Below are 72089 nucleotides of genomic sequence, written 5' to 3'. Positions count from 1 at the left end.
GTTTTCAGCAGAGTTCCTGAGCTTTCTGGTTTGGATACTGATCCAGGATTTGGGATTTATTGAGAGATGGAAGACTAATAGCAGTGTAACAAAACTTGACCTATACAATTATAGTTTTGATAGGCTGTTAATGTTTATGGAGAGTCTATAAAGTGTGCATGAGTAATAGCTGGAGGAGAATATATCTGGAAATAGTGAGGGTAATGGAGTTCTGCCAAGTTTTCATTGATCAACATTTGATACTCATATATATATTCAGACTCCTTTCTGTCTGAAATCAGAACATCATCCTTTTCCATCACAGTAGTAATAATGTCATTTTTATAGATTTTATTATTATTGAACCATTTTTTTTGTCTCCCTAGTTTTGCATTAAGTTGACAGAATACTGTTAATTATCTGTCTATGTGGATGGAGAGCTTTTTTCAATACAGCCAACCAAATCTTGCATAAAGCAATAATATCTGTGTTCTACCGTAGGTAGATAGGACAGTCACACTGAGACAGGCAGCTGCAGCACATTAAGGGGCGTGTAAATGTACCTGGAAATGTCACTTTGGTCCTGTTAGATGCTGGTTTGATTCTTACTCCTTAATACCAATGCTAACAACATACTGTCTGCCCATGACTTGTAGCTACCGCACAGTACTCTGTGTCTCGTTCCCTCATTCCCAGTGTAACACTGGCCAGCTGCTGTCAATCAAACACAGACACTGGCACACCCTTCCTGTTATCAATCAAACACAGACACTGACACGCCCATCCTACTGTCAAACACAAACACTGACACACCCCTCCTGCTGTCAATCAAACACAGACACTGACACTTCTAAGGCGTTTCATTAGTATCCGCAAGCGGAAAACCATCCTCGCGAGGGAGCATTTCTACTCCACATGTACAAATGTGGTTCCGGTTTTCACTGTAGCAAGCGCAAGCTCAACTCTCCCTACGTGCTCGCAACTGCTCTACATTCGCTCGTTCGTTAAGTTGACTTTTGAGACTTTGGAGGCAGGGATGGAATAGACAGTGGCTGATATCTTTTTTTGTTTAATGGCAGTTGGCAAACAGTTTTTAGGTGCATTGCTGCCACCTTCTGGACTGGAGTGTGGATCAGAATGGTTACTAGACTATTCCATTAAATTCTCCTATTAATTCCTGTGTTTTCTAAAAATCTTGAAAATAGTCCTGCTCCACTGTTTCCTGTAGTCCGCAATGTTCACATCTACCTGTAGCATGCTTATTCATGATGTTTAATGTACTGTTCAGACCAGTGTGACAAAATCTCATCCTTCATATAATGTCCTCTGCTTCCTCTCATTTCTCCTACTGTTCTTTGAATGCTGTTGTAGTATCGGCCCTTATTTCCTCTAACCGACTCTTCCTGCCATTTCTTTTTCATTTCTTATACTTTTAACCTCAGTCTATAATTTACGACCATGTGTATTTCTCTTTTTCTTGTTGCTCCTTTTGCATATTTACCAGCCAGCTGATTTCCATCCATATCAATATGTGCAGGAATCCACATGAATTTAATGTCTATTCCTGCCCTCGTAATTCTGAATATTGGGCGTTAGAAGTGGTTATCAGCCTCATACATATGAGTTAGAATGGGCCTGCTACACCTGCTAGTAGGTTCAGAAGGCCAGTATCATCTATTCATATGGTTGATCACTGATTATCTATGGATAAGCTTGATAACCACAGGGACAACCCCTACATTGGTCTGTGACCACGTCACATGGCTGTCATGTTTCCTTCGGCAAAAACAAACAAAATGGCTGCCATTCCTTTTATTTTCATCGGAAAATGCAAACTTGCAGCTGGTGAAGGTAACAAACATCTGTTAAAGAAAAAAGCATGAAGATCAGACAACCTGGTCCAACTATTCATAAGCACAGAAGGAAACTCATGTTTAAATGGATGTAACGGATGGATGCAAAGGAGACATGCCGAGAACTTCTGACTTTGACTTAGCAATAATTTGGTGTGTTTTATGGTTATTTATTTCTGCTTTTGTACAGAGGCAAATAACATTTTGTTTTTTTTGTTCACTAGCTCGTTCACAAACTGCATATAACTACATTTTTTTAATGTCCATGACCCATGATCCCCCCAATTAACCCCTCACTAAGCCTTAGCTTTAGTTACTGTTACTGCGCCCGTCAAGCATTCCATTTCTGCACATTCACCATGATAACGGGAGCAGATTTACTACTCAAAATTCTTAGTAGCGTTTGAAATAGTGGATCCTTCTTTCAGGTAAACCTAAGCATCTTCTCATTGCCAGTGGATTTTATCAACTGAAATGACATCGGCATATTTTATCAGCTGTAGCTTGCTAACTTATTAAGCTAACATCAGCTCCATGTTCTTGGTTGAAAACTGACTTTCTAATGTCTTCAGCTGACAAGAACCCTATAAAAAAAAGTCTTATATATGTACTTGATAGCTGTATACATGATATTGTACTAAAAGACTGAGGTAAAAGCCAACCGGTCCATACAGGCAAAAAAACAAATCATCATCATCCTCATGTAGAAAGGATGGAAATAAAGAAACAGCATTACTCTAGTAGTCTTATATTTCAGTCTAATATAACCCTGTTTGGATGCTTAACTATCTCGGATAATGAGTTCGGCTGGAGTTGCTGGAGTGTAGACTTCCTCACTTACAATGAGGAAATACAACACTGGATGTGCTGGTAGTAAATGTTGTTTAGTTTAATGAAACCTACAACCTCACAAAATGAAGTTGCTCTTTGGCTTTGGAAGTAATGGTTTACTACTGTAAGTAATAACATTAAGCTAGTTAGTTGGACGTGCTAACATTTGCGACTTGCGGTAGAGCAGAAAAACACTTCTTAATCCATTCCTTATTTGCACAAGGTGTTTGATAAATTTCAATCTGCTTTCCGTAAACTGTACTCCATTGAAACAGCTCTCCTTAAGGTCTCAAATGATATTTTATTGGCCGTAGATGCCAGAGATTGTTCTGTTTTAGTTTTATTGGACCTTAGTGCAGCGTTCGATACACCAAATTCTAATCCACAGGCTAAATCACCTGGTGGGCATTTCTGGGACTGCATTTGAGTGGTTCTCCTCATATCTCACAGATAGGTCTTTGTCAGTCTCTGTCAGTGAATTTGTGTCGGACACTGCAGCTCTGTCATGTGGTGTCCCCCAGGGATCGGTCTTGGGACCCATTTTATTCTCCATATACATGCTGCCACAGGGACAGATTATCAGCAGTTTCAAAAACATCTCCTACCATATGTACACTGATGACATCCAGTTGTACTTTTCATTTAAACCTAATGAGCTTCACAAATTTTCGGTATTGAACAACTGTTTAAACACAATTAAGAACTCCATCTGGGGCTTTCTAAGTGTACCTCATACACATTTTAAGACTTGGGGAGCTTGTGCATTCCAGTCGGCAGCCTCTGGAATAATCTTCCAATAAGCTTAAGGTCCTTGGATACTGTGGACTCTTTTAAAAAGCTGTGGACTTTTTTAAGCAGCTAAAAACCCGTCTGTTCAGACAGGCATTTGGGTAGTATGTGGTGTTTTATATTTTAATTTGTCTATTTTGTCTGCTCTCCTTGTATATTTTATCTGGTGTCTTTGTTTTTATTTATTTTGATTGTATTTGATTTTATTTTTTTATTCTTTGACTGCGAAGCACTTTGTGACTGGTGTCTGTGAAATGTGCCATATAAATAAACTTTTCTTGCTTGCTATTATTTTGTTATTGTAGTTTTTGTTTTGGAGCTTGACAGGTCTGCTGTGCCTCATTATGGTAGCTAAAGCTGTGATTGGGCAATTTCTATTTGGGGGAGGAGTTTAGCAAACTGTCAATTGTTCCTGTGCCATCAGAACGTACGTGCGATCTCCACAGCAGAAACTTTTTTTGGCACTGGGAACTGTGGCAGAGGTACAAATTTAGACCATGCCTCTGCTGGTTGAAGTACAGGTAAAGGTCCTGAGTTCCTTAAATGGTTCATGGGTTCCTGGAAAAGTTCCTGTGGTGGAAGCAGAGTAAAAGTTCACTGTAGTCAATCCTTTTTTAACTCATGCTCTAGGTCAGGCTCTTTACCCCCAAAGAGGTTCTCATGTTTGTAGTGCCAGGCCCCTCCCCTGACTTTTGTCTTCTGGCAATTGCACTCAACTCCTATGTTTGACTTCACAATGATCTTATTTTAATGTTCATAAAAGTGCAAACTATGCTTTTGAAGACACACACTGAGCCCTGTGATGTTGAGATGTCCTGGGTGGAGAAGACATTCTCCGTAACATGAGAAAAGAGGAAAAACAGAACTGCCAGGCAAAAGGTCTGGTAGAGTTTTCGAGCATAGCAATCAATGTTCCACCTCGGCCATCAGTCAGGAGCCTGTGAGGTTTGTACAGGAAGTTGTCTGCTCGTGCTCCCAGCAGCGTGACCACTGCCTCCCTGGGGTCCCCCACCATAGTGTCCTTCTGGAGAGGAAAGGAGGAAGAGCTTTGATGCTCCTGTGGGTGCTTTCAATGCCATCACCCCTCTCTCCTCTCTATCTCTGCTCCTCCATCTACTGACACAGCTCATGTGAAACAGCGACTACTTGAAAGGGATCATCACTGCTTTTTCAAGCACAGGACAGGCCTCACATGAATATACATTTTAAGAGAATAATAATAAAAGTTAATGTGATCTGTCTTTATACTGATTTTTTACTTTTACTTTATACTGGGTTTTTTTTTTTGGTTTTTTTTTACCAGTGTAGCTACCATTATAGTCCTTTAAGTTTTGGTAAAATTCCCTGGATGTAACATTCAAACATTACATTATGAGTTGGTTGCTTCTGACAAAACTTGAAATAATATGTCTCATCACAACATTCTTACACTGATTAGACCAAAGATGAACTCACGTTAAAGATGACTGCAAGAATATATGTTACAGTAGCTACTGATTGGTTTAGACAGAGATTTTACTACTTTTGGTGAGGGATTTACATTGTAAATGTCACAGTATTTGTTCTAAGAGCTCACAATTTCAAATTAATTAAAAAAGGGAAAAAAATGTCTTTTTTTAATCAGGAGAGACTGACAGAAAAGTGAGGACAGTTTAATGATGACATCCAGACTGGCAAGCATCACCACAAGACATATAGGGGAAAAGAGAAATTTGGGTTTAACAGTTCATACATCAATAGGTAGGGACTTTTAAACTAGGCGTAGGCCAATATATCTTATAGTTAAATAAAATTTATAATGAGTGGGTTTATTTGTTTCTTAACTGGCTTCTTGCCACTGCTGCTATTACTTTGTACTTTCATATTTCAGTACTTTTTAAAGATTTGTACTTTTTCTTTTAAATATAATATTTATTATTATTATTGTTATTATTATTATCTGGTATTTTCAGTGTTTTATTCCCATATTTGTGTGATTTAACATGTGTTGTTTTTTTGTTTTTTTACTGACCCAGGAGCTTTACATGTAAAATGTGTTGGAATGACAAGTTTAGTTTTATAGTGGAAGGATAGTTTCTATAATCTGAATTTGGGGTTGTTTGCGATTTTATTCTGGTGCCAGCAGCTGAGTGGCTGCACCTGCAACTGCAATGCTGCATTCATGTCCCCCCATGGCAGTAAATAGGCTAGTATATTTAGCTTTTTCATATCTAGCCAGTATGTGAAAAGTGCCATATATAGCTCTCAAAGCTATATGTCTGTATATTTACGTGAGCACACAGTCTTTCCCGAGAGTTGGCACTTTTGACCAAAGTGTATTAAAAAGTCAGTGTAACTCATCTACAGTAGCTTTCTCCATAAGAGGCCATGATGGTTCAGAGAGCTGATATAATGCTTGAAAGCTGGTGTGACAATAGACGAGATGAATGGCCACGCTGGACAATTAGACACAAGTTGAGTTTGGCGCTTAAATCTCACCCTCTCAGGCAATCCAAGGCATCAGCACAAGTACTCTAATTTCATATTTTTCATTTTTCCATTTTTCAATCTAATGCTCTTTAAAATTATAAAAACAATTCGAAAATCTTAATTATACATTCATCTGACAAACGAAAAATACAATTTTAGAATACTGAATTTTCCAATTTTTTATTGTTGATTTTTTATATGGGGAATTGAACTGATAAGCATTACCATATGACCATATCCAGAGATGTGACAAATGAAAGGGAAAAGCAACATTAAGTGTCTTAAAGGAATAGTTCAACATTTATGGTTCAAAATGTTTGCCTGTTTTCCAGGACAGGGTTTGTTTGTTGATTCTATACACAAACAATAATGTAGTGGGGCATTACTTGCTGGAACTATTGCCCTGTACTTCATTGCAGCATGTCAGACATGATGGTACCAAACCTAACAATCTCGCTGTGATGACAAGACTCTCAGAAGATGCACACAGTCACTACACTTGACTGTTGTTTGCCAAGAAAAAGCTTAACTTCTCCTGAAACCACAGATTGTTGTGGATTTGTCAGTGTTAATCTGGTGCTGTATTTCTCTTTGGGTATGGTTTTAAAGGACACTAGAGGTGAGGCATAATGCTCTCAAGTAAGTCAAAATTCTAAGACAACGCAATTTTGCTCATATTCTGCAGTACCTACACACTTTCCATATTTTGGAAATGTACAGTAATTGTAATGTTAGTGGGTAAAAGATGCAAGGTCAGGTCATTATACTAAAGCATATATAATTTTGGATTGAATGAATAATGGATAGTCTTAATCATGATGCAGCCCTGACAAATCACCTCTTGAGATCTGCTATTGGCTGATTCAGTGTTTAAGGGGGGGTGGGGGGGGTATTGTGGGTAGGCATAATTGTAGTCATTATTTTACAACACTGAGTGACTGTGTTTTATATTTGGATATGATACAATTTAATACACTTTCATTCACACACTATAGCTACATATATGCATCTCCTTTGGCAAGATCACAGATCTGATTACAATCCCTTTTAGTTTCCTGGACTACATGAAAATCAAGGTTGGTTCTACCCCAGTCCAGAGGGTGGTGGTAATGTAGCTGGAGCTGTTTGGTACTGTACTATCAACTCATGGGTGACTCATGGATGATTCATGGCTGGATGAACTACAGGTGAGACAAAAGTCTTCACAGGCTCATTTACAATGCTGGCTCTCAATCGCAAATCACTGTTACCATGGTTAGGTTCAGCTTACAGCTCACGATGAAAACTAGTTGTGGGATGTTTACCCATGGCACCAGGAAGGATTTTTCTCTTTGCATCAGGAGTAAAACTCACAGGGAAAACGTTTAAGCCGTTTATGCATGGTTTTGCCCTCAACATATTCACATCCCTTGTCCAGATTACATGCTCAGACAAAGTCACCTTTTGGAGAGCTTTTCTCAAAGAACATGTCTGAGCCTTTAATGACTCCTGGACCCTAGGAAGGTTTTGTGCAGACACATGAAAGGGGATTTGTAGTTTTGTTGTACCCTTTGTCACTTCCCTGCCCCTCGTATCTCTGCAGAGTGGTGACATTAGTTCTTAGCTGGCTTTGAAATTCACTTCTCCTTGTCTGTCTTCAGGCTCCAAAAACTGCTGTTGTGTCTAGCTAATGTCAAAAGCTGAATGCAAAAAATCAAGAAGACTCTCCCAGAGTTATTTTAAGCTTTCATCTAACATTAATGAACAGATAACATCCGAGCAGTTCATTAACATTTTTCTTCCCTGAGCTCAGCCAGGCCACTGACTCTCCCAGCCATCATACGCCAGTAAATACTTTAGCTATTAAAACACACACAGGTCTAAATGATGGCCTGCAGCTAACTGTCAGCTGAGAAAACATGAAAGCACCTCCTGTAATCGCTGCAATTGAAGGGCTAATCAGACGCCCACATTAACAGTTTAGCCTGGCAGTGATCAGTGAAATACCAGCCTAATGCTCCCCGCTCTGCCTCCGCCTCACTTTCACCATCCGCACCGTCACTTCAGATACCACATTTCCTCCATCACTGCCTTGAAGACCTACACTGGACTTCCAGCATCAAATTTATACCATATATACTGGTTCAAGGTTTTTGTTAAAGAGTCAGTTCACCCAAATTATTAATATTTTCTATTCTAACAGTTAAAGTATCTAATCATGCAGATACTTTTGGGTCTAGGTTTTAAAATATCTGTCTTTGAGATTTCTTCCTCCAACCCAATACAATGGAGATGAATGGAGGTGTAATGGTACACAGAATGCAGTATGTTTGCAGTAAGGTGGGGGATAAAAAATCCCAGAAATGAAAATTTTTGTCAGGTGAATCACTGACCGTTATTCTAAATTAAACCTATATGGAATTCAAATTGTCCATTAAGACAATTTCAGCATATTTTAGATATATTAAATATATTTTATTTACTTAAATCCGTTTAAAGCCAGCAGTGCAGTTTGAGCTTTTTTATATTCTGTTTAACAGTTTGTGCCCAAACTCACTTTATTTTTAAGTTTTACACAGTCATGTAGCTCTCTGTAGTCCTGGAGGTCCAACCATCAGTGGTGAGGGTGACTGCCAGGATGGTGAATAATTCCTGGAAGACTGCAGCTTGTGCTTATTTATACAGGGCAGGCACAACAGACCAACTGATGGGTGTACGTGAAGGAACATTTCATCTGGACTTAAGATCTGTAATGAACTGATTCAGGTGATGCCATTGCTAACAGTTTAGCTTGTTTAATTGTTTGTTTTTCCAGAGACATACCCAGTTTCAGCTGAACAATGTCAGTACACATCCATCACTCTTTGTCCAGTGTCTCTGTAACTGATTGATGAGAATTTGTCAGTTTCAGCTGTGGAAATTTGAGGTTCTCATAGCATTTTCATGCACAGCACTACAATACTCACTGTTAACTGTACTATTTCTTTGTCAAACTACTGCCTGTTTGTAGTTGTGTCCCATTCATGTTACTTAAGAAGCAAATATAAAACATGTTATGTCATTTCTGGATTATATTGTTAAGATAAGGAGGAGTAAAACAGATCCATGTCCCATGAACAGTGCAGCTGTATCTGTGTGTGTTAATAACGTTTGTGTGGTAACAGGTGCTCTATAAAGTCCCAGTGCCAGCAGCAACCCCCAGTTAAAGGCTTTGCTGGTGTTTCTTTGGCATAAATCACAAGTTTAACCCCAGGAAGCTTTGGGTCCTGCCCTCCTCAGCTGTCCATGTTTATATTTAGTGCTGCAAGCTAAAAGATGGAGCTGTGGTGTAGGTTTACTGCGAAACCCAACCTGCTGGGCCGTTTTATGGTTTGGCCCATATTTTCTCCCTCAGTGGTCCCTGTGCAGGTATGCACTGTATCAGAGACTGCCTCCCTCTGTGTTCTGCCATGGGAGCTAACATGCTGTAAGGTCTGAACCCATAATCAGCCATAGCATTTCTTAATCTCCATCTGTCAGCTCATCGTTATGGTCACTGCAGATGTTCCTACACCAGGTTTCTGCCTGAAGAATAAAAGAAACAATATTGTATGCTCACTGTTTCTTCATACTGCTGACAGGACAATGAACCTCATCAGGATCAGAAACATACCTGACATCAAGTCATTCTCTATTGTCAGTTTTTTGCATTGCAATTCAAAGAGTTTTCAGCAGTAAAACAAAGTACCCTCTGATACATTTTTAAAATGAATGTACGACATGCAATTTTCAATGCAGACTTTAACGAATTCAAGGTATCAAATTGCATTTCACATCTAATAAACATAATTTGTATGACAAAGTGCATTAACTTTGAGATTAATAGTATTATCAACTTTTTCAAGATTATAAAATGTGATTAGGAACATATATGCATATACTGTGAGAGTGCCCCACTGTGAACAATTCAGGTGGCTGATCTTTAGTTCTTATACCCCTTCCTCTATGGTGTGCTACTGTTAAATGATGACTCATCATTCAAGCTTGGCATGCCTGAGAAGAGAGTCTCATTAATGAGTTTTACATCATCAAAAAGATGATGATCTGCAGATGGAAGCTCTCTATTAAGCAATGCTTATTAGGATATGTCGTAATTCTTAAATTGGAACTGCCGATAGCCTGAGTAAATGGGAAACTACCATCAGCACTTTCTTTCAAATCGTAATTGATGAATTGAAGCCAATGGGAAAGACTACAATGAATATTGTGGCACATTGATATTGTAGCTGTGCTCCAATTCATTTTTTTCTAAATGGCTTCATGTACTGACTATCAGTTCCAAATCAGCTAATGTTACAATTTATTTATTTTATTATTATTTATTAATTATTTCAGTTCAGCTTTTTTTATTTGCACAAAGGATATAATAAAAATATTACACAGTAAAAAATTATATTAAATTATACTTATACAAAGTCCTCCCCTTCATTTCAACAAATCATAGAACATACTGAGTCATAAAAAAATATAACATCAAATAGACAAAGAAACGATAACTGCATCTCTCAGTTATGTCGGATCTAGGAATGGCAAGTTTGGTCAGTCCATCAGTCACTCCAGCAGCTTGGTCCAGAATTAAATATCTCAACAAATGTTGGATGGATTACCATGAATTATTTTACAGACATTCATAGTGCCCAGAGGATGAATCCTTTGGATCCTTTGGGAATCTCAGCTACTGGATTGATTGAAATTTGGTGCACACATTCATATCACCCTCAGGATGAATTGTAGTAACTTTAGTGATCTCCTGATTTTTCCTCTGGTGTCATTATCACGTGAGAATTTTTAGTTTGTCGATATTTTGGTTTATGACCAAATACCTGCAAAACTACTGACATTCAGCCTCAGCTGTACTTTGTGTTCAGAGCTAATTAGCAAATGTTAGCATGCAAACACCCTAAACTATGATGATGAACATGGTAAAATTACACTTGCATGTTAGCATTGTGAGCATAACCTGAAAGTACAGCTGAAATTAATCATGATGAATTGCTAAGATGTCTTCAGTGTTCCAGCCTTTCATCCTCCTCTGTCCTATATTCCAATATAAAGTTTTTTTTGCCAAACAATTGACACTAAATGACACCTGTAGTCACAGTGTATGTACTGAATTTGGGGCAAAAAAGTTAAGATATTTAAGTGTTTTGAAATGACTCTTCACAGAATGTTCTGATGACAACAGAAATACTTTTGAAGCAAAGTGTCAGATGTTGAAAACTTCCAAAGACCCAGGATGTGTGTGTTATCAATATCATATAGATTTTATTTAACCAACAAAAATTAATTTCACCAACATCTGGATTTTGAGCTGGGAATTTTAGTCTATATTATAATTAATGTGCAGCCAACAACAGGAAGCATGATGGATAACTTGCCAACCTTCCTCTTTGCACAGCAGTACATTTCTTGGTTGTCTATTTATGGTGGGAAGCACAGATTAAGAGTGTAACACTGCTCCAGCTCAGATAACCTTGTTGTTTCCTTGAACTTTATTCTTTGAATTATCAGAATATTTTCTGCTCTCCTTCCAGGAGCATGTTTGTAATGGATAACTATCAGGAACAAGGATGTTGAAAATGTCCTGTAGACAAGGAGACAAGGAGAGAAATGACGCTTAAACTTCTTGCTTCAGGTTCACCAAAGAGAACACACAGGAACAGCGGATATGACCAAATTACTGGATAGATTCTGTCAATCACAACTCTTGTGATCACAAAATTATGGTTGAACATTACAAAAATGTATCAAAAATATGCTCTCAGTAACATCTAATTGCTTAATCCATTTTAACAGTTCTTTCAAATTAATCACACTCAAATATTTAAAATTAATGGCTTTAGAAAATGTTAAATTCTAGTTTCACAATAAGTGTTTATAATTAACCTTAAAAATGTATTTGAGAAAGTTGCCAATTATTTAAATGAAAGTTGCATTCCTCAATGCTGCTGCTGCACTGGCTGATGAGTTCACCTTGTTGCACAAGAGTGTTTTTTCTCCCCCAATTCTGTGAGATCAAGTCTCCATTGAGAGAAAAAGGTTAAATTTACTGAGAGTTTCTGTCGTAACCCCACTGCTGTCCTTATTTATTATTCATAGCGGTGTCCTGCCCTTTTCATCTCAGTCCTACTGTGCCTCACATATTTTGCCATAGGGAGTAAAAAGTTTAGTGCATGCACCTTTGCATTTTATTAAGTAGTCATCAAAGTTTGTGTCAGGCAAATTTCAATTTGCTGTGAGATATCACCTACCAGTAGCCGGTATCCTATCTTTGGTAATGATCTGGCTGGCGGAGGTTTTCCCATCTGCAATTGTAGATGTTTGTGTATTACTACTACTGCCACTGCGCTAAACCCCATGTTCCCTGTGTGTGCCATAACCAAATTGTACGTGGCTCTTTTATTAGTAACTCTGATGGAACAAGCTAACCCCCAGAGTGTAAAGAAAATGCACGTGTCTATTCAGCTTCAGCCATCAGATTAGAGCACGGCAATCTGATCCTACTTTGTTGTCTTGTCTTTCTCTAGTGAAACACCTGACATGAAAATTTTGTGTATCACCTTCTTGATGATGGTGTTCCAACGTGCTGCTGGTCTCCTAGCTCTGGTTTTACACGAGTCTGTGTGCCAAATTGTAGTGCCACAGCCTGTCCGTCTCCAGGTGCTGAGCTTAGTTCATGACCATGACATGCTCAGACACTTAGGAATCAGAAAAACTTATAATTGTGTCCTCCATTATTTTTTCTGGTCCAGACTTAAATCCGACGTAGTGAAATTGTGTCATTCATACCATACCTGTCAAGCGTCCAATCAACCAAATCAGGCTGTTCCTGACGCACAATTCCTGCTGTTGGGTAACCATTTGAGCATGTTATTGCTGACTGTGTTGGTCCTTTATCCTGAAGCTGTGTCAATGTAAAAGCTCTCGTCAAGTTCTTCTCCACCTTTGGCCTTAGTAAACACTGTTTGTCATTTTAGGCATTGCTAATCCCTAAAGCTTTGGAAAACAAACTCCTACTTTTGAACTTCAGTTACTGTGCAGCTGACTTTTCTTGTGAGTGGGAAGAGTGGGGGAGTCACAGCATGTCATGACGACGTCTCCTTTAGATAAGAGAGATAATAATGAGCCATTGGGCCCTATCTTATGCCCAGCGCAAAGCTGTGCCAAGTGCAACGCAAGTGTCTTTGTTAGTTTAAGACCAACACAGTTGTCATTTTCCCATCCAGCTCCCACATTGTTTAAATAGCAAATGCACTTGCATCCATCTGAGCGCTCATGGGTGTGTTGGTCTTAAAATGAGGTGTGGTCAGGTGCATTGTTGGCACATTGCTTTCTTGAGGCAGCAGAGAGCGATTGCGCTATTGACCAACAAAAACCTGGTCTGAAGTCAATGGCGCAGTGTTTCACTGTTAAGGGCGCATTATCAAGACAGTAATATGTGCCTACATAGGCAGCTCCACAACATACACTCTGCTTGTTACACACACAGGAAGCGCAGCAGCGCACAAACATGCAAAAAATTACAAATAAAAGGATTACAATGTGAACGATTATTATTGTGTACATCAACATATTTTAAAAAATACATGTCATAATGCTTAGTCATAATATTTATCAGAGTTAACTAATCACAGTAATGACGGATAAAATTGTCTAATTATTTGACCAAATTGTGGCAATACACGGAGGTATTTAAACAGACGGACAACAATGGATCAGACACAGATCGACTTTCCAGCTGCATCAATACATGATGACTTGAGGAACACATGAGGAAATAAATGAGGAAATAAATCTGCACAGCTTCTAGCTGCTGCCAGCAGCAGGATCAGAACCTTGGAGAGCTGATCAAGTCCTGACAACTGTGTTGATGATACTTTACATGATTAAAATAAATGATTTAATTTTTGAACAATATTTAACACATATTCTTTAACATTTTTAAGATTACAGTGATCAAGTTTCCATACTTTCAGCAATTAAAACCCAGCTGATTTGACCTGTTACTAAAAAAATAACCTTTTCAAAAACCAAACAAAAATACAAATTACAAAAACAAATTAATGAACAGGATCTTAAACTGGTGTTCTGGGGCCACGGGAGGGTCCAGGAGCAGCAGGGGCCAGTGTGCTTGTTATGGATCGTGCACTTTCACTTTGCGCATGAGCAGATCTGTTTCCTCTGCAGAGAAGTGTCCCTTCTTACTATTTGGCAAATGCGCCATTATAATAGCAATCTGCCAAGGTGCAAGTGCACCTGGCTTTTAAAGGGGATCGGAGATGACACTGATTGGTTTATTGCATGTTACACCCAAAACACACTCATGATTAATTAGGGGACTATGGACAACCCCTTTGAACCATGCACCTGGCACATCGACAATTTTTTCTGCCGTTAAAATAGCAAAAGTGGATCTGGACACACCCTAAATGCAATTGCGCCATGTGCTTCAGACCGTCCACTATTATCTATGTCCCCAAACTTTATTCCTAATGCCAAACAAATTTTAGTATTAAAGAAATACACTGTTGACACTCAAAGTTCACACAATATGTATCAAATACAAAACAAATACCAAACCTGCAATAACTAAGGTGATGTTATTTCATTGTAAACAAGCAGGAAGTGATTAAGTAGTCAAAGTTTAGCTAAGCACATGGTTTCCTGATTTTAGTTTCATTTTAGTTTTAAAAAGTATCTGATGGTGTTGACAGAAACTCAGGTTTCAGGTGTCTTTGAAGATGTCCACCTGCAATAGGAAAAAGGATTTACAAATTGAACAAAAGCAGTGTCCTCTAGTCTCAGGACTGTCTCCAGTGGCCTGAGGGGAATATCCAGCAGACATGCTCAGGTCCTCCTGAGGCTGTACACTGGTGTGTTAAATGAATGTCAGGGGCGAGTAATTGCATCCATGCTAGAGCTGAGTGTACGCTCTGAAAGCCTCTCATTACAGCCTGCACTCACTCTGTTGACTCAGGTGCTGTTCGTCTTATTAATGACCATCACAGGAGTTTGTGGGTGGCAATTTTGGCTGAGGTGGCTCGATTCATTTGTCTGCATGAATGACAGCTTAAGTGCATCTCTGACAAATGAAGTTTTGAGCCAAATGTCATCCAAATCAAGTGATGAATACTGTGCAATACAAAGTTCACTATTGCTTTTTCCACTGTCTGTCAGTGGCCTTGCAAATTGAATAGTAATAGTGCTTTGATTGGTGTGAATGGTTTGTTTTAGTGAGAACATTTCTCTCCTGACCTCTTCCCTGCAGCAGTCCTGGGAAACAGACCATGTCCTATGCTGGGACAGGTATACAGGGAACCATTTTTTCCACTTAAATTTATTTCAGTGTGAGCCCAGCTTGATCGGCTGCCACAGTGTTGTTTAAAATGGCAGCAGCTCTGAGGAGGGGTGACATTTGATGGCCACTGCCTGATGAGCCAGTAAATGATATTACAGTACCAGCAACATCAGTCTGTGGAGCTTGATGAAAATACAGAGGGACACTGGTGGGCCGAGCCAAAGCACACAACGTTAAAATAACATTTACACCATTCAGGACTGTGCAGTAGCATTTAGCTGCTTATTGTGACAAACATGTGTTTCATTGTTGACTGATTTGATGCAAAAAATAGCTATATTTTTTTACCATAACCAAAGGCCAATATATTGTAATATACTGTATGTAATACATGAATTTAAAGGGACAGTCTGGTTTCATACAATTCTCTCTTTATACTATCTTTTTGAAGTTTTATCCATCATTGCTATCAGCAATAATAACATTGCTCTCACCAAGTTAATAGCTGAGATCTGGGAGCGCAGTGACATTGCTAAAAGGACGTCTGACAGGTCAAGAAACACAAGCAGATAAAAAAAAAATAAAGTAAAACTTTCAAATCACCCACATAAACCCAAACTGTCGTAAACATTAATTTACAGACTGACTCAGCGTGTCAGTGAGTGAGCATGCACAATACCAGAGCCCTGAAGCTGGCTCACCTTAAGGGAATGCAGCCATTATTAATTTCATTCATTCAACCAGTGCTTTTCCTGCTTTGACAAGTCAAAATGTCTTGTCAGTGTCTTAATAGCACCATGAGATCAAGGCCCTATCCACTTTTCCTTTCCAGGAATCAGGACAATGATCAGCAAACTTAATGATAGTATTTGAGCTGAGCATGGCTACATTGTCATTTGTGAACAAGGAGTACAAAAGGAGGTTTGGCACACAACCTCGGGGGCTCCAGTGTCCAGGGTCAATACAGAGGAGGTGGTGGTGCCTATTTGCACAACCTGACCTCTGCCAGTCAGGAAGTCCAGGATCTAACTGCTGAGTCCCACATCTCTGAGCTTAATGATGAGCTTGGACAGCACATTGGTATTCATACTGAATGCTGTAGTCAATGAAAATTAATGTGTCTGCATTTGCATGCTCTTCCCTGTTGCCTGTACATATTGATCCCAAGGTCAAGAATAAACTTATATGTTCAAATATTTACAGTATGTAGTGCATACCAATATATGTTTATATCAAGTACTTTTTGTTCCTTTGCTTGTGTTCATCTGTTACTGGTGCATGTGTAATGTCCTGTGTCTTCTCTTTGTTGCTTTTATATATGTTTTATATACATTCTTCTGTTTGGATTTTAGGGAGCCTCTTTATATCTGGCAAGGATAACATATGAAAAATAACCACTCTGTCTCATTTACATAATTTTGTTATTCAACAGTTATTACCCCTGACAGGTGAACTAATAAATGAAATGAAAACACACACACACACACACACACACACACACACACACACAACCATCACCATGGTGATAAAAGCCTGCTATTTACACAGCAGCTATTGAAAATGACACTGTAGTTCTACCCTGCTCTACACATACTGCCTGAGAGCAAACCAACGCCTATCCTACTGTCCTTGAACTGACCATGCAAAGTAATCATCTTATTGTCCTCAAACAGGACAGAAGCTGCCGCCTTACATGGTCACAAAAAGCCCCATGTCTCAAAATTGTCACAATATCAATAGTGGACTGAGGCTGATAACTTAGTGCCAGAGAAGAATCCATGAAAAACTGCATGTGACGCACTGAAAGACAATAAAATCCTTGGTACTACAAAAGCAGTGGACAAACATTGGATTTCCTCAGTGATTGTGTTGATTATGGGGATATCCTGCTGATATAGATACCATAAGCACCTTTCACTCGAGGTCAGATCACTTTCTATTTAAGTCCACTATCAACTGTCTAGAGGTAGAGTCAACAGCTGTGAGCTATATCATTTCCTTTCAAACAAAAAGTACATTTTTATTCCTGACAGCTTTCAGTAAATGCCCTTCTTCTGTCATCCTGATACATCCTGGAATCTTGAAGTATATTAAAAGCCATGAGGGGTATAAAGACTACAGTGCCTGTTTCCACTGATGCTGCTTGATATTAATTGTCTTCAGTGAAGTCATATCATTTCTTCTAGCGTATACCCATTTAAACCTACATTCTGTCATTATGGGAAATTCAATTTGATTGCCATCTTAAAGGAATATTTTCGGAAATGTTTTCTATTATTTCTGTGAGCAAGGCTGAGTGGCCACAGGACACCTAGAGGTCTCCCTATGGGATGCGACACAAATTGGGCCGATGTAGTGTAAAATAAAAAAACAGAGAGCGAGAGAATGCAGTGCCAGCCCAGTTGAGTTAGGCAGCATTCTCTCTTTGTGAAAAAACGCAGCCCTCTCATTCATTTGAATGGGGGCAGTGCGGTGACGCAGCGGGGATGCCAACGCAGGGAGCTCTGGCAAAACAACACAGGGTTGTCCAGAAAAAAAGTTGAACCAGGTTTAACTTTTGCTGCAACGCAACATCATCCAGCAAGGCACTGGTTTGGCCAATCACATACATGAGAGGACACAATCCTTGTGGATTACATTGCAATGTAAACGCCATATTCGACTATTTACCTCGTGATCATCAAGACAAAAGATAAAACAGTTGCCACCATGACAACTTTCCTGTTTGTGAGTATAACAAACCGCTGTGTGGTGTTTTGGCATCTAATAAGCCGCTACAACAGGCATAAGAAAGTCTGGCTTCAGTTAGCAAGATAACATTGGATAAGCTGTCTATTAGATCAGTGATTCCCGACTGGCACTGTAGTTGTGGAAATATTGTGGAGTAGCTCAACTAATTTGAAAAAACAGAAATTATGATTTGATTAATACATATATATCCACATTTTTGTGCTCAGGAGGAAAACATCAATCCTCAATTACACATCGATGTGATGTGGAATAATTGTATTCCAGGCTGACTGTGCAGCACACACCCCCAACCAACCTGAGTCAGTTATAACACCTCATAGCCACTGAGAGTCCATGAAATCTATTTAGCAAGCTGACAGAGAAGTCAAAATAGCTGAAAGTAGCTGATAAATGGTTTAAATAATTATCTATAAGAGGATATACATTTAAAATAATTGGCCAGAATGGATAAAAAGTTTAGATAGTTACCTAAATTAAGGAAGAAACAGGGGTACACAGGGTACCTTTAAATCATTCTTTGATTACTATCAGCACAATTATGAGATGGTTAAAGTGCAATCATCCACCTTTTACCTGTTTTGATCTTCAGGAGCCCTAGCTGTGGTCCAGTTCTTTAGTGATATAAATCCTACATATTTAGTAGACTTGTTAATGGGAGGAAAACTCTAGACAGAGTGACCAATAAATCTGTTCATGTGGGGAAAAAGTTTGTGGAGATGGTAGCTCACAGCATTATTTTCAAGGTAAACTCCCAATTGTTTTCCATGTATCTAACAGTTCTGAGCACATGGGGAAAGCATTAGCCCTTGATGCACTCTCTAATGACTCTATAGGCCTGTGTTCCTACTTTGGTAATTCTCTTGTGTTCTTGTCTACTTCCTGACTAATCATCAGTGGCTTTGCTTTTGTTGAAGTTCAACATCAAAGTAGGCATGCCCATGTCCCACAAAAGACCTGTACAATCTGGAACACAATCACCTTTAACTTTCGCTCTGGTTGGCATGAGAACAACAGGTTATTACAAGTCACAGTTACAGTAAAATGACAAAATCAAGTAAAATACAAAAATAATTTTACAGAATATCATGTTGAAATCATTATGAAGTTGAAAAACTAATATAAATGGGTCATCCGACCTGGGGGGCCTTAACCTGATAGGGTTCCTCAAATAATGACCATCAGGAGTGAGCTTCTAGCAGTAGACTAAACTTGGCAGACAATGTCATACTGAGTGAAATACTGGCCTGCAGTTAGTGAAAGCAGTGAATGCAGCGAGTAGAATATAATCCGACGAGAAACATTTGAAATAAAGTGGCACTAATAGAAGTCAGTGTTTAATTGTCAAGAAGTGCACAGCTCAAGGTTCTGTAAAAACTGCATTAGGCAACAGAAAATAGTTTGACAAAAAAAATAATTCTTTGACATAACCCCAGCCCCTGAAAGTTCCAGAAAGCCCAAGAAAGACCTATTTGGTGAACCTTGAATAGGATTTTTTTTTTTTGTCAAATTAATCATTTTACTTTTCAAGATAGAGACTTAATTTTCACATTTAACATTAAATAATTGTGTTTCTTTTTTAGATCATATATTGTTTCTCAACAACCCTAGCTGTGATAGACTGTCAGCAACATCTAAAGATTACATTTATCTCCAAATTCTCAACAAGACAGACAGTCTGCAGCCATGCTAGCAGCTCTGTTAGGCTGTGCCATAGACTGTACAAGCTGGATGTAGCAGGGTGTGACGTCATCCGTTGGTTTGCATTGGAGCCAGTTTGAAGCCCAGTTGCAGTTTATTGTCAGCAGCATCTTTTCCGTTTGGAGCCAGAAGCTTCCATATAAGGAGTGTGGGGGGGTTGCCTTTCAGACTCTGGAAACACGCCTCACTACCTTGGACCCAAGCTGAAGCTAGTTTACTGGGAACAGCAAGCGGTGCACTTCAGCTAACATTAGCTACTTTAGCTAATTGTGCTAACAGGGCAGGTATAATAATCAAGTAATATTAAATACTTATTGAAATACTGTGACAATAGCCTGACTTGAGTTCCAAGGCTGGGGAGAGCAACAGGTGAGCCAACTGTCAATCAATACCCACATGGCAGACATTAAAGCTACTATAAGTCTTCAAATCTTATTAACGGAGCAATAATTTCCAAAATGACCACCAGCACACTTATAAGAGGGTCTGAATTTAGAGATCGAGACCATTATGACTTATTGAAAAATATTGACTTAGTATTTAGATCTTGACACTTTTTTTGATGAGTTGAACTAGCATGTAGCAGCTGCCGGTGGTATTGCAATTTAAAGTACTTCTGCATTGGCTTCAACCTTAAGCTGTGATAGTTGCTGCTTGGGCTGTACTTACAGGCACATACTGTGTGCGCTTCTGTCAAGCTAAATGCTATCATCAGCATGCTTAAGCTCATGATGATTCTAACTTGCTGATGTTTGGCAGGTAATGTTTACCATCTTATGTACTTTAGCATGCTAGCATGCTAACATTTGCTTATTAGCACAAAACACAAAGTACAGCTGAGGCTGATGGAATGTCATTAGATTTACAGATATTTGGTCATAAAGCAAAATTAAAATTTTTGAATTAATGATGGCACAAGATGAAAATTCAGAGAATCACAACTTTGCAATTAATCCTTTTGTGAACATAAATAGCTTAACCAAATTTCACAGCATTCCGTGCAATAGTTGTTTAGATATTTGACTCAAAGCTACAAATGTCGAAGTTCATGGTAATGCAAAATGAAATATCAGGAGATCAAAGTCATTAGGATTTATTGTCAGAGAACCATGAATGGCTGAGCCAAAGTTTGAGGCAAATATTTCCTTGGACAAGTGAAAACTTTGACCTGCTGATGGAGCCAGATAAACACTCAGGGGATGAAGAAAGTCAGATTCTTCCTCATGGCATTCCATTCAATAGTTGACAAGATAGTCCACTCAAAACAGCCATTCTTGTTATATATATCTCAGACTAACATTGTCATTCCCATGGCTTATAAACCAATATTTTTCAGATAACCTACAGTGGGGTCATTGCAGAAAAGAATGGAATTGGATATTTCTGATACAAAATCAGTACATACAGCACACTAATATTTTTGTTATTAGGAGGACTAATCTTCAGTGACTGTGATAAAATCTTACTGAAGGCCATATTGTTCAGCCTCTATCAGCTACATCCTGCTGAACATGAAACACGTTGAACATGAAACACGTGTTCAACAGCAAAAAAATGGCCAAAAAAAAAAATTCAGATCAGGAAAAAGCCTAAAATCATAAAAACTGAAAATGTGTTGGAACTGTGACACTGAGATTCAAAGAACTCTAAGTTTGAACTGATAAAATATCATGAGAGCTAAAGGTCTTTTGTTACACTAAGACATGATAGCTTTCTGGAATAGCTTGATGACTCTCTCTCTGTCCCATTAGCTGTTTGCAGTCTGTGGATACATCTGTATTATCTGCGGTGAAATTCTGAGGCTAAGACAAATATTGGTGAGATGACTGGAGAGGCTTAAACCCCAGATGTGTCCCCAGTGCGTCTGTCTTTTGGTTTGTCTTCTCCAAGTGGGTGAGAGATTTCGAAGAACTCCAAGTTCCTGCATGCAAATGGTCTGAAACCACTCTGAGAGTGTCTTGGCCAACGTCTTGGTTAGGATGTTCAATGGTGCATTATAATGAGTCAATATAGCACTGCAGAAATTCATACATGGCTCTATAAAGAGTTGAATATATCACACTCAACATACATCTATTATCACCTTTTTTCCTCTCTGCAGAGCCTACAGATGTCAGTCTGTCTTTCCATCAAACTTGACATTATTATTTTTTTGTGTCCTGAGAGGAGGATTCTCACTGACTGACTGTATGTCCAGAGATATTATCTGGTGAGTATTTCCTCTTGACCAACACTTTGGTAGCTCAAAATCAAATGGACAGATTTCCATGAAATCTGCTGTGGATATTCATGGTTCCCAGAGGATAAATCTTAATGTATTTGGTGATGCCCTGACATTTCTCTAGCACCATCGTTAGGTGAAACCTCCAGTTGTACTCAAGCAAACCTAATAGACACATTGATTCCTTAGCACATTTGTGCCCCCTAGATGATGAACCTTTTCTGTTTTGGACACAACTTCTAACTGCTAAATAATCTTAACTTAAGGTCCACTTCCTGTATTGGCCCTAATATAAAACAATATATTTTTGTTGAAATTACATTTGAAAAAGGGGTGGTCTTATATTGAAGTACTAGACAATATCATGTTCCCAAGATCAGATATTCTATTTGAATGAACAGACTACCAGTGTGACAACAGCTCCTACAGAGAATGTTGCATTAGGGGTTGTGCCTTAATGTTTTAAGTCCATTTATAGTGAGTCTGTTAGAGTCAGTCAGCCCTAAAAAGTCAGGAGTGTCTAAAAGCTTGTGTAAGGTGTTTTGCTGCCACAGAGGCAATAAATTCATGATCATGATTCATGAAAACAATTTGCAAGCTTTTTCTGACGTCGTCACAAGCCTGACAAGAGAGAGTGTGATTAATGTGACTGATAAACAAGATACACAAGGGTGCCATTTACATACTACTTTAATAGTATTATTTCACTTTTACAAGAGAAAAGTCTTCAAGGATAAGGACCCTCAGCTCCTTGTATTAATAGTATATCAGGGAATATTTCAGGCAAATCATGTGATCAGGGTTGTCTTATATTCAGGCCAGTACGGTACTAGCTTTTTCCATAGCTTCCAATTGCATCTTGCAGTTTTCATCAGTGCATGGAGTTGGCGCATTTGTCATTGAGATGGCTCAGTTATCATCACATGACCTAAGTTTGGAATTTTGGTCACATGTCACCACCCATTTGACTTTACAAATATGATTCTTATGAGCTTTTGTTGGTTTGTCATCACTTTGGCAAGTTTAGGCAACAAAAACTAGTTATGGAAAGATTGTGGTCATGGTCAAAAGAAATATTACTTACTATTACTTACTTTCTAGTTTTTTCCAGAGCTTTCAACCACATCTCACAGTGCAAGTACTAAGCTTTAGCATACCCACTTACATCCATCACTCTAAATGGAATGCAAAAAGTAGACAATTATCATTATTATGTATTTATGCATTACTGGGGGGAATAAATACAAAATAATGGGAGTTGTCTCAAAGAAGAAAATCTCAAAAAAAGCATATCTGCACAGTGGTTGTTTTACAGTAAATATAAAGCCTTTAATGTATTGGGCACCTTGAGCATATCCAGGGAAAGAATAAATCAGGTCCTATTGTTGACCATCGAGGGTGTAGTAAAACAGCCACTGGGCAGCCAAAAGCCCTAAAGTAAACAATCTGGAACTGACTCTTCAAATATTATTTCACATCCTCTGCTATAGAGCACTTTGTAATCGCTGTTAAATTTACAATGATTCCTCAGTGAGGTGTCGTAAAACTTGTTTGCTGAAGCATTTAATGGGCTGCTCAGCTCATGTCTACCCAGACAGTCACAGTCTTCATCATGGCAGTGAAGTGGCTCTGTGAGAATCTCCTGCAGCCTGGCGTACTTATGGTTTGTCTGTTTTGGTTTCAAAAATATTAGTTTTATCTTAAATATGTAGCCTACTACGGCACTGATTGATGAATCTGTAATAGTAGCAGAGAAACAGGCCTTCATTTAAAACTGGCTTACATTCTGTTTTTTGAGATGTCTTTTTTATCTTAGCATGAGTCCTCCCTGTAGAGGTCTTCCAGGTCCATTCACTTCTAAGGAACCAAGACACGAACTGGGACCCGATCCAGACTGGGTCCAAATTGTACTCAGTCTAATAAGGTCAGAAAGGGTGTGATTTTACCACCGTGGGTCTCGGGTCTCTACCAATACCCAAGTGGATCCAAATGGACCCGAGTATATGTGGTATCAGCTCTTATCATGTGTTACATCACACCAGGAGAAAATTGTGTTTTAAGATGAAAGGAAGCATTCATAGAGTTAGCACAGGCTTTATATTATACATTTTATATGAATTTCATACATGGCCAATGTGACATTAAGTTTCACCTTCTCTCCGGTGTGACTGTATTTCGTTACACAAAGAAAAAGTACGACAGCCTTAGAGCAGAGCTCCTGCCAACTATCAAGGAAGCCATTGCCAGTGGGCTGGCCTGTGGTGCATCCACAGAGATGTGGACAGATGACTACAGGAAGGTCAGCTACACCTACATCATGTTGCACCATACTGACAAAAAATGGACAAAAAAGTGCTTGTGCATTCCCCCGCGGCATAAAGAAGAAGAAGGAGGTGAAAGCGAGAGCCTGCATTAATCAATGCGAGACCCAGCCAGCATTTTTCAAGCACTCTGGATTACAACTGAGAGAAGCACTCTTTGAAACAAGAATGTGAAACAAGGTGGAATACCAAGCTAGAGATGCAGGGAGAGATCCACCAAATGAACTACATAATTGAGGACTTGCTACAGATGCTTATCCAATTCCTGAAGCCTTTCAAGCAGGTGACCGATGAGCTCAGTGGCTCAAAATACCACACAATCAACTTGATGGCCCTCTGGAAAAAATTCTTTAATAAATCAGTCACATCACCGCAGCTGATCCAAGACCCCTTGAAATACTGAAATGCAGGTGAGAGATGTGATGTTTTATGTGCGCCAATTGCCAACACACTGATCATTAATTTACACTATTTATCATTTTATTTAGGGTATATATGGTGAAATATTAACTCAAGCAGCACTATACAGACGTTTGGAAATGTAGGCCTACTTTACTTAACATTTGCACTGCTTCTACTTCACTACATTTTAGGGAGAATTAGATATGATTAACTATCCAATAATATATAATATAAACTAGATAAAATTCACTTGAACTTGACCAGCTGCAACATTAAAATGCTGATAAAACATTAATGCATCAATAATAATCCAATATTAATGTGATATACTATATATACATATCACATATGTATATATGGGTGTGCAAGTCTGCAGTTAGCATCTCAGGCCATGCTTTAGAGAATTGTCGGACTTCCTTCAGCACTGCCAATGTTAATGCCTTGTTGTTCCTAAACAGCAACATGTGATCTAGAACATATAAGGTAACCTATCAAATATGGTAGTTTTTGGAGTTACAGTAGGCCAGTTACAGCCTATTATAAACTTTAAAATAATAATAATAATCATCATCAAGGGACCCAACATTACTTTATTAAGTTTTTGTATCATGACTGAAAGGTAAGCTGCTCAAGTAAGGCAAAGGTAATGACCTGGTGGGTCAGGTCTGGCTGTGCTTGGTTCCCCTCAGATCAGGTTTGCCTTTTTTGAAAATGAATTTATGCATGTCGGGTTTGAATAGGTTTTCCACAGTTTCAGATCGGGTCCAAAACTTTTTACCTGTCGCCTCTCTGGGGCCTTAACTAAATACTTTGCTGACATCATCTCCAGAAATTCCCACCCTCCCAAAGTACTCTTCGACACAATTGACTCTGTCCTAAACCCTGCTGATACTGGCCCTGTGCCGACAGCAATCACCTACCATGAATTTCTCAACTTTTTCATAAGAATAATCAATAACATCCGTTCCACTATTTCACCTCCTGCCTACAACGCCCCCGTCTTCCCTCCTTGTTCTGCTGTTCTTAGCAAGTTTGAGCCTGTGTCCCTTGCTCATATCATAGACATAGTCACACACACCAAGCCAACTTCTTGTCCTCTGGATATTCTTTCATCGTGCCTCTCAAAAGAAGTGTTTGACACTGTTGGTCCTACAATATCACACATCCTAAACAGTAATCTAGAAACTGGCTCTGTTCCATCCTGCCTTAAACATGCAGTAGTGCAAAACTGCCATTCTTATCAAAAGTCTTGGAAAAAATTGTCTAATCACAGCTCTTGGCCTTTTTTGAAAATAACAATATCATGGAGAAATTTCAGTCAGGTTTCAGGGCCCGTCACAGCATGGAGTCAGCTCTGCTTAAAGTCTCCAACGATCTGCTCTTATCTCTCGACTCTGGTAAATGTGCCATCCTGATTCTTCTGGACCTTAGCTCTGCCTTTGATACAGTCAACCATACTATTCTCCTGCACCGTCTTGAGCACCAGGTTGGTATTCAGGGTAGTGCCTTCCAGTGGTTTGTCTCCTACCTAGCAGACAGGTCATTCTCTGTCAAAATTGGAAACCTCTTCTCCTCGTCTGCTCCCATCACCTGCGGAGTACCTCAAGGCTCCATTTTAGGGCCCATCGTATTCACCTTATACATACTTCCCCTTGGCTCTATCTTCAATAAGCATAATATCTCCTATCACTGCTACGCAGATTATACACAGCTATACCTCCCATTAGAACCTGGTGATAACAATGATAACGCAGTTAGGTCCCTTCTTGACTGCATCCAGGATGTACAAAATTGGATGGCACAAAACTATCTTCAGTTAAATGCTAGTAAGACATAAGTGGTTTTATTTGGTTCCTCCGACTCCAGCGGGGTTATAGTAAATCACTTAGGGTCCCTGGCCCCTAACCTTCATACTCATGCCAGAAATCTCAGTGTCATTTTTGATCCAGCTCTAAAATTTGACAAACATATTAACTCTGTTGTCAAAGGTTGATTTTTCCAGCTATGAAACATTGCCAAACTGAAACTGCTCCTCTCATTTCATGACTTGAAGACTGTCACAAATGCTTTGATTTCCTCGCGACTGGATTACTGAAATGCCCTTTATTTGGGTATTAGCCAGTCATCCCTGTCTCGCTTGCAACTAGTGCAGAATGCTGCTGCTTGGCTAATAACTGGTCCAAGGAAGAGAGACAGCATCACACCTGTACTGGCATCCCTGCATTGGTTACCAGTCAAGTATAGGACTGAGTTTAAGGTCCTTGTATTTGTTTTTAAGGCACTACACGGCCTGGCGCCCCAGTACATCTCGGAGCTCCTCTGCCCCCTTCACAACACCAGATCTCTCAGATCCTCAGACCAACTGCTCCTCGCTGTCCCTCGATTGAGGCTGAGGGGTAAGGGTGCATTTGCTGTAGCTGCCCCAAAACTTTGGAACAGGTTACCTTTTGGAATTAAGTGTTCCCCTTCTGTAGACACTTTTAAGGCCAAACTTAAGACTCACATGTTCTCTCGGGCCTTTGAGTGTCGTTAAAGCCCTGTGTTTTACTATTATTTGTTTTGTATTTGTTCTTGTTTTTGGTTTTGATTTTACCTTGTCATGTTGTTTTAATTTACTTCTGATATTTTATTGTACAGCACTTTGGTCAACTCTGGTCGTTTTTAAATGTGCTTTATAAATAAACTTGATTTGATTTGATGATTTAACTGTGGACCTTCTTCAGCCAGGCAATCTTTAACGCCTGGAACACACAGCCTGTGTGAGCAGCGCATGTGCATCGCAGAACCTCTTGCTTTTAATTTTGGCGCCCATGTTAACAGATTAGAGCAGCCACAGAGCCTGCATGAGCCGCATGTCTCACACGCGTCATGCGTGGTTACATTGACGCGTTTTTCCAGCTGGCTGAGGAGACTATTATGCATGCAAGCATAGATTGTACTAAGTATGATCAAGAAAGACAATATATGAAGGAGGAACTTAGGAAGACTGGAGTTCAGGAGCTCAGCATTAAAACTTTAATGAACCTGCCAAGTGGGTGGAGCAGTAGAGTTTTCTTTGAGTTTATTACGCCTGGGACACATAGGATGCTCGAGCAGCGCGTGTGCTTACTTTTCATTTCGGCACCCATCTTGTGTGTCCCAGACGTTAGACAGACAGGATTAACGTGTAGGATTTGATCTCTGGTCCACACTCTGGAGCAGAATGTGGCGGTAATGCACCTAATACGCTGGTTGCCAACTGCTGTTATCAATCAAAAAGAAGAAGTTTTTTCCAAACAGAGTGGTACTGTCAGTTGAAGTGTTCCCTATCTGTGCAGCCAAACATAGCTGGTCTGACAGGCCGCTGAGTGGAGTGGAGCCTGCCGAGGAAGCACCGGGACCGTTGGGATGACAAAGTCCGTTGAGGGAAGCACAGTCAGGCGGCGTTGGAGAAGGCAAGATATCGGCCTCTCATAATCAGCAGAATTCGCCAATGCCGATATTTCATTGTAGAGCTTTTGTCGGCCAATATCGATGACGTGCTGATAATATCATGCATCCCTGGCCAATAGTCATATTGACATCATACCAGCAACATTACACATTTCACTATATTATCAATGTCTATATCTGTAGAATATGTAACAGAAATAAAAAAAAATATGAAGTGTCACCACTGCAGGTCAGCCTGCGTGGTGCATGCCGGGGGCAGGGAGCCTCTCTTGTGGGGAACTCCAGCGCGGAGAGTTGGTGACACACAGAGCTTCTTTTCTTGACTCCTGCTCGCTTTCTGTGATATTAATTCAATTAATTCAGGACTCCTACCTGTTGTTTTACCTGCTTCCACACAGAGATTTGGTGTGATTTTCCTTATTTGTTGTCAGTTTCCCTCCTGACAGTTAGTTTGGAGGTTTGTTTGAGTGTGTTTGGGGAACTTTGTGTCATTGTGGAGGGATTTTCTTCATTTGGAGCAGTGACAGCAGGGGTTTAACTGGCGGAATAATTAATACAATCAATAAAAAAAACCTGTCCTGTGTGAGGAGTGTACGTGGCTGACACAGAAGTAGCTCCAACCAGACCCCACTATGCCCATCAGAAAGAAATCCGCTTTCACCTCACATATTATTATTTATTTTTCACAATTAAGCCCACACTTCTTAACCTTTTTCTGTCTGAACTAAATGTAAATGAAATTTATGATGAAATGATATGAAACATTCTATTACTGAGGCCATTATCAAAGTCAAATTCTGTATAGTAGAAAGATAGGGCTGGCAGTAGCGACGCACACACACTACTCAGGTAGAGGTAGGCAGTGTGTCCCAAGCATAAGGGAACTGCATACTCAGACTACCCCCATCCCCCAACACTTTTCCAACCTCAGATTGGACGGCCTGTGTTCGAACATTTCTGTAACTTTCCAAAACTGTCAACATTCATACGCAGTGAAAGGGTAGCTGTACAGAGTTGAGAAAGGAGCCAGGGTTTGGTCTTCTCTCTCTAGCTGTCTTTGCAGCTGGCCCATCTCATGCAACAACACTATGAATATCCAGGAGAGACTGTCTCAAAATGTTCACCATTATCCCCATATTCAAATGATAATACGTCTCCCCCTGCTATATGACAACCAACTTTTCACTTCGCCTTCAAGTGTGGTCATTAGGAAGAACTGTAAACACTTCTAACTGCTGACATGTTTGAACAACACATTGTACAAACTAGGTCTGATCAAGTATATACCAACCCCAAACATGACTCCTCAGCTTCCCTCGATCTTCTCTGCTGTTAATCAGGACTTCTAAGCTGGGTCCATTCCCCTCTGCTGGTTCAGCGGCCAGAGTCAGCTTCATAAGGGGGAACCAGGGGGCAGCAATAAGTTCTTGACCAAGGGTTGACAATGATGTCACTTTTAAGTAGTTGGAGTTGCTGTCACTGGCTGCTGCTAACATTAGCCCTCCACGTCTCAATGCCACATCCTGCCGGGCTGACAATGCTGTTGAGCCTGACACAACAACCAGCGTGGATGATTTAAGAGAAGATGGGCCTAAATGGATTAGACTCCACACCTACCCCATGAGCCTCTTTGGAAGTAAAAAGAGCTGCCTGGTACCATAGGAGGGACTGGCTGGAGTACTCCATGAAAGTGGATGCGGTTTTCTGCTACCCCTGCTGCAAGTTTAGCAACTGTTCATCTGGGTCAGGGGAGCCGTTTCACAAAAAGCTTCTGTGACTGGAAACACACCACAGAAACCAATAAAGGCTTCCACAGGCACGCCACATCAAAGGAACACCAGGCGTGTTACACTATGTAGAGAGAAAGAGAAAGCTGGTCTGAAAAGAGTAAAGAAATCCCAACTTTACTAAATACAGATCATATAAAAAGAAATCGATATTATATTTCCTCTCGTGTTGACATTGTGGAGCTCCAAGTTGCCAATCAGTTGCCATTGAGGGGTAAAGTTGAGTAAACCCAGGAACCACAATTGAGGTAAACCAGCCCAAAACAGTCAGTAACTAGCAGCTACAGCTAGTAGTGAATCACAAATGAAAATGTAAATTTAGCATCTTCCTTCAATCTTCAATCTTGGAGAAAAATTTATTTGACGTGTACTTTTGTTTTGGATTTTGTTAGTTTGGCCCATCCGCTAACATGGAGGGGGCGGGGCTTATGAGATGCAACCAGGGGGCAATCGAGATATTTTACAATTTCGGCTTCACTTTGGGGAAATGTCATGTTGGCCATCTTTATATACGGTCTATGGTAATTCCTGTCAGATTCGAATTAAAAGCCTTCCAGTGGCTCGGTAACTCTCATCCCCGCACGTGTACAGAGTTGAGTTTACCTGAGGATGGCTTAACATCAGTCACATTGAATGAAAACAGTATTTGTGTTAAAAGGAGAGCAGCAGAGTGATGAGTATGACATGACTCGGTTGTTGGAATTACTACTCAAAAACGCTTTACTATACTTGACAGATAACAAGAGAACAGTTAACACAGGATTAGAACTTGAAATTGGAAATGGATTTTCTTTTTTGTACTTGGTCTATAATATGTGATTGCTCACTTAAAGCAGGTGAACCAGTAAAATTGTGTTTAAGTAGCCCCCCTCATCACTGATCATGTCTCAGTTAATGGTGCTGGAACACTCTTCCTTTTTGCACTACCACTTTCAGGGTTCCGAGGGTTTTTGCATTTTTTTCCCTTATGTAGTTTTAAATAACACAGTTTTCTGTAATACTGTGAACCCAAGAGCTGACCACGATGAATGCTTCAGTGATGAGTTTTATTGGGGATAACATTTAACTTAGTCTGTTCACGGTTCAGGAGCTTCTAACCTCATGTACCTGTTCATAAAGTGTGTTCAGTTCACTGATGCAGTTAAAGACAGTGTCTGACTCCGCAGTTAAAGAGAGACAGACGGAGACTCTTCACCTCACAGATAGAACTAAGTGGAAATATGTGTGCTGTTGACCTGAGGGCCTCCCGTTTTCTTCAGGGCTTTTTAAGCCTAACAAATTGCTTCCTGGTCATGGTCATGGTTCACATGATCATCACTGACACAGTCGGCTGCAGTACGGCCGTCAGTCATGGAGAAAATTAGATATGCATCATTTCATGCTTTTTAACTGAGACCTCAAGAGAGTAAACAGACAGCATGTGCAAGATAGAACTCTTGTACAGGCTAAACAAGCACTATGACCAGGAGCAGTTTAGTGACTCAGCACAGAGTGGGAATTATGTTAAGTTTTATATATGTGGATGCAGTATGATTTTTGGTCACCAAAAAAGAGTGAACTAAGGTCACAGAGTACTACTGTAGATGTCCCTTTAATTCTATTTTATTTCTACTTGGTACTTGATACTAACCAAGTAAGCACAGTTCGTAACAGAGTTAAAACATTAACAGTGAGAATTTGGGTGTTCTTTTTTTTATGATAACATCACAAACGGTTATATTTATTACTAATTGAGGATCTGATATAATGAAAATCCAATGAATTATAATGTCAAATAGTAAAATAGTTTCAGAAGCGTTTACCAGCCTAGTATTAAATAATACACCAAATTATTCCTGCTCAACATTTCAGTCACACTACCTGACCTTATACTGACCTTCAACTTTTGCCTTTCCTCTGATTTTCAACAACACTTCTGAGGACCATCAGATGAAGGACTGGTGGTGATAGGCCAGGGATACTGCAGCTCCCATGACGAAGGAAGTGGAGTTTTCTTGCCAGGAATTCAGGAAATTATTCTATAGCGAACCCCACCCCCCCATCCTACTCCCCGACCCCCATGCTATTCTGGCAGACCAACCTACTTCCTGTCCCCTCAGCATAATGTGGCTCAGTGAGCAGGTCTATCAGTCTATCAGTCAGTCAGTCAGTCAGTCAGTTGGGCCATCAGTCAGTAGGGGCCCCTGCCTGCTTCATCATCTGGCAGTTATCAGAAAAAATTAGAAGACCAAATGCTCTGAGTGCTGCAGTGTGTGTGAGTGTGTGCGTTAGTATATGTGTGCATACGTGCGTGTGTATGCATGTGCGTCTGAGTGTGTGTGTGTGTATGGCATATTTGTGTGTCCACTGCCCTGTACAACTAAGGAACAAAACCTAAAGTGCAGGAACAGGAAGCTGGATTTAAAGGGGTCAGAGTGACTTGTCCCCTCAAGGGTTTAAATGCAAGACTGCAGAAGAGAAAAGATTGGGGGGAGGTAGGACGGGAGAAGGAAAAAGCTTTCATTCACCAAATCTCCCTTTCTTCCATCCACCTGCCCATACAAGCTCTGCCTATATACTCTCCTGTGTCATCTTTGACCTTTCCTGAGAGCAGGACAAAGGAAGCAGACTGCCGTCAATGTCAGGCTTTTTGGATGGATAATAGGTGCAATATGAAACAAGACACAACAAAGAGTGTTTTGAAGCATTTGGCAGTCAAAGAGCATATGGTTTTAATGAGCCCTGCGCCATTAAAGACGGAAAAGTGGTTCAAAGTGAAGTAAACACAAGTACCACAAGTACCTTGATGTCTCCCAGAAGTCGCAGATAAACATTAGTACTACAGTGACATAAGACGCAGAGGGATTTGGAGAGGTTTGTATTTTGATCTCATCCTGGTGACACATTCAAAAGACAATTAAGGAATATGTTAAGATAACAACATGTGGAGATGTAGTTACATTTTGAACACTGCAGAGCTGCTCAGTCTCATTCACTTGTTTTTCTTCTGCTTGATTTTACCATTTTGGAAAGGACAGAAAGGACAAGCAGACAGATAAACCCAATATCCCCCGCCATCACCTCCACATTTCACCGGCCTCTTTTCATTGTGTTTAAATCCCTCACACTTTAGACACAAGGAAGAGAATCAAGGGGAAGACACAGGGAAAGAGGAACCAATGAAAGGTACTGTACATGTACTGTATCTGGTTAAATGAGATGCTCTCTCAAGCAAAGAAAAGAGGGCATGTATCCTGGGCCCTGGAGTCACGCCAGCCCTTGGCCTCAAAGATTTTTTTTAGAAATATGTTTAAAAGTACTTCATTTATATGAAAGTACGCTACAGTACATATGAGAAAAAGGAATATAATTATATGCTTGTATTTTGTAGTAGCTAATTAAGTGGTGAACAGATATGAAGTAATGCTAATGGCAAGTGTCAGTGTGATTTCAACATGGAAAAACCCATTCAAAAAACTTAACTTAAAAGAAAAAAAGAAGCAAAAGATGCGAGCTAGAGACCGAACTAGGCTTACATAGAAAACACCCGTTTCTCTGATCTCTCCGATTTGGACAAAAGTGTTTCTAAAGATATTATTTACTTCAGATTTTCATCAGACCTGCCGCACAGAGTTGCATCACAAGAAATGTAAGATCCAGTGTTTTTGGAGCTTGATCCATTCTAGGGACTAATGGCTTTGGGGGTTCTGTTTTGACCATTCTTTTTTTTAAAGATAAATATTGCATGTTGTGCAGGATATGCATAATACTGTGTGTAGGTTACTTGTGTAAGTGACATGGCCCTGTGCTATTTGAGGTACACACAGTACATGTTTATGTGTTTGTAGGTAAAGGTGCAGGGCCTGTGGTCATGATAATCCATCTACGACAGCTGCACAGCTGGATCACCTGTCAGGTAATATGAAGTACTATCCAAATACCTTGCTAACTATCCGACAAACGTCAGATCAGACAGAGAGGCTGTAATGTTCATTACATTCCTCAGTATTAAAGTGTTGGGTCATGTGGATCTGTGTTTAGGATGGTGCTGGAGGAAAAAACATGGATCATTCAAATCAAAAGTGCTCATCCATGAAAGCCATCAGCAAATCTCATTCTAATCTACTCATCAGATTCTAATATTAATTGTGCTAAGTGTAAATTTTGGCCTGATGGTAGTACTAGAGGAAAGATCAGGGGGTCATCAAAGTCACAGGGATTCATCCTCTGGGGAACACACACAAATCTGACCATTAGTTTTCAAGATACACTTTACTGGACCAGAGTTGTAGCCTAACGGAGAAATATGATCTGACAGGGGAGCAACATGAAAGTTCAGAAGGTCACTAAAATGTTGAGGGGTCTTCTTATGGAGACATTGGAGATTCATGGTCAGACAGGCTGGGTGACTAACACTGGTCCCACTGCTAGCAGGACAAAAAGTGATTTCTTGCTCTAATATCTGAAATTATTTAGCTTGTCAAATTAATGAATTGTCTTTGACCATTACTTAACCTTTCAATCTGCCTGACTGACCATTTGTTTCCCATACATCCTGGACCCATTCCACCCCTCTGCTACAGTACATACTGGGGGTGGGCAGATAATGGCGGTGGGTCAAGTCATTGCCCTCACTCATCATGCAGGGTTATTCATCACCATCAATTGGATTTTGACAGCTTTATGCATCCTGGGATCCAACACAGAGATCCACTTCCTCCGGTAGAGATAATACAAACCATACCCACCGCCCACCACCTGTACCTTCACCCCCCACCCCCTACCCGCACACAGACACACACACAATCACGGTATCCATCTCTAGTAGTAAGATGAAACTCATCCCTGTGGACAAACTGCATTGTTCCAGAATAGTAACAGGATACAGCGAAGACCATAACTCAGTATAAACACAGTATAACTAAAGACCGGAGCAAAGAGGGTCATGTAAGGGTCAGACAGTCTCAAAACTAAACATATGGTAGAGGATACACTAAGCTTTTGATACAGAGTATTGCACTGATAGTGATATGGGAAGGCACATACAGTGGCCACCAAAATCTTATATCATGGACTCCAGTGCTGCCCTTACTGCGCAACTATCTGACTTACAGCAAAGTAGTCTCTGACCATTCATAGCAGTATACTACAGGATGTTTTCAGGCATATTTCTGCAAAAAGTTTCCAAAGCTTGAATGATGTAGATTTTGTCAGCCACTCATGCAGATGTCCACAAGAACGTGTGCATTCGCTGTCCACTACTGTGTCTTTTCCCAGTCTATACTGCATAAACTGTACTGCATTTGCATGACTTCAAGGTTTATTACTATTTTGTGCAGCATACTTATCATCCTCTCACTAGAGATAATGCTAGTTAGATACTGTTACATGTGTTGGGCAAGTTGAAATGTAATCACGTACACATTACGTATTACTCTGTAAAAGTAACAACATTACTAATAGGGAAAGTAATTAGTTACATTACTTGTTACTTTAATTTCTCAGCCTTCAAAGTGACTTTTTAACAACTTCAAAGCATCCACAGGCACATATTCAATCATGTGTTTAACACCTGTAGAAAAAGAAAAGGAGACGTTCTAGTTTAACAAGCAGTCAGCCTACAGTTTGGAGGTATCCATCAACAGCTAGCTTAACGTTAGCTACACTGACTGCATGAAGCTAGCGCATTGCATACCAGACCAGTCTGTCCACTGAACGCACAGAGACCAGACTGATATCAACTCTACATCAAACTACATCAAACTACATCTGTTGATGTTGAGATAACGGTAGAAAAAGTGGCAATGGTGACATTGTGCATTGGCATAGAGACATCATATAGATGAAGGTAGTTGTGGACAAACTATGAGTTTCTGTTTGAAACTTTCCACCATTGTTGTTGTGACCAGACACTGCTGCTGACCTTCTTTTGTGATACTGCCCCAACCGGCCATGCACTGAGTTGCATTTCACGGATGTGATGCAGATTAATATCTGAGGACGTGCTCAAGCAACGCAGGGTGCTTGAGGTAGTCATGATGCACACGTGAACACTTGGTTAAAAGCAAGTATATCAGTGACTTTAGGAGCAGCATCATTCCAGCTTTAGGGTGAGCCCAACCACCCTGCAAAGAAAACTCATTTCAGTTGCTTGTATGCAGGACCTCTTAATCTTTGCCTTGAGGCTCAGCTCCTTCTTCACCGTGACAGTCTGGTACAACAGCAATGTGAACAAAACCCAGAGATCCTTGAACTCTTTGTGGCAAGTAAGTCACTCCCAAGTGAGCAATCTGCTGTTGCCCAAGAGAGTACCGTGGCCTCAGACTTGGAGGTGCTCACTCTCATCACAACCACTCCAACCAATTGTGCTTAATTCTGTCTATAGCTGTTGATGGATATGTAATTACAAAATGAATACCTGAAATAGATCAATTACAGCCATTTACCGACACAGACAATAACTATACTGCAAATAATAATAGAATATGATAGCATGAGCATCTCTATACAGTATGTATGTAGTATGGCAACAGCATTGTTTTTGTGAATTTCCTCTGACACAGATACTTTCATGAAATACAGAAAGAGAGTGATAGAGATAACCAGCTACAGATAAACAGAGAGCAAGTAATGAATTGTGTCATGGGAGAAAGTAAATGAGAAAACTGGAGGAAGGGAAACACAAAAGAAAGGCAGACATGTCCATTAAACCTTCTCTGGAGAAACTTGATAAGATTCCCAGTAGCGGCATCAGGGCCACTCTCCTTCCTTTCCCTTCCTCTCTCTGTCTCCCACCAGTGATTGTCTCCCCCTGATTCCCCAACCTGCAAAGTCCATCAGGACCTGAGAGGAGGGAACCCAGTCACACACATACCACAGCCCCTGAAAAACAATCCACCTGAACAAAAGAGAGACAGCTGCTCAGGAGCAGGGAACTTAATCTGAAGAGCCTGGATGCCGCCATAAAAGACAGGAGAGGTGGGGGTGGTTCCTGAGGTACGCTCAGTCCCTCCTCGAGAAAGGACTTCCTGTGCATTTTATAGACTAAAGGTGACGGAAATTGTCACCCTCATCCCTAAATCTGCCTTGCATACTCCAGCCTGGGAAAGGTTAAAAAGAAACTTTTCCTCCACACCTGGGTGAACAAGTCTACTTTTGTCAAAATTAAAGATCAATGCAAACATCTGCTTTTATAGCAGATAGCTCATAGTAAGACTCATTAAGAGATAGACAAACAGACAGAAAGAAACTTTGTCTCTGTGTCCAGCAGCATAACAACTATTAGCCTGATTGCCATGAAATTTGGTGTGAACAATGACAGAGAGAAAGAATTATTCCCTTTTTTGTAGTGACCTTTCAATTAGGGCCACTATCAGACCGAACATTCCAACAGGTCCTCCAAATTAAAAGACCAAACATGCTGTTTGATCATGTGACTCCAGAACAACACATCGGAGCATTTTTCTAATCTGGCATCTTATTGGCAGAATTGGCAGGAAAACATCACTTGTCTGTGCTTTCCAAAATCACTGTTAAAAATAATGATGTCTTATCGTGTGACAACACTATGGTTCAGATCTGATTAGGTTCAGGAACAAAAACCACTTAGTTAGGTTTAAAGAAAGATCATGGTTTGGGTTAAAATGATCACTACAGTTGTAACCAAAACACAGACATCGGAGGAGAGAAACACAGCCGTCATCCCTGGTGTGTCTTATGCTTTCTCTTCTGGAAGCTCTGCAGTAAAAGAAAATGTTTTGTAATGATTGAAACAGATTGAATTCAATTCAGTTCAGTTCAAATTTATTTGTATAGCACCATCTCATATGTAAGAGCTTAAAAGTGCTTTACATAAAAAAAGAAACAGCAAATAAACAGAGACATCATGCATGCATACATATGCATACACACACACATATAAACAAACATACTGTACAAGTATGGTGTGTTCATTGAAGAAAATGCTCAACTGAAAAGGACAGTTTTTAGTTTGCTTTTAAGAAAAGGCAGTGTTAGAGCAAGTCTAAGTTCAGCAGGTAAACTGTTCCAGAAATATTGAGTGCCATCTCACCAGACATCATGACAAATGCATGCATGAGTTTCTCTGAGTCAGACTGAGAAAGAAATCCTCTGATTCTGTGAATGTCTCTGAGTTGTAAAAAGGCAGCCTTGGTGATGCTGTTAGTACAATCCTTAAAGCTGAGTTCACCATCCATGGTTAAACCTAGGTTTTTCATCTGGTCATTTGTTTTTTGTGATCTGGACTGCAGGTACTTGCAGAGAAGTTGTCTCTGGGCTTTAGCACCTAAAACTAAAATCTCAGTTTTCTCCCTGTTCAGCTGAAGGAAGTTTGCTGCCATCCAAGCAGCTGACTCGGGAGTTTATGGATTGGAAGTCATCATCGGATAGTGAGATGAGAAGCTGCATGTCATCAGCATAATTATGGTAGCTGATATAATGTTTCCTGATAATGTAACTATGGGGAGGCATATATAGGTTGAATAGAAGAGGACTCAGGATTGAGCCCTGTGGGACCCCGTACACTGGTTTGTTGGTTGGAGTGGAAGTCCCCAAGTGTGACATTGAAATCACAATTAATTAAATCACAAGTAAGATTCAAACCACTGGAGAACCGTGCCAGACAGACTGACCCATTTTTTTAGCCTTTCCAGAAGAACCTCATGATCCACTGTGACGAATGCAGCTTAGTTGTGGGAGTATTACGACACGTTTTTTTTATTGTCACTGTTGATTTTCATTTCATTAACAACTTTTAGAAGAGCAGTTTCTGTGCTATGAGATGTGCGGAAGCCAGACTGGAATTTATCATGAATATTATTATCTGTAAGATAGCAGTTTAGTTGCTGATATAGAAACCTTCTCAATGATCTTACTCAGGAAGGTGAGGTTGGATATTGGCCTATAGTTGCTGAGTGCATTTGGGTCCAGGTTATTCTCTTTTAGAAGTTTTCTAAAAAAGCAGCAGGGGAGGGGCTAGTGAGTTTATCAATGGTTGACAAAAGGTGTTTTGGATTGTATTTGTGGGTGTTGATAAGAGTTGAGAAGAATTCTTTTCTGGCCTGTCTCAAGCTTCTGTTGTAGTTCCTGAGGGTGTTTTTGAAAATGCCCCGGTCAACGTGCAATTTTGATGTTCTCCACCTCCTCTCAGCTTTCTGGCAGTCTCTTTTGAGCTGCTTTATAGTCTCAGCATTTCTCCATTGGGCTTTGCATTTGGTAGAGATTTTTTGTGCCCCGACATACGACTGCTCTAACGTGAACTCCTCTCAACAACAATAGAAAGTTAACAACATAATTTAAATGAAACAACCAGGGGAGTTAGCTTGTTTGTCATTGTTGCTAATGATCAGACTGGTTAACCAGCAGCCACAAAGTTCTGTTAACTAACTAAAACAAGATGACCAACAGCCACAAATGGACGTTATGACATTGATACTTCATCTCTGTGAAAGAAGACATCAGATAACGTGAGTCAGATACAGCTTCTCTCTCTCTGTCTCTTTGGTCACTAATTTCATCTCTGATGGTTAAATGTCTCTGTGGCTGTTGTGTGAATTTATTTCCTTAACAAGAATGCAGCAGAGATCATATAATGTGCTGTGGGTAGTTTGCTTGTTGAAGTTACAGTGAGATGTCTGGACTCACTCATTCATTTGACATTGATCCCGTTTTTAATTAAGTGGTTGTTCAGTCACCTGTTGATGTTGTGTGATTAGTGAATGAGTGTGCAGGAGGTCTGGCTGCTGACTTGTGACAATTTCTTCGGTTTGTTTTTAAGCTGAGTAGTATATTGAGTAATAAGGTTAAAGTAACTAGAATAACAAGTGTTAACATGTCATACATGCATACATGCGTTAATCCTTTTTGATGTGAACCTACACTTTTAGATCTGTGAATGTTTTTAGTGTTCAGTCTTTCTGGTATTCAGCACTGATCTGTTCCTGTATCAGATTATAAGCTTTGTGGTACTTTATATATTTCTGTATACTAAGAAAATACACAGGAAACATGTGTAAATCGTGATATGTTGTCTGTTTTTGATGAAAATAAAATAAATCTGTTTTCACAATAGAACAATACTATAAATTTGAATTTAACTTTGTTGGTAAAATGACACATTCTGAACCACTGCATGGCTAAAATGAGCACTTCTTTGTTTAGAAACAATATGTATATGCTAAATGTATTTAAAGAAGCAGCCTTTTCACCTCTCAGGGGTTTTTGTTTTTGAAAGCAAATTGTTTTATTGGCATATAAAATTCCCCCCTCACAGGGTGGGGGACAACAATATAGTATGATGCGGTTTGTTGTAAGATTCCTCCTGTCCTCCCCAGTTTTTTGAGTCACCAGCCACCACTGTTGTTGGCTCATTAGTTTGTTATTTACATGCACTAAAATTCACCAGAATGCAGGATATCAGTTTTAGTGGTTGCAGTGTTGCATAGTGCTTATAATTGGAAAGTGTCCAAGCAACAATGAATACATATAATCATTGTGATGGAAAGGCCTGCAGGGCAGCAAAGCAACAGAACCAATGCAAGGGTGGATGTTTTTTATACTAAAGCATCAGCAAAAAGTTTTTTGGAATTTTGCATGACTCTGTCTCCAATCAAAATTGGGCAAAGAGGCGGGTCAAATGGCTGAAACAAGCCACCTAGCGGCTGGCGGACTTGTCACTCAAAGCAGCCATGTCCTTCATTATGCATAACTTTACGGCTTGATAAAATTTAAATGAAAAAATTCACCCCCCGTACAGCTGTCATGAAAGAGGAAATTAGCTATAGAGATCGAAACCGTTTTTTGTACAAGGCTGTACACATGTTTATTTCTGCTGTAAAGTTGGGCATTTTAACATGGGGTTCTATGGGGATTGACTCACTTTTGGAGCCAGCCTCAAGTGGCCATTCGAGAAACTGCATGGGTGCATATCAGTAAACTGAATAGGGTATTGTGCTCTTGCTCTGTTCTTTGATCAGGTAGAGAGAGTGATTAACTGTACTATAATGATACATTAAAAATATGGCTTGCTCTTGCTTTTTTTTCCTTTTTGAAGGTGGAGAAAGTAGCATTGGTGCCACACTGGTAATAATAGTTTTGTCTCCCTCCTTAATAATATGTACCTTTGGTTTTATTTGAGGTTCATAACAGTATATTGTACCAAGCAGTTGTTGGCTCATTAGTTTGTTATTTACATGCACTAAAATTTACCAGAATGCATGAAATCAAGTCTTTGTAACTAAGATCCTCCTAGTGGGGGACCCCCACACACCCTGCTTAAAAAGTGGCCTGACTGGAGCTATATTTCATGCTATATTTCCCGGCCTCAATGATTTTCCCAGTCTGGCCCTGGCATCAACCAATTCACCTAGTGCATCTAGCAAAAGTTACCTATGTGAGTGAAAGTGTAAAGGGCTACCCCCACTTACCTAATGTCCTTAACCTCCTACCACATACCTTTTTTTTCTTTAACAAGTTTATTTCACAGAGTACCAACAGCTCAAAAGCAGACGAGTGAGGGACAGAGAATAAGAGGTCCTCATACTCAAGTGCTGCTCTTTTATCGAGGGCTCTGAATGATGATTGGTTCCTTCAGATCAGCCAATGAGTTGTAGGACTGGCACCCACAGATGGAAACCAATTTGCTGATGGCACCTGGGGAGAGTACAGGGGCAGAGGTTCCCAACCCCCAGACCAGTACCCGGCCATTACCAAGAGCTTCCATGCCGTGAGAAAACAAGATTTGTCAAAAAAAAAAAACTCAGTTATTATATGCTATAGGTGGTAATGACCCTGAACTTGGCACAGTCTGTGCTGCATTTTTCCTCATCACTCCCCACCATGTCATGTCCCCAATAACAACATGCTGATTTGTAATTAAAGTAGCTCTTAAGTTTCATTTTTATGCTCACCCACTCTCTCGTGAGCTAACTCTTTTACGCTCTCAGTACCAAGGTGTATTGGTCCGGACAGGGAGGATGACTAGAGCAAGATCATACCTGATTTGTCTTGATGAAGCTATTGTGTGGGTGTAAATTATTGCTTACAATGTGAAGGCCAGAGAGAGAGAGAAAGGATTCATTGTCAGGCCAATATGATGTCCAAAAATGAACAAACACCACAAAATCTGCTGAAGTTCAGATGGCTTGAAGATGAGCGACTAGTGAAACTTGTGAATTATATGCGTAACTGTGACCCAGTGCATTGTTTTCCTCCACCTGACGTGTGTAATTACACTGACTGTGTACTGAACTGTGTCAGAAAAACAGGCAGGCACAGGTGAACAAGACTAAAGGAATAAGGCTGAGAGGCAAAAAGTCCTGCAGTGAAAAAATGTAGTTATTTTCCTGGACATTTATAGAAATTATTATTACATGCTTGTTTCTAAGCCCAAATAATGCATGTTCCCATCTGAATCAGCTTCTACATTCCTGAGAATTCTTGCAGGTTATGTTGCTGAGATGAAGGTAATGTATGTATATTATAGACATCAAGGGCAACTGTCACAACTATTGGCCAAATATTTGTGGATGTTACAATCTATAAATGATCATTGCATTCATCAGTACTTCTCCAACCAGTACTTAAGTCTAAGACACACACAGTGTTATGAAGAGGCAGTGCTGACCTCTGCATTCTGTTTAGCTTAAGGGCCTCTCAGTAGGACAGAGGGATACTGACGCTTTTCACAGCTGTTTGGATGTTGACGACCTTGCTTATCCCAAGCAGATACCTCTAACTTCACAACACAAGCACAGAGATCCCAGGATAGTCTGCTTTAACAGGCACAGTGCTGCTCTGCCTTGACCCCATGTTCAGTTGCTCTTGGTGTGGATACATCCATCATAGCAGTTGTTCCTGTGACAACAGCAGAGGTCTGGCACTTAGCAGTCTTTGTTGAGTGGAGCTGTGACCCTCACAATGTTGCTGACTTTTGACCTTCCTTGACCTCTCCTCACTAACACGCGTGGCTCAACACAAAGTCAAAAGTCAAAGCACTGGTGGCTGTTTTTTGATTTGCCTCAGAGCACTTCTCAGGAGTTAGGAAAGACATCATCCTCACCGTGGTGACAAGATAATTCCAGTTTATTACAACTTGGTTCTTATTTTCATAGAGTTGACCATCATTCCACTCAGTAATAATAGCATTGCACTCTACAAATTAATAACTGAGATCTGGAAACACAGTGACATCGCATTAGACAGGTTGGAAACAATCCCCCACGTTAGCCAAATGTACTTAGAAGAGAAAACGAAGACAAACAGTAAAATTATTGCTCAAAACTATAAACAATCATCGCAGTTTACAGACCAACTTCCTTGTTCAAATTTGACCTATTGTACTTGCTGTACTTGTGTGCACAGTTTTCCGGTGAAATGAGGGATTATTACCAACAATTGAATTGCTCTCAATTTCAGTTTGACCTCCAAATAAAGTGGTGTAGATAATGTGAATGAACTGTTGGCTCATCAACAACCTGTCTGATCGTCTGTCTGCTAATCTTTCCAAATCTCAGCAATTAACTTGGTTAGTACATGTATTATGTCATCATCATCAACAGATAGCAATGTTGGACAAAATGTTGAAAATATATCCCAAGTTTAAAAAAACAAAACAAAATAGAATTATCCTTTAAGGCCAAACTTCTGACTTACTGTACCATTAGTTGGTCTTTTTGGCCACTTGGGGGCAGTAGAACGAGCTGTAAACACAACGCAGACATTATGTGTGACGAAATGGTTGCTTATTTACGCATCCAGAAGACACTGAGCTCTTCTCATTTCTCTATTTTGTGTCACCTTTTCTCCTCTCTCCTCCCTCCTCCTGCCTGTGACCTTGAAATCAATCTCAGTACGCCATGTGTAAGGATGTCTCAATTCTTAAAATGCATCTCGAGGAGAGAGGAATGAGGGGAGAGGAGGCTTGCTGGAGGAGCTATGAGCGAGGTGACACACAACTGGATTATACAAACCATGGCAGGAGCAAACCCTTCACAGTTTGTGTAGTGCCTCATAAGGCACTGTTCTAACTGCATTCCTTAATGACATTTCACCTTGACAATACTTATGTTTCTATGTTGAATGTAGGCTACACCCAATTCAACTGCTATGATCGTGACATGATGTTTACAAGTGCAAACAGCTGCTAACGTGAAATTATTATATCCAGAAGAACATTCTCTTGCATTCAGCACTGATTTGCAGTTTTCCTTGTTGTCATGTAGTAGATAATTGCACATTATGTAGTCTGCAAACTTCATTCCAAAAGTCCTGTGATGACAGTTTTAATTGGGGCTGTAGGCTATATTTGAGATCAATGTTACTTCATCACTTCTTAAAGGGACTGATGATGAAACACTCACCCTTATCAGGCTGAGGGCAGAAAATGATCACCTGTTTACAGGCAAAAGGCAAACAGCCAAAAGAGCCTGTGGGTGACTGAGTTTCTATGTAGTGCATGATACTGTAATCTGCAAATGTTGTTGCTTTCAACATATACTATTAATGTTCATTGCAACCGTGAGATGATTCTAGATGTCATAATGTTGACAGAGACATTTTTCTGGATTGTGAAGATATAATCTGTATTGGTGCCGATAATTGGTATCTTAATGATTTCTCAATAACATTTGCTATTTACATGTGAGTTGACACCTGTTGTGGCTGTTCACCTAACTACTTGCTGACACATGAGTTAGCCAGTGACATCTCTTGTATCACTCGGGGAAATTCTTCAGAAGATGGCCCTTGCAGGTGTTGTCACCCCCACACAAGTGTCAAAATATTGGGACAACGTGAAATGTAAATATAAAGTGTGGTTAAAATTTGATTTGTAAATGCTCACTGATGTGTGATGTTTTCCTTTGTCTGTGAAATTCATTTTTCATGTCTGCTCAGCATACTGTTGGATAACTTTCACCCTTGCTTGTGTTCCTGTAGGAATTGAGGTGCCCCACAACTGGGATGGGGACTGACAGAGGACAGGCCACAGCAGCCACTTGGCCATATTTTTCTGCCATGCATAGGTCCATCGGTGGGAGGCCATCTATTGATCCTCCCATCATGATGGACTCAGCAGAAACTTCGGCAAGTGTGGATGCTGTGGCCTCTGGCAGTGGCTCAACAACTGAGCCTGCCCAGAGCCAGGAGACGGTGCAGGATGAGGAAGCCACTGAGTCTGGCTCGGACAGCCATCTGGAGGATGTTGAGTCGTCCAGCTCTGCTGGTCTCCCTCCTGCAAAAAACGAAGGCGCTCCCAGGTCCTGCAGTTTTTAGAAGAGGAAACAGCAAAGGAGGAGGAGCGCTTCAACAGGCATCAACAGGCCATGCAACAAAACATGACCAGGTTCTTAGACCTTTTTGAAGAGCTTGTGAAGAAGAACTTAAGTGTTTTTGTTTGTGTTCTTTGTTTTTTTTTTTTTCCTTTTCTCTCTTTGTTTTTTAAAAGCTTGACGACTTATGTAAGTTTATGTTCACCTTTTACTTTTGATTAAAATCAAGCATGTTGCAAGCAAATGAAGCTTGAAACCTTTTTTGGAATTCAAGTCCAGACAAAAAAACTGTCATGGACTGTTGTCCAGTCTTTTTGATCATTTGGGTTTGCTCATTCATGTTATTTGAGATGGATCTTTGAAAGACTGTATTAGAGTATGGATTAGCTTGTAGTGCTGTGTACCTAGGTTTATTTATTCAGACAGTTTGATTTATGCTGGGTTGTTAACGAGTGGTGTTGTGTTTTCTGGGTTTTAGTTTGCTCTGTGTTTCCCTTGTGGGTTCCTTCACTTCTCCTCTCACCTTCCCTGCATTACCCTCATTAACTCTGCCCTGCTCCTAGTGTCTTCCCCAGCCTATTGGCTCCCAGACTGCCCTTGTGTTATGCCACCTGTTCCTTGTTGTCTGATTAGTTCAGTTTGCATTTAAATTCAGTTCAGTCTTTGTTGAGTCGTCTGTTCAGTTTGCTCAGTGTCTGTGCTGCCTGCTTAGTTGGTTTTTTGTATTCAGTTCTCTCAGCTCAACCAGCTTTTGTTTTTTTGCCTGCAAGTCTTGAAATGAAGACGGTTTTTTTCAGCCCTGCTTTCCGGTCTCTGCATTCGGGTCCACTTGCTCCTTAATAGGTGACAAAAACATGTTTAATACCTAAATTCACACTGACATCAAAGATGATCATGGTCATATTGAAACTGAACATCAGCACATTGAAAATTTCAGATTTTTCAGTCTCAACATCAAATAATTCTGCCCATAAGCAAAATCTGTAGCCTGTGTACAATAACGCAACATGATTCAATACCAACACTGAACATAAAACTGCTTATCACATGAGATGATGTGGTAGAAGAATGAAACATGAAACAACACCCTAACACCTTAAGGAAAATAACTGGCCATAAATTAACAGAATTTCATAATCATACCCATTCAACCCCACAGGGTTATGGTCAGGAGCCAAGAGTTGGTCCACTAGTCTATCTTGCCGGCCATGTCCACTTTGTTCCCCCCTCACTGGACAGGGTAGAGGCACTTCAATCCCCTCAACCTCTTCAGTGGACAAGAGGATGTCTCCTGCAGATGTTGTGGAGGACACAGCAAGCAGTGATGACTGCAGAAACAAAAGCATGGTCCACCTCCAGGGCCTTAAATAGCAGGCACCTCCATCGCACCTTCATACTAAAGGCCCACTCATGTATGTTGTGGGCTTTGGTATGGTATTGGTTGAAGCGGCTCTGTATCCTCCCCTGCATTGGCTCCCGGTATGGGGTGATGATGGCAATAGGCTGGTCAATGCACCGTCCCCCATAATGAAATACCCTGAAGGAGGGTACAGAGCCTCTTTGTATATGCTGCTGTTCTTCAGAACACAAGTGTCATACACAGACCCAAGATATCTCACAAAGGTGTGGAGGAACCGGCTCCTCCATCACATACCGCCTGCAGTTGTATGGGATGGGAAGAGCTTACGGTTGATGTAGTCCTTACTACTGGGTGCAGAAGGGGTCTTGCTGCGTATATGGCATCCACACACCTCAAAAAGACAGGGCTGGAAGCATTGCCTGATCTTCTCCAGTTCTGGAGCAGCAGGCAGTTAAACCATCTTGTGCCGGAGAGCAGCGATCTTTCCAACTCCCTTGTGGACCAGCCTGCAGACAGTGGCTCTGGGAACTTGAAAGGCCCGGGACACCACACTATATGATAAACCGTGTGCCAGCCAGTACACGGTTATCAGTACAGTTATGTGGTGTTCCCAGGCCTGTCTCCTCTCAGATGGCAGACACTGCATCAAGGCCTCCAAGGAGTCATGGCTGAGGTGATAATCATGCAGGGGGTCTTGTTCCCCATCAAAGTAAATTTGTAGCATGGGAACAGTGTTGAGGCATTTATCAATGGGTGCTGGTGGATTTTCAGCCTACAGAGAGAATAAAAGCTGTTAAAGTGTACATGGGTTTTGCCCTCAAGCCAGCAAACTTTGCACAGTAAAATGTGTTGTCAAAACTAAAAACACAATTTTATGTCCTTTATGAAACATGTTGTATGTCTGAGACCTTAATGAAAGTATGTGTCCATATATGCATTACCTTCCTGCTACCTCTCATTGGTTCTTTAATGCCAATCAAATAAGCTCCCTCTTTTACAGCTAAATTAAAAAGAAGCAGTCATAAATACCTCATGCTGGAGCAGGATGGCATAGTGCATTTTTGCTTTCCAGCGCTAGGAATGGCGTCTTTCTTGCTGAAGCATGTCACGCTGCAGCTGATAGCTGTCTTCATTTAGTTATGTTTTTTCTCTCTCTCTGTTTGTAGCCACAAACATTAGTTGTTGGTGTGATGGAAATGGGAGGTGTACCTGTACCTTTTTATGTACTGTCAGGTCCTTGATGATTCGTTTATTGCTTAGCTATGGGAAATTGTGTGTTTTGCGTTTAGAGGAGTGAGAAATGGATGATCATGTCATATACACACATTTATTTATTTATGTGTGTGCGTGCATCCGTACACTCATTATGTTACATTATGTTCACTGACAGATCATAAAATACAGTGGTTGGCTATAACAAAACAATGATGCAGCTGTCCAATTGATGTTGCTTAAAAATAACATCTCTGAAGCAATTATTTTCGCTTTTGTTAAATGCCTGATGCCTCGACTCATCTCTCCTAATGTGTCTTCTTTGCCTCCTCTGCATGCATCTCAAGTGGGAGGGACTAAGACGGGAGGAGAGGAGGCAAGGAGTTGTGTGTAAGTTCCATATACACTCTCTTTTTAGCTCTGAGGGGTGTACTACAAAGCAAGTTCAACATTCCCAGGCTTTCTTTGTGTGAGCTGACTCGACAAACCTTAAACTCGCAATCAGAGATAAGTGGTATCACGACCGTGGTTATCAACTTTCTTTAACTCCGGCTTTCTGCTTCAGGCTATGTGCACGTCCCATAAAAGGGGGTGTTTTGCGCATCACTTGACTCAAAATGGACCGATCACATGCCGTCTACTTCAGTCAGGAGGAACAGGTCATTATAACGGAGCGCTATGAAGAACAGAAATACATTATCACAGCAAAAAGCAACACTGTTGCTGTAAATAAGGCAAGAGAGGAATGCTGGCAGAAAATTGCTGATGGTGTAAATTCGTTAAACTAATTCATAATTAGTTAATATACTTATTTTACCACTCAGTGCACTCTCCATGCCTCCCATATTCAGAGCTCTTAAACTCTGAACTTGATGCAGCAGACTTAAACATTATTCTCAAGAAGTGCATTTAGGTCTGACTCTGTCCCATAAAAAGGAGAAGTGGAAATTAATATTATATATTTAATATTATCTGTGATAAATACCAATAGACTAATCAATTTTTATTTCTGTTCAAAGTATTTCTTCATTAGTTTTTTTTTTTTTTAATTTGAAATGCAGTTTGCTATATTGTAACAAATTCCCATCCCACAACCTTAACCTATTGCGCTATCACAAATTTACAATATGACATATCAAATGATAAAAGACAAATCGATTTTCTAATTGGTGTTCTAATAGCTGCAGTACCAGCAGTGTTTAATGGACTTGGCAGCATATCAGGTAGTCAGTGAAAGGACGGCACTTTTTATTGCTGATTTAAGCTGAAACTCGGAACATAACCTGGTCCAGAGCAGGTTAAGTTTGCAGTATAAGTTACCATGGTGATCCAGCCAGGTCAAAAGAGAGCCACCTTCGTGACATTGAAAACCCTGGTTTTAGGCTCAACATACCTCACTAACACACTAATCTAGTGTGTTAGTACACCCCTCTGGTTTGGTCTCCACCACCTCCTGTGAAAAATATCTGGCTCTTTAGCTGCTAAATGCTGCATTATGTTCACCAGCTGGTCAACAACTGTGTCTGTCTGTTGTTAAGTGTTGGCAGCTTTTTCACTGAAAACAGCTGCCTTCTGCTTCTGGAGACAAGGTTGAGAACCATGACACTGAACCAAAACAGTAAAGTTGTGGGCTGTAAAACCAAAACAATGAGCTAAAAGAGGCTAAAAATATCTGTTGGGCTGCTAATTTGTTGATTCTCTGTGGGTTCATTACTACAAGAGAGCTCTTTCACATTACACAGTCATTTGAGACACTGTTAACAAAATTTTGATTAGTGCAGCTATAAAGGGAAAAGTCTTGCTGCTTGAGCTTAAGAACCCTCTCAAAGTAAACTCAGAAGTGACATGATCATCATGTTAAAAGCAAGACCTGTAAATCCTGGTGTAAGGATTTTACTGACATTGATGATAAAAATGTGGATCTAGTGCAGAGACAATCCAAATTTAATCAACAACAGTTTTGATGAGCTATTCATTTTTTTATGTTATGAAATTGTATTCCAAACATTTTCTGGTCCACCCTCTTAGATTTGCTGCTTTTCTCTGTTTCATATAATAGTAAAGTGAATCCTTTTAAGATGTTTTGACTCTTGTACCAGCAAAAGGAGCAGATTTAAGACATAACATCTTACATAACTTGGAATGGCCATTTGTCTTTATTTTTGTTAAAGACAAATTGATCACAATAAAAAAATAATCAGTAGATTCATTCATTATAATCCATCATTAGATGCAGCACACCACATGTCTATGGGTCACAGGACAGGCATTATAATGACTCCCTAAGAAAATGTATCTACATTACTGCAGGGCTCACACTTACATAAGTGGTAGTTGTGTCCATGTGACGCCCATTTGAACATGCACCTGTTTTTAAATACACTCTAGACTAATCCATTCCTCATGCAGTCAATGTTAGTGGACTGCTGGCTAATTGTGGGTTTAGTCACTGGCGCTGACTCACAGAGAACACTGTGTTTGATGAGAACCAGCTCTGTTAAAATAAGCAAGAGGCACCCAATCAGTGACTTTGAGGTAAACACCAGCACTCATGCTGTGTTGTTATGATGTGTATCAGCTGTGCAGACTGACACAGCTCTCAATTCAGCAATCCTATTGTAAGCTGCTGCTTGTGTTATTGGAAATATAGTAGATATTGTCGTAGCCGGTAGGAGGTCCTACCGGCTACGACAATATTTGATCATTTTGAGTTATTTTTCATGCACAATTCCTGATAATGATCATGTCTTGGCTGTAGATATTTTCATAAACATAAATGCAGAATAACTCAACATTGACAGCTTTGGAGTGCCTTGGATAAAAGCTTTCCACTGCCTGCTCCAGATATCACAGCTTGAAATGGCTGATGTCAGGGCACTAAAAAAAAAGCAACTTTGTAGTGAAAGTGAAAACAGCTTGCGAGTGTGTGGATGTCAACAGTTATGGACAGAAAGAGAGACCTGAGGCAGACCTCTTGAAAGGATCAGAAAGTAAAGAATGTCTTCACTGCGTTAACCAATGAGTGCAAGATGTTTCAAAAATGTGTAAAATACTATATATGGTACTTGTATTATTTGCTGTATATTTTCTGAGAGTAGCTGTCAGGATTCAAACAAACAAATATCAGCAGGTTTAGGTACACAAACATTTCTTGATTTATTATACTTATTGTCAGATCAGATCTGATTTTTTTCTTGCATCATAGCAGCTCATTTTTAGCATCATTTGCAACATCACAGAAAAAATAGAAATAAGACAAGGCAGAAGACAATATTCAAGGCCCTTCAGCGTACATTTGATCTGGGATTAAGTGCCATATTTAATTTTATGATTGACTGATGTACAAAACAGTGTTTCAGTCTAACCTTATTAAATTGTGGAACCCCATATATCCAATTTGATTTGCTAACAACTTGTATTCACTGTTCAGGACATGGTTGGGGTCAGAGACAATGTTGTTGGCCAGCCTTAATATGTTATGGTAGGCTGATTCATAGAGTTTCTCAAGGGGTTGGACTACAATCTTTGAGCAGATTTTCATTTGGTGGAGCAGTTTTGACTTTAAAGTAGTGGACAAACACTTGTACCATGTAGTATTACAATACTGTAGAACATTTATAATCACAGAAGTAAAAAACAAAGGACAATCATCAGAATAATCATAATTGGTTTAGTGTATCTGTACAGCAGTGGTCGGTATAAAAAGTGAAAAGCATGGCTGAACTCACACAACCCCGACATTGGTCATGATGGACGATGAAAGGGTTTTGTTCACCTTTACAATCTGGACTCTGTTAGTGAGAAAAGAGGATTACCAGTGAATCAAATAGGGATTCAAATCTTGCTGGAACAAAATGTCTGCTTGTATTGCGTTGAAAGCCAATGAAAAATCTAGAAAGAGGGCTTTTGCATACGTGTCGGGTTTGTATAAATGTTTAGAAATTATATGAACCAGAGTTTAGTTAGGTAAGGGCTATTGGTTTAAAATCCTTATGTTCTTATGGAAATTTAGGTAATGGTTTTATGTGCAAAGTTTTCCATGACAGAGGGACAGTGTGTGTCTATGGAAGCCTGAAAGATTAGTTGCCACACTGGAGCCAGCTCAGTTGCAAAGTTCTTCAAAAGTTCAATAGAAAAGCGCTGCATTGATCTGGCCCAGCAGCTTTCTTGGTGTTTGTATACTGAAATGTTGTCCTGACATCTTTGAGTGATAACAGTTCTGTCTGAGGCAGCACATATAATAGTTTTTAAGTGCACTTAACAGAATTCAAATCTGGTAAAGAAAGAGTTTAGGTCGTTAGTAAAACAAAATTCATTGTCTGTCACAATCAACCCAGTCTCACATCACACTGTGTAATAGCTACGTTGGTCCACAGCACAAAACATTTTAGTTTCACAATAACGGCTCTAAAACTGCAAGATGCCTACGTTTGTTTTTTTTGTTTTTTAAATTGGTCTGTGTCCATGTCACATGACACACACACAAAAAATGGCTAACATTCCTTTTATTCTCAGTGAAAAATGCAATATTTTAAGAGTTTCAGCATTAAAATGCGTTTTATGTGTTAGTTATGAGTTATGTCATTTGTGTTATTTTGTATAACTGTTTGATGATGATGATTCAATAAAAAACAACAGATTTTAGAGCACCCCAGGGATTCATTGAATTGAAATCCAGAATTTGAAACTTTCCAATTAGCTGACCGGAGGACCCTGTAAGTATTTTCTTCCCTGTCACCATGTTAATTTAAATAAAGATTCAACATGAAAGTCAAAAAACAAAATTGCAAAATGTAATAAAACTTCACCATATACTTTCAAAAAGGGGCACCTGCATGTTGGAAGCACTCAGAACCCAATACACATGACTGTAGTGACACTGGTAAAACAGAGGAGAATAGACTTTAAACATAAAGGAAGACTTCAGGTCGTGGTTACACCCATGAGACGTGGCTGAGACGCAAGCCTGCACAGAGCCGGTGCTGACAGCTGCATAGATTAAAATGAGAGCGTATCTGTTGTGTGTGACATGCGCATGAAAAACGCGTCTGACATACTTGCTGTCTAGACACAGGGTTATAGTCAGTTCCTTAGTGTAATGTGATGTTACATGGTGTTGTGAAAACCATGCAAGACCAGCTTGTGCATTAGTTTTTCTTAAAAAAGTAGTACCCATATGGTAGATGCCTGCTTCTCTTTTGTTTTGTTGTGTCTGTCATTAATGCTAAAAATGCTAATGTTATTATTGGAAATGGGCCAGTTTATAAATCAGTCTGTGGTGAAGTTTATTTCAGACTGAAACAATGAGGGCATGTTTGGATATTTCTCAACTCACTTAGACTATGTGCTATGTGCTGTTCCCTACATATCCTGTCATCTTTTTTAACTGATTTTAAACCTTCATGTTTAAAGTTTAAATTTTAAATATATTAAATATGGTAACTTTCATTTAATTCAAATTAATTCAAATTCTAGGTATTCATCATTTGACTATTGGCACCTATCTTTTGTACAAAGTGGTCAAATGCACTTACAGTACAGATGCCTTTATCCACAGCACTTCCCATAGACTGTAAATGAATGAGTACACCCAGTGCTGTGATCTTGATATTTGATTATGGTTGAGTTTCTGTATTAAGTAGTGTTTTGATGTTTTTACTGCTCATAATAACGATAACTTAATTATGAGAAAGCATAGCATCTTTGTTTTTTTCCTTCGGTGAATGCAACAGTGTTGTGAAGTGGGAAGAATCGCTGGTTTCTGCATTCTGAATTTCCATGTCAGAATGTTCTTTTAGTAACATCCTCAGTGTTAAGTTTATGTCACGACTGCCCGTTTTAATTATTTCAACTTATACACTTATCACAACTTATGCACTTAAGCACATACTGTTCACTAAATCACCCTCACCATATGGGCTTAATTTTAAATCACATTAACAGTTAAACAAATGGCTGTTGTTCATGACATTGAAAGCCACATCTACGAACCTGCGCGTGACTTTCCAAAGTGTGGAGTTTGTATCATAAGAGCCTTCGGTGCAGTACTGTCTCACTGCAGCAGTATGTTACACCTGCAGCCGACTCTAATGTTACATTGTTTACAGTTTGTGTTACCACATCTGCCACCTGAACAGAAAGCACCTTTCCTCCCCACATGGGTGACAGATGTTGGAGTCGGACACAGGTTTCTTTTATAGAACATCTGAATATTTGGTATAAAAGCTGTTTTTATGAGGAGGTGCTGTGAGCTTTCAACCTTCATTGTTCTGGGTAGACTCAGAGGAAATGACGGCAGCTGTTGTGTGGGACCTACTCTGCTGTTAGGGTGACGGTATTCTACACTCAGATATATAACATGGAGTTATGTCAATGAAAAAGGAATGGAAATTAAAGGAATCTTCCACCAGTTTTACACGTGAAGATCAGTCTACTCTTCATGTGTGCTATACAAACCTGCCTTACTACTCAGCTTGTAAAAACAGTTATATTATGTCTTCTGTGACTCAGGGGGAGCTTTCTGAAGTCTGAGAAAATAACCCTGATAATGTCTAGTTGCATTATGGGTAGTGTAGGATCCAGTGTTTTTAAACTTGAGCCACACTTGGGGGCTTATAGTCAGGAAATCTGGCCTTCTGCTGCTTCGATTACTTTTTTTTTTTCTCTATCTGGCTCTTGCAAGCTTCCAGCATTGTGGAAGTGCAATACAAAAACACCACAAAACATCAACAGCATTTTTTTAAGAAGCACGTTTTCTACTGAGTGCCAATATACTGAGGTCTCTGCAATGATACAGCCCTTGTACTGCTCCATAGTGCTGTCAGATACCCAACACAGGTTGCACTGGTTTGCCACTGATTTCCCATCTTAATTCAGAAAGTGAAGACTCCATGCATGCACTACTGATAGAATTCATAGTTACAAAACCCAAAGTTCTATGAATTGCCACAGCAGCATGGGGTTCACTGTTTCTTTTCACTCTTCTTCTGCACCTAGAAAGGCTAAATCTTTTGATTTCTTTTTACAACTATTTTGCCACAAGCTTCATTTTTCACTTTGTTAAGCCTTCAAAAAGTACCTCTTGTTTTGTTTCCACCTTTGAGACCAAAACTTCAATTCAAATGTCTCAAAAGGTCAGGCTATGGAAGTTATATTGGGTGTTGGGTGGCTCAGGGTGCCATGACATAAGTTTTCCTTTGAAGGGGTGCTGTGGTTTTTAAAAGTTTGGGAAGCGCTTGTCTACACTCGAGGTGGATCCTGTTCTATCTCCAATCTTCATATGGGCTTATGAAGATTCTTCACATCAATGGAGTCTAATTGCCAAAACTCCTTCTCTTGCTAATATCAATAAATATCGTTATACACTTCCAATTGCTCTCTCCTTATTGAAATTGGCATCGAGGTGAATAAGCATCATTACCAGGTTTCTGACGGCCTGTGCAGACATGACTCCTCAATATTACACTCAGTCTGCATCATTTCTGTCCTGACTGATACCATATCAGACTTCACTGAGTTGAGGGCTGTACTAAATGTTTATTGTCCATCATCCAATATCAGTGTTATTCTACTTAGTTTTTCCTACATAATACACTTTACAGTAGGGAAAGGTCTCTAAATTAAAAATAAGGAAAGAATTTAGATATGTTTAACAGCTGACCAGCTGTTCACCTCTGGCAGGTGCGGTCAGAAGTGTTGTCATAAGGTCCTGGAGTATACCTGTACGTCATTGCAGCATGGTGAGAAGTGAAACCACTGAAGGTATACTATAATATGTATTTTTAACATTGTGTTTGTTATATTATTTCTTTAGAGGTCATCAATAAGCCCTTTCATGCTTTCCTTGCTTCTCCTTGCTCATTCATTTTCATTGTGATTTGTATATACAGTACTGTACAAAAGTTTTAGGCACTAAAAGTGAAGTGAGAATGCTTACAAAAATATTGCGATAAATTGTTTTAATTTATCAATTGACTTCTTACAAAGTTGAGTAAACAGCAGAAACTTTGCAGCTTTGCCTTTAAAACAGCAGCAGCTCTCCTCGGTTCACTTTAACACAGTTTTTCATGGTAACTTGCAGGTAGGTTGTTGTAACCATCCTGGAGAAAGAATGTTCTTCTGTGGATTTATTATTTAGGCCATCTCAGGTGCTTCTTGATGTAATCCCAGATTGACTCCATGATGTTGAGATCAGGGCTCTGTGGGGGACATACCATACCATCTGTTGCAGGACTCATCATTCTTCTTGTTGCTGAAAATAGTTATTTATGACTCTAGCTGTATGCTTGGGGTCATTGTCATGTCATGAATAAATTTTGGGCCGATCAGACATCTCCCTGATGGTATTGCATAATGGATAAGAATCTAAACATTCAGGGAGGTGCCTAAAACTTTTGCACAGTACTGTAATTTGATTTGAATCTGTGCAAATATACAAACTCAAACTTGAGGTCAGACAAGACAAGATTCACTGCCCCCTACTCAAAACATGTTCCTGCAGCTATGTTAGCTAGTAAGGTGCAGTGCAATGTTTGCTTCAGTGCAAGTCCATGAAAAATAATGCACATTGCACAACCATTGTTGTGCAATGTGCATGTTTTATTCACTAAACGTATGGCTATCTCACCTTGTTTTTGGAAAAAATGTTTGGGAAATTTTGTTCATAGATGGATGAATTGACTTCAACGTATGGATGAATTTTGTAATTGGATGGGATATTTAAAAAATAAAATTATGTAAAATAGACTGAGCCTTGAAATACTGGTTTGGATACAGAATTGATTACTTTTTACTGACTGATAGCTTAAGATGAAAAAGTAGATTTTCTGGATGATATTGTGAAAAAAATAGATGTTCGGTTTAAATGGCCATCAACATCTATCTCGGAATTATTGTGTCTATTATGTATATGATCATTTTGAGGAAGTGATTATGATGTTTTATATGTATGGTATTTATAGTGATTTATTGGTCACATGATGAATCAGGGAAATAGGGCCTCACATACCACCCTGATGAAGACGAGATAGCTGAAAACATTTGGTGAATAAAGTGTGGTGGACTGGAGAAGAGTTGTGCAATGTGTAGCATTTACCATGTTACATATACAGACGTATATGAGGCAATGTAACCAGTGTTTGGGCGTGAGTAAAGCAGTAGAGAACTGATGAAAAGATTGCCAGTCTATTAAAGTATAATGCTATTTGTTATAGTTCACAGGGACAAATACTCACTGCAATTATGTAGCAGTCCCACAGAAATACATGGGAATAGACAGTGACCAATATCAGCTTTACATGACATGAATAGGCCAAAAGGCATTGGTACTGTAACATTGTTGAATGAATGGGATGAATGAAAAGACACGTGAAGAAATAAACATGCTGAACTGCAGTGTCTCTCTCAGACTTCCAGTCTTCATGGTCTTAAATAGAAGGCCAGACCAGAGGAAGGTACAGCTGGCCCTTTGGGGGGAAGCACTCTGGGTGACCCAGGTCTGGAAGCCAGCCTCAGTCAGAAGATCCAAGACGGCTGTCTGACTCATCTATCATCCCTCCACAGTGGAGGGCTAAAATATTACAGGGCTTTCACTCTGGTTCCTCATCCTGCTTCACTGGAAGCAAGAGGCCATTTGTGGATGACATCATAAATTATATGCAGAAGGGAAGGTTACAAGCAGTCTAGCACTAGGACCCAGGCAAGGTCTGTACTGAGACACACCTGAGAGCAGCTGAGGCCAGCCTTTGTTTGGTGTTTGATTTGGTAGACTCCCTTTTTAAAAAAAAATGTTTTAAAGCACTGTTTTAATAGTTAAACTGTAGAACCATTAAATATCTTTTAGCTCATAATGTTAAAGATTTGTTAATAATGTGTTGTTTGGATTCTTAATGTTTGGTGAGGGACTAAAACTTGGAGTGATTGCTTAGGCACATCAGCCAAGAAACACAGTATGCTCAAGCAGAACGGAGATGTTTTTAAATAACTTTTTAGTCCCTTTGATACAATATTAACATGGTTCTTTATATAGATTCCAGTCACCTGCAAGTCTCCAACTGGGGAAGGGGACTGTGTTCCAGTCTAGCAAGGTATATTATCTACTTTAACATTGCATATAATTTGTAAAATGTTTCTTGTAAAGTTTCCTTTTTTTATATTAATGTGCTTTGTTTTTTTAGTTAGGAAACAAAGACCCTACCAGAGGAGCCAACCACTGTTTTCCCAGACTTTAGATTTTAGCGTGGGGGGACTGAGTGGTAGAGTAGCCATCTTGCATGTGTGCTTTGTGTGGTTTGAGTCACCTTACCTTGCTGTGAGTAGGCAAATTTGAGTGTTGTAGAACAGTTTTAATTTGGTTCGGATTGGATTGTGTGTAGTGGTTTATTCATAATTTGCCTACATATTTTGTGACCATTTCTTCTTTTTACACATAACTCTACACTAACCTCCCTGATAGTGCAGTCTAGCCCCACATTGTTTATTTTCTTCGCTTGTTCATTTATTGTTTTTGATTTATGTATTAATTGTACAATTTACTATATCCCTCCTTTATTATGGCCTGCATTTAGGCCTTCTATTGAAACTGCCTTGCTGCTACTTAGTTGAATGGAGACAAGTCTTTCGTTCCATGCATTGTCAATAAAGTCTATATTTTTTGGTATAGCAGTCTCTGGCTCATTTTCTGGGTCTTGTGTATTGAATATCACCATATGGTTCCGTATAAAAAGAAATTCTGGCTTATATTCTCTTTTTTCAGTACATGCAAATGTTTGTAGTAGATCACCACACACAGGAAGTGATGCATTAAGGGTATTAAGATAAAAAGATGAGTCCTGTGTAATAATGGGTTCTGGCTATTTTGGGTTGTAGTGGTTGCAGTGTAGCATGGTGCTCATAATTGGAAAGTGTGCATGCAACAATGAACACATATAAGCATTGTGATGGAAAGGCCTACAGGGCAGCAAAGCAACAGAACCAATGCAAGGGTGGATGTTTTATATACTCAAGCATCAGCAAAAAGGTTTTTGGAGTTTTGACACACTCAAAATTACTGGGTTCCAATTTTACCCAGTTTGGGTCAATATAGTACCAACAAAACATTTGGTTAACTTTACCCTGCAGCAATCTGTTAATTTCACCCAGTGTTACACACAACAAGCTTTAGCGAAAAACTGTCACACATGTTTTGTTTCTTGTACAAAACGATGTGCATATGATATTTAAAAAATACACAAGTTATTAACAAACTATGACATAAGTTTAAAAGTAGATTATAACAAGCTTTAGTTTGGGTAAATAACCCAACAGTAAAATAAAAAATAACTGGGTCAAAACAAGCCCTTGTCTTGAGTGGTTTTCTTGGTAGCAAGCCAGTATTGTGTTAGTGCTATATTGATTCATCTGTACCATACACTACAGGTTGCTACTATGCCCCTATTCTAATCTTATATCTTAAAATAGAGGTGTGCTTAGCCATATGGATATATAGCAAGTGTTGCTATGAACATTGTCATTGTCCTAGACTGTATAATGTTAATATAATGTATAGTGTTGCCCCAGAACTGTTTTTGTAGTCTTGCTAGCAGTGGCTTTAGGAATGGCAATGTCAGTGTTGGCTGCTGTCATGTTTACAATGGAACAGTGGAGGCAGTGGTAGAAATACCTTAAATGTTCCCATAAGTGACACTGGAACCAAAGATGGGTGACTGAATTTGATTTGCAACTACATTTCAGACATGTCTCAGATTTGTTAGTAATGACTTATGAACTTATCAAAGATTGGCACTGGAGTTGGCAGACACTGAACATTTCAGCCGAAACTGAACTATTCAAGACCTTCATGAATACGGAGACTATAATCTGAGGTTAACTCAGGTTAAATGTAGTGCAGATTATACAACATCTACCATGATGCTGCTCCCAGCATATTTTTTGAGAAATGAGTCAACATGGAATCTGCAATTGTGCCCATCACTACGGGTCATCTACTTCTAGCTGTTCTGAGACACAACATGACCTCATTAATGTCTGACCCCATTTACACCTTACCTATAGGGTAATTTTACGGAAAATATAGTTTATCAGGTGTACTCAAACTTCTGATGGATTCATATCAGTAAACTGAATAGGGTATTGTGCTCTTGCTCTGTTCTTTGAATAGGTGTAGAGAGTGCTTCACTGTATTATAATGGTACATTAAAATATGGCGTGCTCTTGCTCGTTTTTCTTTTTGAAGGTGGAGAGTAGCATTGGTGCGACAGTAGTAGTAGTAGTAGTAGTAGTAGTAGTAGTAGTAGTAGTAGTAGTGTCGTCTCCCTCTTTAATGATATGTACCTTTGGTTTTATTTGAGGTTCATAATAGTACATTGTATTAAGCAGTTGTTGGCTCATTAGTTTGTTATTCACATGCACTAAAATTCACCAGAATGCAGGAAATCAAGTCTTTGTAACTAAAATTTTCCTAGTGGGGAACCCCAAGACCCCCCACTTAAAAAATGGACTGACTGGGGCTATATTCCGCGCTATATTTCCTGGCCTGAATGATTTTCCCAGTCCAGCCCTGTCTGGTTATTTGATATGAAGTGGAAGGTATTGCATACATAAAAATGTAAGTTAATACTCCTAAGGTGTATTTTGGCAAGTAAAACCCAATCACAGAATTTTGATTTTAACAGAATTTGGATGAATTCAGCAACCATGGCGCTGCATTTTGTTCCCAAATGCAACAACAGAATGTTTTAAATTTGCTACCGCTCTGTTTCGTGCCAATGATTTCAGTTGTCTTGTTTGTTTTAGAGTTTCTGGTAATTGTGGATAGTGGCATTAAAAGGAAAAATCACCTCCAATATGTTAATTCTCTTTAGGTTGGGGAAGGGGAGCATGACACATGGAGCATGATGATGAACATGAATAACACTGCTGTGAGAGTTGTGTGGCCTGTGGATTATGGTTATTAGATTAGGGTAACACCATTAATTTGACAGTGTTGATAAATGCTGATGTCGAAACATGATCCATGACAGAGCTCCATAGTCTTTGAATTTGTTATGGCGATAAACAGGTTGGTGATTTACAGTCAGTATAAAAGTCACATACTTTTATGCACTCTGCAATGTAATGAAGCTCAAAATGAGGATGTGAAGAATCTGAATTGAAGTGACATTTAACAGAGCACCTCAATAAACTGATCTGCTTCTGAGATGGCAGGAAAGTGGGTTGGAGCCCCTGAAAATATTCTCACAGTATTAAAGCGGGGGGTGGTCGGGCAAGTCTGTGGATAGTGGCTGGATAGAGATTTACAGTAGCTGCCCCCACTTACCTGCTGACATGTGTTATTACGAGGTGATTTATCAGGCTCCAACCTGCACAGGTTGATGGCTTTAACAGTGAAACCATGCTCTGTCATATTAAGCCAGGCCAAGACATCAGAGAAGACACACACAGAATTCTGCCTTTGCAAAGAGAGGGCTGAGTAAAGAGGAAGAAACATATCTGGGCTTGTAGTGTAATGCTGAAGCTCTGTGCAGAAGATTTAAATTACTGGATACCAGCACTGATTTGTTATACAGCTGTAGGCTTTACTTACTTATTTCATGATTCTCCATGAATTTAATACACAAAAAAATAGATGCTGACTAATATGTTAACCAATTTTGTTTTGTTTTTTTAAATTGAATGATCTAATAGCTTGTGTATCACTTTCATGTGTTTAACATGGCAGTTTCGAATTAGGTTTAGGATAAATGAAGATTAAAAAAAAAAATACAAGCAATCAAATTCTTATGATTTTGACATGAGCTCTCTCATGATAACTCAATGATAGCTGAAATGTTATGTGGAGCGGAGCAGGTGGACCCAAATGCAGAAGACCGTAGGCAGAGCAAGGTTGAAGAATAGCTACTTTATTTTAGGCTCAGGTGCAGGCAAAGTAAAACTGAAGTGAACTGAACAAACAGAGCAACAGAAAGGATACAATAAGACAAAACTGAACTAATGAAACAACACGCAACAGATGGCAAGACACAAGGGCAGGATGGGAGCTGATTGGCTGGGGAAGACGCAGCGAGCAGGGCAGGGCTAACAAGGCTTGATGCAGGGAAGGTGTGGAACAAAAGAACACAGAGGAAACAGAAAACCAAAAACCCAGAAAACATAATATAACCATACACAAACCATCCCAGAACTCACATAAACACAACAAGTCACAATGAGTACACACAGCAAAATAAACTTCAGCATATATTGCTGTTTACGAAAACAATAATAAATCATCTGTCAAACGGAGTGGCTTGCATATTAAGACTGCATGTAACAACATAAATCGAAAAAAGACACATAAATGAAATAAAAAATAAATAAAAGACAACTGCAGCTCTGAATAACATAACTAGTGTTTCAGTTTACTTTAGCACTTAGTTCCTATGAGAGTCAATGTAACAAGCAACAGTATCTCAAGTGGTCCTTAAACATAATCCGCAACCTCTCTTATCTGTCCTTCTTCCCACTCAGTCCAGTCTTAAACAGGCAGAAAAGGCTGAGGGCATCTGGTGGACAGACATAGAGCCAGACTGGGATAGAACCATAACATAAATAGCTAATAATGGCACCTTGAGTTCCCAAGGTCATGAAAGAACTTCAGTGCTCAAATGCTGATAATATTTACAAATTTATGATTTGTAAATTACACATTCCATTAAAAGAAACATAAATTCACAGCTGTGTTATTAACAGGTGTGATTTATGTCAGAATACAATCCCTACAACTGTCTTCTGGGTTCAACATGCTGAGTATCCACCATCCACCAAGCTACCGAGAGCAGATAAGAAGTTTTGGTAACACTTTAGATTACAGCCCAACACGTACAGTGTGATTACTCCGCAGTTACGGTGTAATCTTTTGTACTAACAGTGTACCAGTACAGTACGTACCAATACATAGATGTAGGTACAGGGGAACAAGATGTGAAGTTATGGAATAAGGGGGTAACAATTTAGGAACTTACAAATTACTTATACTGTAGTTATTATTTAACTACCAGGTACCTATTTTATTATTACAGAGTATGTACGACCTGCTGAGCAATAATGTGGAAATTTGGGAAGAATTTAGAGAGATTTAATACTTAAGTTATTATTTAACTACTAGGTACCTGTTATGTTATAACAGGGTACAGTATGACCATAAAACTGAGTAAACATCTGGACGTTTCAGGGAAGATGGAGTGATGACTTCTGCAGCACGTAATAAATCTGACATGATTTTATTTCAAAATGACCTTATTACCAACAAACAGGCAAAATACATCGCTCCTTTTTCATTTCGGGCTATTTAAAATAATGACAGGGTAAATCTGTGTGTTTACTTTGGAACAAAGGTCCAGGGGACAGTGTGTTGTCATGGATGCTGTCGGCCTCTGAAGACTATCTCAGCTGTCATTCACCTCATCAGCAAACTTCATCACTTGATGCTTGTTTTGTGGCATCTTGGCTCCGCCTGCCATCGGAAGACAGAATTCACCCACCAAAGATGTCACTCACTTGTGTATAAACACATGTTGACAATTTTGAAGTCATTAAAATGTTGAAAGTCTTCTCCCTGGTATTAATTTTTTGTCCGGCATTACGGTTCCTCAAGGTGCACTCCTCCTCCAAAGTTTTCCACTTGTACACAAAGAGGAAGGCTTAAGGGTGGAACACTGGGCAGATCACACATGTGGTCTTGGACAATAATAATCACAATCGGCAAATTAGATATTCAAGTTCATCTTCGCAGACTGGTGTCCCATGTGTGCACTCCACATAGAAGGTCCTTAATCTGGAATGGGTTCAAGCCTCGGCGCTCCACAAAGCCACCATGCTTCCCAAAAACTACTGTATAAGCTTTTAAATGACTAAATAACTGGCAACTTTTATTGTGAAGAATTTACAGGAAATTGAGTGTTCCTCAATGAATTAGCAGAGCTTCATTAGCGGCGCTAAAAACGGTCGAAACAACAACATATGGAGATATTTGGAGCTCTTTGTTCAGCGGATCACTTAAAAATAATGCAGAGAGGAATAGTACAAGCATAAACAGCCACAGTGATGATGATGTCTGATGAAGAGCTGCGGATGACCAGCACACCTTCAACAGGTAAACTACTTATTTTACTTTGCAGTGCTGTCTAATGGAGTTATAGCTCGGCATGACTGCCCCCTAAACAATGGAAAAAGACCATAATGTTAGCTGAGCGGAGCAGTGAACTTGTGCGCTGTGCGTGGAGCAGATGACCATGTAAAGAAATCCGCCACAAGCAGACATCAGCTCGGGCTAAAAGTAGAAGAAAACATTGGAAACTTAGCGTTCAGAGCTTTTTAGCTCACAGGGATTACTTCCCCCCCCTAGAGCCAGTGTTTGGTTTGCCCGTTCTAGGCTACTGGAGAAACATGGTAGTGCAACATGGCGGCCTCTGTGAAAGAGGACCCGCTCCCTATGTAGATATAAAGGGCTCATTTTCAGGTAATGAAAACACAAAAATTCTTATTTTCAGGGGATTATACACTAATTAAAATATACTTATCAATATTATATTCCATTTCTGCCAAGTCCGTTCCGCTAGATGCCACTAAATCTTGCACACTGGACTATTAAGTACAAGTTCAAACATTTTCAATTCATGCAACTTGCATTGGCATCATGTGCAATTGTACTCTACAATTCAGCACACTTTATGAAGGAAAATGTTTTCACCTCTCAATGAGCTGTTTAACGTGAGACTAAGCCAATTTTACACATTTCTCTGAACCTAATCTGATGTCTAAACCTCAAGCCTGAGAGAGCATTTCCATGACAGTGGTTGAGTGACATCTTAGGGCCGGTCTTGCTAAAAGGACATCATGTTGTACATCCTATGACTGTTGATACAAGGCATTTACAACATTCAGCATTTGTGATACGTTACTCCATGATTAAATACAGGACAGTTGTGCAGAGTTTTGTATGGAGTCACATACTCTGAGTGGACTAAACAACACATGACATCGCCCCCCCAGCTGCTTAACTTTCTGTTAGGCTTTGGGATTTAAAATGATACACCAAACTTTTTTACTTTTAGTGCTCACTCAAACATATTACACTAATCAAATTACAGCACAAACATCATCAGTCTCTACCAAAAATCCACGCTCAAGTGTGAGCATTAATATAGATATAAAGAGCGCATAAAATTACACAAAAGTACATAAAATTGTAATTCTATCTTTTTGGTAATTAAAATTTACACAAGTCAAGCAATTTTAGCAAAAATGAATTTGTGAGTGTGAGTGAAACAGTAGAGCTACTGCATGTAGACTCAGCATCTTCCTGTATAACTTTTACTCAGCAATGCAGACCAGAGAATAAGTTGTTACTTGGGAGAGAGGACAGGAGAGCTACAAGTCACTCCTTGTGCCAATCTACCACTTAATGAAAAGAAAAAGAAACAGACCATGCTCCCTTGCATCTCACATGTACTACTATTTACAATGTCTATAGGGGGAAACCAAAGGCTGTGTAATATGTAGGTTCACAGAGAAATCAGGAAACACTTGTCCTGAATCTGGACATTCAACACAAACATCCTCTTCCAAAGGGGGCTCACAGTCCACCCCATGGTGTGCTACAGCACTAAGATAGATGGTTCCCAGGCTCTGGGCAATATTATGTTTGAGCTGAGCCCAGACCTAAAGAGGGACTTTAGGCCCACCCATACTGTGGGAGCAATATGCCTACTATTCCAAAACAAGGTACAGAGTTGCACCTTTTGTCATGGGGGTGGAACCATTTTGACAAAATGTGTATTTGAGTGTTGTTGTTTTTTCTTTTTTAATTAAACTGCTGCCTCTAAACACCGTGTTTCCAGAAACATTTGCTTGTGTTAAATTTCATAGCAGAAAACTTTGAAACTAATAAGCAAACTAGCTGACACTAATGTTCAATACACATAATGTTGCACTATGAAGGGTGTGTCCAACCCAGTTTATTTAAAGAACAAGTCATTTCCCCTGAAGCAAAGTCATTTCGATCAACTTCAAGTCCTTCCTGTTGCAGCACAATAGTATTGTTTCTATTTCAAGATACTGAAAAACATATTCACACCTGGAATTAAGCCTTAATATTCCAATTTGCCATCGATACACAGTAATGAACATCCCAGTATGGTGAAGTTACCATTAAAAAAAGTCACCATCTACTTTTTTTGAGAGAGAGAGAATGGGACACTCCAAAGGTTCATCTGTTTGTCTTTACATAACATGTCGAGGAGCCTGAAGCTATGATTTACTGTATCTCAGTCCCAGTATCTGTTTTGGGTATAAGATTCAGGGCACAGGGGCATGATGTTCTCATGGTTTTATTGCACAGGGACAATGTTAAACGAGTCTGTGTCAGACATCTTTTACCTTCAATATTACTTTTGGCTTAATTTTTATATATTTGTCCATAATAATGCAGAAATTGAATTCATAACTACATCATAGAGTAAAAGAAACACTTTCTACAGATGCACGGTTCAGTTATTTAAATGTATATGAGGTAAATCTATTACTTTAAAAATGGACTCAACTATTCATTTTAACACCCCAGCTTTATTCTGTTGGACAGTATTCCTCTACTGATAACCTGAGCCTGGGTTCTGGGTTTGCAGAGACCAGATAAGAAGTCTACAAGCTATTTTTCTTTTCCTTTAAAAGCCTGAAGGTGAACTATGCACCCTCAAAGGCAGCAATCAGTGTTCATTAGACCCCACACTTAGTTATTCTTTCACCCTTATCACATGGGACTGCCAGGCGATGGTCTCTAGGTGCCTTTATAAACGAATGTATAAATGTTGCATGAGCACAAAAAACATGCATATTCCATTTCCCCACACCAAATTGGTCTTTTATAAAACAAGAATGTGCGCACCTCACATTTACTGCAGACTAGCGTACACATGTTTTTCAAGAGTGATATAATAAGGTTGGACATGAAAAAGGTGAGAGATGTCATCTTATTGTAAAACTGTGTTTAGGTTGATTAGGTTCATTGGCTATGTGATTATTTTTTGTAACCTATACAGCAATCTGTAAAGTAAAGTATATCGGTGGTGCATTCATAAAATTAATTTTAATTCATTACATTAGATGAATTTTATCCTTTATCATGAAGCACTTTGTTAAGTCCAGCACTATAATTTGATCATCTTTCAGGCTTTTTTATTGTGTATGTTAAGTTTAGTGCACACACTATAAACCAGTTTCTCTCTGGGATAATAATGAAGTTAATCTTAATCTAATATGTAAATGGATGGTTTAGGGCTTGTGGGAGCAGAAATTAGTTCCACAAAAATTGACATTTACAAAACAGAGCCATGGTTTTATAATCTGACAAAACAATACATATGCGTATTTGTCTTTGTGAGTACACACAGTTTTAGTTGTGAATCTACACAGTTTTATTTTTCTGTTTTATGCTTCTGGCCCGAGCTATGTGGTAATATGTGTTTTCAGTAGTGGCTCTTTCAGCTAATAAAGTGCTTTTGAAATGGTGGTTTTGTGCAGCAGGTTCAGCCACCTCTGCAGAGGACTCCTAAAGCTCTGTTACATTCTCGTTTACCTCCCGTCCTTCCTGCCCGGTTACTGTGGTTTAAGCAATGGACAGTTCTAGGAAGAGTCATGGTGGTTCCAGATTTCACAGTGATGGAGCCCACTGTGCTCCTGGACATTACAAATGTGTTTACATGCTCATCAAAATCTATGCCTCCACACAATTTGATTGTGAAGCTTTATGATGAGTTCCTTGGATGTACAGGGAGGCAATGTGAATTGTGGAACCTTATGTGCAGGTGTGTGTATATAAGTGTGTGTCTTACTAAATCATGTCCACGGGATGCACCTGAGCTCAATGTAGAGTGTCATAGCAAAGGCTCTGAGTACTTATGTAAATGAGACAGAGCATTTTTATGTGTGATTTTTACAGTGATTGACCTTTTTCACAGCAGACATTGTGACTTGTCATAGCTGGAAAAGCTCAGGTGGAACTAATAACATTAATGACAGCTCCATTCCGTTCAAATGTTCAAGGAAGCCTTACTGGTGAACCATCCATGCACCATACCAGGTAAATGGGATTCAGCCACCGTTAATGTTATTAGTACCACCTGCGTTTTTCCTACTTTGACCTGTCCAGATCTGACAATGTCCTGTTGTAGAGAACAGACTACTAACAGAGAAAAAACATGCGTCGCTTGTTAAAATGAAACAAGTAGCTGTATATGTAGTGTCATATGTTATGAAGGTCATGTTTGCTGATGCTTCAGTTAGTAATGTTGATTGTCTTTCACTGTGGGACTGTAGAAAATGTGTACTTGTCTATGGTTTATAAACTCAAACTGTTTCAGACTACAGTTGAAACATTTCTACTTTATACTGTTATACATGCAGCATAAATTGCAATGAGTTTATAAGAATCCCATCAAATGTGTATGATGATAAAGGTAACATACTGCTTCTATTCCCTGTCCTGCAGGCTAACATACACACCATCTGCCCAAACATCCATGCTCCTGTCTCAGACTGTCTGTGAAGTGATTAAAGGACATCTGCCAAACCACTTGTGATACACAGCTCCCCTTTTACCCACAAGCCTCTTCACCCCCAAACCACTGGCCAAGTAATGAACTTTCATTATTCTGGACTGAAAAAATACCTAAATTGTTTAAATCCATTAGTCAAAAACCACATAATTGCCTCCCAGCGTATAACTGACACTGGAAGAATAAATCTTAGAAGGGTTTGGGAACTGAGGTATTTTTTTGGTCCTGCTGTTGTCAGGGGGAGAGCATAGCTGAATTGTCCATATTTCCTTATGGGTTTTTACATCGGTGGACAGTTAATAATATCAGACTTTTTTGTATCATCAGAGTAATAACAGATGAGTGGCTGTCGTAAAAATGTCTTAAAATTTACTCAGGAAGAACTCGGACTTCGCAGCCTTCTGATGACAGTTTTAACTGAGGCAGAAAATATTTCATCCACAGATGCATGGATAGAACTAATGTTTGATTAGAAGCTCATACAGAAAATGAATTGGAGGGAGTCCACAATGTGTAGTTGACACATGTGCTTTGTTTTCCCTACCAAAGCAACACTTATAAAAGAAAAAATTACTTAAGTGAACTGTTATCACTATGAATATTTGGGGACTCAGCATTTGACATATTTGATGTAAAAAAAATGATTTATGCACTAATTTACAATCCAAATACTTATTGTAATAACCTACAGAAACATTACATTTTCTCATTTGGCAGATGCTTTTATCCAAAGTGACTTACAAGCAAGGCGAGACAATCAAGCGTTAAAGGACAGTGACTCAAAAGAGCCGTGGTACAAATTCTCAAGTAGCTGACCAGATGAAGATGCAATGAAAGAGCTGTATTATACTGTATGTGTTTATCAATAGCAACATGTCTTTCCAGTCAATCAGGATAATCCACAGACATTGCTGTTCCGCTATATCACTGAGTGAAACCATTTGGAGAAAGGTTTGGGATCTATTCAGAGTGACCAGGACTTTTGATTCTGGAAACACAAGTTTCTGTTGAGTTTTTTGAATGAGATTTAATCAGTGCTTTGAGCAGAACAAACCGTAGTGTATTGTGATGGTGGCATTCCCAGTCAGTCTGTGTAACGCATGATTAACACTAATTTCCCTGGACCTTCTTTAAAGCATTTTCAGCTGATATAGGACTGGATGTTTATATCATGTTATGCTGCAGGTGCTCCTGTGCAGCAACTGTTCTGATATGGTTGTATGATTGTATTTACTCTTTCTCTCTGTTTGTTTGCAGTGATTCCATCAGGACATTCCAACTAAATTGATAATGATTCATTCCACAGTACCTTCAGCTGCTGTTGCATTGTCAAAGCAAAATATTCTTCCAATTTTATAATTTTTATGTATATTGACAGTGTTAATTCTTTTTGCAGTTTATATTTCTTAGTAATAACAGACATGCCTCATGTTACTCATCCATAGGGATTATGGTTACTTTACTAACAGTTAAGGTCATTTGAAATCTACACTTAGGTGATATTAAGGTGATTAAAAATTAATTTTGCTTCCCATGCAGGAGCAGGTATTGTAGGCATCTGGGGCCCTCCACAGATAAAGATGATGTTTATACTGTAGATATAAAATGTTGTTCCTACCCTGTGCAATAACAAAATGCCCTCAAAGGTCTTTTATCATTGTCATTGCTAGACTGACATCAGTAGCCATCACTAGACTGGCCACTCATTCCAAATGAAAAAAACAAGAGGAAAAGTAAACCATTAATTACAAAAGTCTTGACAGTAACCCTCCTGAATCCATTACCAGTGCCAGGATTAATAACATTTTCCTGCCTCATCAACTCACTTTTTCAATGTTGGAACCACTGCATCCCTTTATCCCTGAAACTGTATTCATGAAAATGGGAGAGAGGAGGAGGGTGCCTGATGAAGTAGTCACATCTTTTAAGTAAAATTAGCAATATCACTGTAAAAGCACTTCATATTCAAATGTTTACTAAAGTAAATGGACAGAGGTATCATCATCCAAATATACTTAATATCATGTTGCAGAATGACCCTTCCAGAGTGTTATTGTAGGCTACATGTTATACTATTGATTTATAATAACTGATAAATAATAATTAATAATTAATAAATGCATACACCAGGTTACACCAAAGTTATTCCTGCCTTCCTCTACTGCTCAGCCAGTCCTTCACAGAGTGGAGTAAAAACTACAGTATCTCACTCTGATATGTGGTGAAGAAGGACAAAATGGCATGTACAAGTACCGCAAAATAGTTTTAAAAGATAGTACTTGAGTACATGTACTTTAGTGACTTTCCACCACTGACTGGTAAAATGAGCAGTTTATATCAGAGAAGCATGAATAAACAAGGTAAATTATGGCAACCCAATAACCTCCATATTACCAATAAGTAATGGGTTTTAAAAATCATCTAATTTGATACAGTTAAAGGGCAGCTGATTTAGCCTGCAGTTGACACTGCAGCCGGAATTAAGGGATTATACAGTAGATGACTGAAACAGAGCAGCAGTCATTTTATACTTTTATCTTTTTGAAATATGTGACATAGAATGATACGGAATGCTGTTCAAGGTGACTTTGCAGCTGGAGCGGAAAAAGCACTACACAATCTGAGCTCATTTCCTTAAAACACGCACGTTACATCCCGTGTGTATACTGATATAATGTGTTCCTCTTTCCTCATTTGTTTTTCCTTTATGTACATTCACACATGATACATATATTCATAGCTGTTAAATACAGTTCAATTAAATGAGAAGCAGAACTAGTGTGGGATGTGGAACAAAGATGATTCAGTGTCTTTGATTTACAAGAGATTATGAGATGGCAGATATGCAGGATGTTGCAGTCGTCTGATTGCACTTATCTTTTGGATAAATGAGTGTCTGCTGTATCTGCTCATACTTTACTCCTCACCGAGCACTGGACCAAAAACAGCTGAAATATTGTCTGATTAAATTATTTTCATTAGAGCCCAGTAGTAAAAAGGCATACACAAAGTTCAACATTGTTGGTCAATTGACCTTCGCACACTAAACTGAACCATGTGTCTATATAGTGGCTACATGGGTCTGTTTGTATGATAATCTGATTATGACTAATAATCAGACTAACTCTGTTTATTATGTTAAAGGGGAACTTCACCAATTTCAAAGTGTTAAAGGCTTCCAAAAACCTGTACAACGGTTTAAAGTCCTGTCTTATAATAGACAGACTTTAGTAGTAACAATTCTGGAAACTTATCACTGTAGCAATGATTTTATCTTTTGTCATAATGACTTTCATGTTACAAAGTAATTATCCAGCAATGTGTGTTTGCATGAATGTGACAGGCCAACACGGCACCTTGTCTGATAATGGCATGTTGCATTTTGGCAAAATTTGAGCCTGCTTGCTGTTTTTTTGCCTGCACTCCTTCTGCACCACACAGGATTTTTCACAAGGGGCTAATGTCTGAACCACGGCTTGTATATAAAGATGGACGTAGTGAGGTGTGATATCACCCATTGGTTTCACTGGAGCCGGTGTAAAAGCTCAAAGTTGCAGCTTATGGTCAGCGCCATCTTTTCTGTTTGGAGACAAGACCTTGTAAACAACACTCTAGAAACACGCCCCGTTACCTTGGACCGTAGCTAACTCAAGCTTACTGGGAACGACAAGCAGTGCTCACTTGAAATAAAGTTATACTTTAGCTAAATTGTTCTAACAGGGCAGGTATCATAATCAAGTATCGTTAAACTTACCGAAATATCATAGTAATAACTATAAATGTACCGGAGCTGGGGAGAGCAGCAGGTGAGCCA

General features: G+C 39.5%; 1 long non-coding RNA gene across 2 annotated transcripts; it reads left to right on the top strand.

Annotated features, from left to right (window-relative positions):
- Nucleotides 1–45623: 45623 nt before the first annotated feature.
- Nucleotides 45624–58300, top strand: LOC121912052. Of its 2 annotated transcripts, none has more exons than XR_006100007.1 (4): nt 45624–45958; nt 55368–55448; nt 57715–57772; nt 57863–58300. It is a non-coding gene; the product is annotated as an uncharacterized LOC121912052 (long non-coding RNA). The 2 variants fall into 2 exon arrangements; XR_006100008.1 differs by lacking the exon at nt 45624–45958 and adding an exon at nt 48044–48077.
- The last annotated feature ends 13789 nt before the right edge of the window (nt 58301–72089 follow it).

This window comes from Thunnus maccoyii, chromosome 14 (genome assembly GCF_910596095.1).
Source record: "Thunnus maccoyii chromosome 14, fThuMac1.1, whole genome shotgun sequence".
In the NCBI taxonomy this organism is placed as follows: Eukaryota; Metazoa; Chordata; class Actinopteri; order Scombriformes; family Scombridae; genus Thunnus; species Thunnus maccoyii.
The sequence above is the reverse complement of the archived record's forward strand: the minus strand, read 5'-3'. Positions and strand labels throughout refer to the sequence as shown.